Source organism: Ictidomys tridecemlineatus, chromosome 5 (genome assembly GCF_052094955.1).
Source record: "Ictidomys tridecemlineatus isolate mIctTri1 chromosome 5, mIctTri1.hap1, whole genome shotgun sequence".
In the NCBI taxonomy this organism is placed as follows: Eukaryota; Metazoa; Chordata; class Mammalia; order Rodentia; family Sciuridae; genus Ictidomys; species Ictidomys tridecemlineatus.
Window position 1 is genome coordinate 171049840 of NC_135481.1, and position 72089 is coordinate 171121928.

General features: G+C 42.7%; 2 protein-coding genes across 5 annotated transcripts; both read right to left on the minus strand.

Annotated features, from left to right (window-relative positions):
• Nucleotides 1-11881: 11881 nt before the first annotated feature.
• Prnd (prion like protein doppel) lies at nucleotides 11882-18296 on the minus strand. Of its 2 annotated transcripts, XM_078051467.1 has the most exons (3): nucleotides 18175-18296; nucleotides 14996-15571; nucleotides 11882-14639 (listed from the first exon to the last, which is right to left on the minus strand). In XM_078051467.1, exon 2 carries the CDS (start codon nucleotides 15558-15560, stop codon nucleotides 15024-15026), a length of 537 nt encoding a protein of 178 aa, XP_077907593.1. In that variant the 5' UTR covers nucleotides 15561-15571; nucleotides 18175-18296; the 3' UTR covers nucleotides 11882-14639; nucleotides 14996-15023. The 2 variants fall into 2 exon arrangements, with proteins under 2 accessions (XP_077907593.1, XP_077907592.1); XM_078051466.1 differs by having other exon boundaries at nucleotides 11882-15571.
• A 20819-nt stretch (nucleotides 18297-39115) lies between these two features.
• Prnp (prion protein (Kanno blood group)) lies at nucleotides 39116-52918 on the minus strand. 3 transcript variants are annotated; one of them, XM_040274357.2, is made up of 3 exons: nucleotides 52694-52913; nucleotides 49749-49828; nucleotides 39116-41469 (listed from the first exon to the last, which is right to left on the minus strand). In XM_040274357.2, exon 3 carries the CDS (start codon nucleotides 41457-41459, stop codon nucleotides 40716-40718), a length of 744 nt encoding a protein of 247 aa, XP_040130291.1. In that variant the 5' UTR covers nucleotides 41460-41469; nucleotides 49749-49828; nucleotides 52694-52913; the 3' UTR covers nucleotides 39116-40715. The 3 variants fall into 3 exon arrangements, with proteins under 3 accessions (XP_040130291.1, XP_005320560.1, XP_077907594.1); XM_005320503.5 differs by having other exon boundaries at nucleotides 52690-52913; XM_078051468.1 differs by lacking the exon at nucleotides 49749-49828 and having other exon boundaries at nucleotides 52690-52918.
• Nucleotides 52919-72089: the final 19171 nt, after the last annotated feature.

Sequence of the window (72089 nt, forward strand, 5' to 3'; positions counted from 1 at the left end):
CCATTTATTGATTCTTGATTTTACTTCTTGCACTTTAGGAATCTTGGTAAGGAAGTCAGATCCTAGGCCGACATGGTAAAGATTTGGGCCTATTTTTGCTTCTAATAGGCTCAGGGTCTCTGTTCTAGTGCCTAATCTTTGATCCACTTTGAGTTGATTTTTGTGCAAGATGAGAGAGAGAGGTTTATTTCATTTTGCCACATAGGGATTTCCAATTTTGCCAGCACCATTTGTTGAATAGGCTATCTTTCCTCCAGTGACTGTTTTTGGCACCTTTGTCTAGTATGAGATAACTGTATTTATGTGGGTTTGTCTCTGTGTCCTCTATTCTGTATCATTGGTCTACAAGTCTATTTTGGTGCCAATACCATGTCATTTTTGTTACTATTGCTCTGTAGTGTAGTTTAATGTCTGGTATTGTGATGCCACCTGCTTCCTTTTTCTTGCTAAGGATTGCTTTAGCTATTCTGGGCCTCTTATTTTTCCAAATAAATTTCATGGTTGCTTTTTCTATTTCTGTGAAGAACGTCATTGGGATTTTAATAGAAATTGTCTTAAAATTGTATAACACTGTTGGTAGTATAAAAATTTTTAAACAATTGATAACTCAATATCTACATACAATATTACACAAATTATGAGTAGATCAGCAATTAATACAAACTCAGGAACATTTACATGGAACTGCTGCTCTAAATTTTGGTTCATTTTATGCCTGATACTTTAGTAACTGGGACAAACACAAAGGAACTCAGCTTCTTTAATTCATGAGAATCAGCTCTCAAAAAAAGTATGTGCATCATCTTAGAGAATATTTAATATGTCAACCCAGGGAAATCCATAGACAGTGAGAAAAGGGCTACTTTAAAAGAAAAGTTGGTGACCAAAATGTTAGATTACCATATTGTTTAAAAATGTTAGCCACTGGACTTAGGAACCAGAAAGTGTACACATACTGAGAATTTTAAGAAGAGACCCCCATGTTCTGCTTTACAATCACTATTATACCCCAAAGAATGGAGTGGGCTGTGCTGCTGTAAGATATTCTCTGCTCATGTAGACTCACTGTTTCAGTTTTAAAGAAACAAGATGGTGATTCACATAAAAGAGTCTTAAAATAAGACTTGTCCCCTCTCAAAATAAAATACAATGGGATCTCGTCAACGTATAAAGGAAACTCTATCCAGATGTTGGCCAGATGAAGCCACACTCCCGTTTCCCTTCACTGCCTTGGAAAGCTGAGCACAGGTGTTCCCTGTGAGGGTGAGGTGATGGGGTAGGGCCAAGCTCTCTCCTAGCTGCAGAGCAATGTGGACAAGTGCCCTTCAGGCTCCCTGGGGTTTGTCTCTTCCCATACAGAATTTAGGGAGTCAGAAAACGCATGGGGGTCAGCATAGTGTACCCAGTTTACAGAATTATCCCATTAACTTCATGACACCCGTCCCCCCCCCCCCCCCCATCTGTTACGTATCACTCATGGAATCTTGGGATCTCGTTTTGGGCAGAGGGAGGGGGAATGCAGAAGCAGGTGGACTTCCCTGCTCCTCCCCACCCCTACACAAGGGCCATGACTTTCAGTTGAAGACTCCAGCGAGAAATGACATTCTAACTTTCTTGACAGGAACTAATAAAGTACTAAAATTCATTAAAAAGAGGCAACAAAAGTAGCTTTTGCCGGGCATGTTTATGCATGCCTGAGTGCCTGTAATCTGCTGAGGCAGGAGGATTGTGAGTTCAAAGCCAGCCTCAGCAACTTAGTGAGGCACTTAGCAACTCAGTGAAACTCTGTCTCTTAATGAAATATAAAAAAGGGTTGGGGAGGTAGCTCAGTGAGTAAGCGTCCCTGGGTTCAATCCCTGGTATGAAAGAAAGAAAGAAAGAAAGAAAGAAAGAAAGAAAGAAAGAAAGAAAGAAAGAAAGAAAGAAAGAAAGAAAGAAAGAAAGAAAGAAAGGAAGAAAGGAAGGGAAGGAAAGGAAGGAAAGGAAGGAAAGGAAGGAAAGGAAGGAAAGGAAGGAAAGGAAGGAAAGGAAGGAAAGGAAGGAAAGGAAGGAAAGGAAGGAAAGGAAGGAAAGGAAAGAAAGGAAAGAAAGGAAAGAAAGGGAGTGGCTTTTTGAAGCCAGACTGACTGCCCGGCCCCCGTTTACTACCAGTCATGACCATCTCACCAAGTCATAGTCTCTCTCCTTTTGTACAATGAGGATTATTTTGTTTCATTTTTTTGTGTGTGTTGGGGATTGAATATAAAGGTGCTTTACCACTGATCCATATCCCCAAACATTTTTATTTTTTATTTTGAGACAGGGTCTCACTAAGTTACTTAGGACCTTGCTAAGTTGTTGAGGCTGGCCTTGAACTTGTGATCCTCCTGAGTTGCTGAGCTTATAGACGTGTGCCATGGTGCCCTGTGAATGCTGATAATTTTAGTAGGGTCCACCTAATAGGTTGTCGAGGAGGTTAAGGATGCTCCTCGTTAACATAGAAAAAGCCATTGACTCCTTATTGGGACATACTAAGCACTCGATAATGTTAGCTGTTGTTTTTTGCAACTTTGAAAGTAACAATCAGCATCCATAGTTCTTAAGTATTTTAATTGCTATGTGTCTTCATTTTTCATATTAGATTTCTTATTAATATTGTCAAAGAGTCCCTAAGAGAGTCTGGTGCATAAGATCTGAGCAGCTCCAAGAGAGATGTTGCAACTTAACTAAAACCTAGAGCAAAAATTAGCCATTTTTCACGTGTCTGCTCCTTAAATTCCAGTGGATAAGGCTGTAGCCAGGTGCCCCAGGGCCTGAGTGTGCCCTTGTGAAGAAGGGCTGCCCAGGTGTCTGTAATGGGACCTGTGTCCTTATCAGTATCATCATTCAACAGGTGACACTAATCTCAGAGGAACCACCTGGCGTCTGCTAAGGCCTTCTCCCTTCTGCAGCCTCCTCAAACTTTGGTTGCTATTTTTAAACTCACTAGAAGGAATCCATCAATACCTCAGCCCTGGTCACTCCATACTTCTGTCTGCATAGAATCTGCAGTTAGAGGAACTTGGGGCGGCTCAAGCGGGTCCTCCGCCCCTTGTTGCAGGAATCTCTTTTGTAGCACCGTGACAGAGGCAGGGAGGGTCCAAGATGGGGCCATGTGTTTGAGAGTGACTCCATGCCACCATCTGCCCTTCCCTTTGCACCAGAATTTCTGGTCTCCTTCTGAGTTTGATGCCAGCCTCAGCCCCTGAGGGCCAAAGTCTTCCTGACAGACAGGACCAGTCACTGTACTTGCAAAATGAAGATGTGGGCCCTGGTTAAACAACTGTGAAGAATTCTAAGGTGACAGAGTGTTAAACCAAGCAGAGGGCCTTTCTGACAGCTGCAGAGGCCACGGGTCTCAAAGTAGGGCCTGCTCACAGGAGTGTGCCCCGCTTATGGCATCATCCTGGGATTCCTGAAGCTCCTTCCTTACCTCTGTTTTTCTGTATCTGGCCTTTTATATCTGGTTTCTTTCATTTAGCTTAACATTGTCAAGATCCACCCATTTTCATTTCTTTTTATGGTTGAATAACATCCCACTCTTTTAAGACCACATTTTGTTCATCTTTCGTCTGTATTAATGCTGCCTTCTGAAATCTGATCTTCACACCACTCAGAGTGACTCTCATTTTGCAATAATTATACCATTTTCAAAGATTCATCTGTTTTCTCCTTTTAACTGCGTTTTTTAAGATGTGGAACTGATAGATGGTCAAGGGCACCGTGTTAACATTACTTGACTATAACAAGATACCTGATATTGTCAAACTGAAAAAGATAAAAAGTTTGCTTTGGCTTCCAGTTTTGGAAGTTTGAGTTCACGATCAGTTGGTCCTGTTGCTTTGGGGACTGTGACATTGCAGCCTATCATGGCAGGTGCGTGTGGCAGAGGGAGCTATAGCTCATGGCTGGAATGTGAAAAAGAGAGGAAGGGATCACATCCCATTATTCCTTTTGAGGGCATTCCCCCAGTGACCAGGAGACTTCCCACAAGGCCCCACTTCTTAAAGGTTTCTACTACCTTCCCATAGCACTAAGCTGAAAACCAACCCTTGAGCACAGCAAGGCTTTGGGAAACATTCCAGATCTAAACTCTAGCATGCACGTATCTCCAGCATGCAGGTTGATGATGGACTTTTACATGTCTAAACCTGAATAACCACCATTCAGAACATTTCATCTCTCATCAACCTCTCTGAAGCTTCCCCTCAGGCAATACCACGTGCCCCACCCTTCAGAGAAAATCACTGTTCTAATTTATATCATCTCAGATTAGTTGTACGCATCCTTGAACTTCATAGAAAATGGAACTGTACATTATTATTTTGCTTGTCTTTTTTTTTTTTTAACCTAACAATAACACTGTGAGATTTGCTCCTGTTGAGTGTGGCAATGATCATTTCTCTTTGGTGGCTCCATGGTGTGCCATTGTATGGCTGCACTGCCGTTGAGCTATTCTTCTATCTGTGGACATTTGAGTTGCTCCTAGTTTGCAGCCATTGTGAATAAAGCGGCTATGAACATTTTTGTCCATGTCTTTTGGTAGCCATGAATTCTCACTTCTGTGTGTGAGTGTTCAAGTCTCTCTGCTTCCTCATCAGCCTTTGGCCATTCTGGTATCTAGTGACATCTCACTGCAGCTTTAATTTGCATTTCACTGATGATGAATGAGATTGAGCACCTTCCCAGGTGCTTATTGGCTGTGTATCTACAGCTAGAGTTTTGTTTTTATCTCGAGATGGAGTTTCCCTATGTTGTCTGGGCTGGCCTTGATCTCCTGGGCTCCAGGAATCCTCCCACATCTGAGGAGCTGGGACTACAGGTGCACCCCACTGCATCTGGTCTCCTGTGTTTTTTTCCTTTTTTTTTTTTTTGTATTGGGGATTGAAACCAGGCCCTCACACATGCCAGGCAAGCACTTGACCACTGAGCTGCATCGCTAGCCCTTTTCAGAAAAAAAATTATTTTGAGACAGGGTCTCCATAAATTGCCCAGGCTGTCCTCAAATTTGTGATCCCCTGACCTTGGCCTTTCCAGTGGCTGGGATGATAGGCATGAGCCACCAGGACTCACCTCCTATCACTTTTATATCATATTTTCCTTTACACTATGGCAAAGGGATTTTGCCTTTCTTTTTCTTAAAAATTTACTCCTGTTAACTTATACTTTTTTATTTTTAAAATATTTTTTGTTGTTGTTGTTGATGGACCTTTATTTTATTCATTTATGTATATGAGGTGCTGAGAATCAAATCCAGTGCCTCACACATGTGAGACAAGTGCTCTACTACTGAGCCCCAACCCCAACCCTGTATAACTTATACTTACTCGCACATTATTATATGCGTACATTTTTCATTATTCCTCACATCCTTGCTAAGATTGGATATAACCTGTCCTTTAAACGAATGAGGGGGGAGGGACAAGCAATCTTCTTAACATTTTAATGTAATATGCATTTCTCTGATTATCAGTGAGATTAAGCATTTTTTTTATGGATATAATACCTTTATGTTATTTTTGTGTGGTGCTAGGGATTGAACCCAATGTCTCACGCATGCTAGGCAAGCGCTGTACCACTGAGCCACAACCCCGGCTCCAAGCATTTTTAATATTTATTTGTCACTTAATGTTTGTTCTATGTATAGGTTTTCATGTGTTTTGTAAGTTTATTTTTATTTTTTGTAATTTCCTCATTGATTATGAATGTTCTTTTTTCTTTTCCTTATGAAAATTCTCTGTTTTTTTTTTTTTTTAATGGTGTTGGGGATTGAACCCCAGCCTCATGCATGCTAGGCACATTTTTTACCACTGAACTAAATCGCCAGCTGATTATGGAAGTTCTTTCTATGTTTTGTAATTTGTTGTCTGTTAAATGCTGCAAACATTTTCTTATCTTCTGTTGCTTGCATTTTTGAAATACTTTTTTTGTTGTTTAAAACAATTTTAGATTTATAGAAAAGTGAAGAAGATAGCACAGAGAGTTCCCATACACCCTCACCCAGCATCCCTTTTTATCAACATCTTACATTACTACATGTTACACTTGTTACAATTAATGAATCAATATCAACATATTATCTCTCTGTCATGTCTCCTTAGGCTCCTCTTGGCACTGATAGTTTCTTAGACATTCCTTGTTTTTGGTGACCTTGACACTTTTAACAAGCACTGGTCAGATATTTTGGAGAATGTCCTTTGGGTTTGTCTGATGTTTTCCCTGATGATGAGGCTGGGAATTATAACCCATAACTTTTTTTTTTTTTTAAGGAGGAAAACCACAGAGGTAAAATATGATTTTTCTGACATCATATCAGAAGTACATACTATCAACGTGATTTATCACTGTTGATGTTGACCTGGAGCACCTGGCTGAGGTGGTATTTGTCAGATTTCTCCACGGTACAGTTACTCTTGCCCCTTATTTCATGCTGCGTTGCTTGGAAGAAAGTCGTCGTGCTTGCTCCACACCTCAAGAGTTGGGGCTTAGGTTCCTCCCACTTGAGGGCAGAGTATCTGCATGTATTACTTGGGTCTCCTGTGCCTGGAAGATTTGTTAATTTTTTTCAATCATTTATTTATATTGGCATCGACTCATGGATATTTATCTTCTACTTTGGGTTATAATGCAATACTGCTTCATTTCAATTGGCTGCTGTAGCTCTTCGACAGAGTTCCGTTAATATAAATTTGTTCAGTTTTTAAGCACTTCCTTATTTTCTGGTCCCATAACATGTTCCAGGCTCATCTTGTCTATTTCTGCCTCCATCACAGAATCAGGAATTTCTCCAAGAATCCCTGCTTCCTTTTATTGGAAAAGGGAATTAGACACCAAGATCTGGGGCGTCTGGGTTTGTGGCTCCTCCTTTTTAAGGAGGAAAACAGGTTTAATGGTTGAAAATGCAAACAGCTTTTCAAAGTAGCTAAGAGAGCTAAAGAATGGATTTTTAATGTGCCTCACTCTCATTTGATCTTTAGGTCTCAACACAATCGTCATTTCCACAGGACAGGTCTTCCCTTGACCTTTAGACTGGGTGGAAACCTCTTGTTATAATATCCAGATCCCTTTACATGAGAATTAATTTTAAAGGCTCTAGTTCATCAAGTCTGCTCAGCTATTGAGATGCTGGAGACAGGTCCTTGCCTGTGGTCTCCATCACTGTATTCCCCAGGCCTGACTCAGGTGACGTCATATCAGAGAGGCTTGGTCACGCTTTGTTCCTTAGAGGCTGCCAGTGGCCTGGCACTTAGCTGTGTTTATTTTGTTCCTCTTCCTGGGTTTGTCGTGTTCTGTTCTCTGAGGATCTCCCTATTTCACTTCTCTCCACTCCCCCCGCCCTCACAGTCTATGTAGGGCTTGTACCAGGCTGAGCAGGGCCTGTAGAACTCGTCACCTTTTCTATCTCTTTAAGCCCCTGAAACGTTGTTCCTTCTTATAGGAGTCTCTGTCCCCACTGTCCCATTCTCTCACTTTTTTTCTGTACCCTTCCCAATTCTCATCTGTAATGTCTCAGTTAATGGCTAGCAAGGTGGCCCCTTCAAGCTCCATAGTAGCCCTTCAGTGCCCTTCAAGTGTCTGATGTGTCCTCATCACTGTGGACCGTGGACACTCAGAAGCAAAACATCCTAAGATTTTTGTGAATCTCACTAAAGCACACATTTACCCCTTAAAAATTCAGTAGTGTTCAATTAGAAAACATAAGCCGTCACCCTTGATATTTTGAATATGTATTCCAGGGATAGGTGTCTACAAAGCTACTGAAATGAACAGCCTAAAATAAATGACTCTCCTGTGCAATAGCACTGAGTGACATTAGACAGGAACTGATTACTCAGCAATAAAAGAGAATAAAATCATGGCATTTGCAGGTAAATGGATGGAGTTGGAGAAGATAATGCTAAGTGAAGTTAGCCAATCCCCAAAAACCAAAGGCCGAATGTTTTCTTTGATATAAGGAGGCTGATTCATAGTGGGATAGGGGGAGGGAGCATGGGAGGAATAGACAAACTCTAGATAGGGCAGAGGGGTGGGAGGGGAAAGGAGGGGGCAAGGGGTAATTAATGATGGTTGAATGGGATGATGATTATTATCCAAAGTACATGTATGAAGACACAAATTGGTGTGAATATCCTATGTATACAACCAGAGATGTGAAAAGTTGTGCTCTATATATGTAATAACAATTGTAATGCATTCTGCTGTTTTATATAGCAGAATGCATTACAATTATTTATATATATGTGTGTGTGTGTGTGTGTGTGTGTGTGTGTGTGTGTTTGAATCCTGCTGTCCTGGAGGACACTGGTGAGCATTGGGAGGGCTCTTTGTTGAACTCGCTGCTCTCCTCCAGTCTCACCCTAGGCATTGCTCTCCTCCATACACACCCCTATCTCTGCTGCACTGAATGACTTTCAGCTCCCAGAATGCACCAGGGGCCCTTCCTTTCTTCCTTCCTTCCTTCCTTCCTGCCTGCCTGCCTGCCTTTCTCTCTCTTACAGTGATACTCTTTCCTTCTCATTTCTCTACCTGGGCACCCCATCTGTCTTTTCAGACTTGCCCTGTCTAGAAATCTTTCTTGCTTCTGCCCAGATCTAGCACAGCACTTGCCCATGCCACATGATCATTATTCATTTCCCCCTCGGGTGTGAGCATCTTGAAGGCAGGGGCAGTGATCCACTCCTTGTGGGGTCTGTGCTGTGCTAGACCCCGGGCATTAGCAAGAAAAGTTTCCAGACACAGGGCGAGACTGAAAGAAGGGATGGGGGTATCTTGGTGGAGAAAAGAGACAGAATCATTGTAAAAAAACCATCTGATACGCCATAAAACTGGTGCCACCCAGAAAATAAGGACAGTGCTTCTGTCACTCACCATTAGAACTCCAGCAGAGCAGATGGGCACATAGTAGGAACTCAATAAATGTTTGTGGATTGAAGGCATGGATGAACCCAGGAATGCCTTTGCTGAGGCAATCAAGGACATTAGCTGAAATGCTGAACATTAAAAAAACAAAAAACAAAACAAAACAACAAAAAACCCCAACCCTATAATTCTAAGTAAAAACCATCTGCCAAGGCAGAGGAGGGCTAATGGCCTTGAGATGTGATATGAAGCCCAGCAGACATCCCAGGGAGGTTGGAGCTTCCCTGGCGAGACTCCAACAGTTGAATTTCTGGAAACATCTGTTTGCACAGGTCAGCATCCTTCCAGCTGAGAGGGCACAGGATTTTACAACACACCAAGTTCAAAATTCCAGGAGGAACTTCTTTGATTCTGCTCTTCTGCCAATGACTCCAGAAAAGTCTGTTAATGTTGGGTGGGTGGGACCACTAGCCTTTAGCTATTCCAAGGGGGCCAAACACCTAGGAAAACCCACCCACCCTTAGCTCCTGCTCCTCTGTATTCCCCCTGGACCCCGGGAGAACAAGGTGATGGTGTGATTTGGCTTAAGCACAGGGAGGGATGAATGACATTTAAGACATGCCATAAACTCCTCCATTTTTTTTTTCCAGTGCTGGGGGTTGAACCCAGGGCCTCATGCCCACCCGACAAGCCCTCTACCACCAAGCTACAACCCCAGCCCCATTTTGTTCTTGATTGCTAAGTAGCTCTGAGTTAAAACAGCCAGTTAAAAAGATTCGAGACCTTAATTAGAGATTAAGGCTAGAAATTCTAGCTCAACACAACTGATGCAACTATCACGGCTCCAGACCCTACTGGGACCCTCTCCTCAGCTTTGTCCTTGAAACCCCTCTCCTTGGTGCTGAACTGAGCCCCTGAGGGCATAATGCCCTTCCCTGCTGGATGCTCCCTCGCTTCAGATGAGCCTGAGCATTGAATTCTCCCCTGGGCATTCATGGATGGCCTTTCCCCTGCCCTCACCAGCCTTCCCCCAGCCCCACCCGTCTCCCTCCATCCAGTGAGGCCAGCTGTGTTGGTTCCTCTGGCCCCGACTGACTGACCTGCTTGTTTCTAGCTTCCTCTAATTCCTCTCTGGCCTCCTGCCAATTTCCTTCCACAGTTCACGGTCAAGCCCGCTGGAGTTAAAACAATCTGCATTGTTTAAGGAGGGCAATGCTTTTCCACAGAAGGGTTAGCATTAAAATTAGATGTGGAAATCCCAAGGATGGGCCGGGGTGGGAGGGTGGATGGAGGTTCTGAAATTCAGACAAGGGTGCAGGAAAGGAAACCTGGGAGAGGCAATGACTTAAGAATCAGAGGATGAGCAGTTGCAGGGGGTGGGGGTTAGCTTTGTGCTGACCAGGAAAGTCCCTTTAGACAGAGGGTCAGCGTGTGGGGTTTATTTCAGCGGGAGACTTCTCACACAATGCAGCAAATCACCCTTCAATCCTCTACCTGTGTTCTGGGGCTCATTGTGAGAAGGAGATCTCAGGGCTTTAGTATCTAGTGGGCAGGATCTCAATCCTCCCTGGTGAGACCCCCTAGTATCCCTAGCCCAGGCAAAGACTCCCCTTCACCATTGGAAACAGCTGAGTCTTGTTATCTTGCATGGCCCTGAAATAGAGGTGTCTCAAAGACACGTTTATTCCCATTGTGCAGGGAGCAGCTGATTAGCTCTCATTTCCCACGGTCACACATTCCCAGAAGCATGGCACTTGGCTCCTTTGCCTTCCACCAGGGAATCTGGGTGCCCAGCTGAAATGGGTTTCCTGCCAGCAGTGAAGATGGGAGGATGAGCCCTGTGACTCATGGCCTTGAGGTAGGAGGGCAAACCTCTGGTGGGAGTCTGACCTGGCCCCAGGGCTGCTCTTCAATGCAGTGGTGTTGGAGCATCCAGGAGGGGACACTGCAACTCATCGTGATGCCACATCAGTGCAAATCTACACGATCACTCTCCTGGAGGGTGTGGCCTGCCACCATGCTGCCTGTCTGCAACCATGTGGGTCCCCCTGTCATTGTTTCAGTAGAGACCCAGGAGGACTCCAAAATGTACCATTCAGGAACACATGGGCACCTTAGGGCATCCCTGTCCAGTCGTGAAGAAGGAGTGAGGAGAAGCATTGTGGGGGGCAGAGAGTGAGATGTAACCACATCACAGGTAGGAAGTAGGGCCTGGGGTCCTGGCTCAATGGGCCACTTCCCTAAGTCAGTTCCTGGCTATTAGACAGCTCAAGGCCAGTGTGTGGGCAGCTCAAGACAAACGTATGGCCACTACCCAGGACACACCACGTAGGCCCAGAGGGTGGAGTTTCTCAATGTCGTCAGGCACAGCCTAGACCAAACGGGGCATGAGGGGGTATGGGGAGATCTGATCATCTACCCAACCTCCAAAGATAATGTGGGCTATTTTGAAAGTGGGCTTGATGCCCGTTTCTTTGAGCCTTTGATCTAGAAGTCATTCTCACTGATCTGCAGACACTTGCATGTGCAATTTTACTATAAATTTGTCAAAAGGCCAGGGGCCAACCTTCCCCTAGGCCCCTTGGTTTTTGGGAAATATGGAGATGTACAGACCCACCCTCCTTTAAGCAGAAAGCCAACATGCTGTCTGATGTGCAGGTTTCTCTTCATATGTTTTGCACCCAGAACCACTTTTAGAATGAGGAAGGTTAATGGTTTTAGGATATTTCCAATGACCACTAAGATCAGAGTAACTTAGGAAGCTTTAGGTGTGTCCTTTAAAAACAAGATTCATAAGCAGTATCTGTGGAAAAGGTGGCTTCTTATACTTAAAGGACGTAGAAACCCTTCCAAGTTAATGCCATATGCTGCTGGTGGTAATGAGAGTTCTCCAAATATATGGAAACATTGCGGTCATGTCTGGTAAAGTCCAAATTACACACAGGCTTTGTTCAAGAAATTCTGTAAATCAATCCTGCAGAAATAAAAGCACCAGACGGCCAGGTTGTATTTATTAGGACATTTATTGTTTGCAGTGGCAGAAAACCAGGAAACAATCTGAAGCTTCACCAACAAGGAAATGACTTAATCAGCTATAGTACACGGTTGTGTAGAAGATAATACAGCAATCTAAAAGGACAGGTTAAACCTGCTAACGGTTAGTTGTTGACCCAGAGAGTATCAGGATGCCATGTTAAGATAGGAAGGGAAATTGCAGACAAGTGAAAACTATATGTACAGTCATGGTATTTTTGAAAGGCATGAGACAAAAAACAAATCCTTGCTTATATATCTGAGCACAGAAAAGGGGTGGAGGCTACACCCCAGGGTATAAGGAGGGGTTGGGGATGGTGAAATGAGAAAACACAAATCATAGGAATATTGCAAAAAAAACGAAGCATTGAGTGAAGTTAAGTAAAAATTTAGAAGGTGGAAGTTCATCTGGATATCAGTATCACAAATGTGCACATTTCTATATGCAAATGGTTAGAGTAGGAGATTACAAGGGACATAAAAACACTGGCTTAGTTAGATGTTGGAGTTGTAGTCATTTTTTTTGTGGTTGTTTTGGATTTCTGTTGTAATTTGAATGCCACTTTTATGATAAGCTTATATTTAAAAAAAGTCAACACCTGGAAGAACCCAGAAAACAATAGCTGGTGACATTATTCATGTTGGAAAATAACTGAGGATAACTGAGAAGCCTACAATGTCTTATGCACACCGAGGCTCCTGATAACCCTCGGCCAAAATGAAAAGCCAGGCTCAGGAAGTCCAAAGACGTTCAAGTACATAGGGTTCCCATTAAAAACCTCCATGAGCAAATTTCACATTCAAATCACCGTGTACCAAGGCACTTCCTGCACCGCTTATATCTGATTTGTGGGATCATTAATGAAATGAGAAAAGACAACGATCACAGGGAACAGACTCCCTCACAGCCCAAGCGTTTTCCCATCAGAAATGGAGTCATTTGCTAAAGTGGCTGTGTGTGCCCTTGTAATTAAAGTTGGACGCGGGAGTTCAAAGGTCAACAACATCCCTCTACTTTTTCTTTCTTTATTGCCACTTTTAGTATTAAAAAAAAATTGGAATGCAAGAAATAACCCCAGTGTGTTCTGTGCTTTTTACTTGCTCTCTGGATCTAGAATTATTAGGGCCATGGGTGTAAGTGAGTGGGGCCAGCAGCCGCAGGAACCGTACCCCCGGGTTAGCTCCTCTGCATTATTTGAGTAGAGGGCTGTCCCGATTGAAATAGCGGGCAGGACGCTGCTTTGCTTCTCTGGTCTTCCCTGCCCTGCAAGTCTGTCTCCCATATTTCATGTAAAAACCTCCCAAATGTATCCTTGAGAAGAACGGATAACAGTGGGGACTCAGCACAAGAAGTACCGTTCTCAACACTCATGTGCTGAAAAACCCAAGATAAATTGTCTGGTGATGCACGCTCCTCCCCTGACAGATGTTCTTTAAAAGAGAACTGATAATATTCAGTAGCTGTTATCTCCAGTTACAGCTCAACAACTCCTGGAGTTCTCTGAGAGTCCCCAGAGGGCCTGTGGGAGCATCTTGGAACATTAAATTCATTACTTTTTATTTAAAAGATAATCATATTTTTTTAAACTGGAAAGGAGGTGCATCAACTCTTGCTTAGGGTGGATATGAGTTCTTCATTGGGGCTCCCTAAAGAAATAGTTTTTAAAAAAGCCTTTTTTTTGGCAAATAATGATATTTTATAGTGATTATTAATTTACAGAGATTATGGCCCTTCTAAAGTGTTAAAAAGAATAATAGAGATAGTAGAAAGCATTATATAAGGGTGTGCGTGTGTGTATGTGTGTGTGTAGACATATTTACATATATGAAAGGTTTTTTTTTTTTGTTGGGGGGGAGTTACTGGATATTGAACCCAGAGGTGCTCTACCACTGAGACACATCCCCAGCCCTTTTTACTTTGAGCCAGGGTCTCCCTAAATTGCCCAGGCTATCCTTGAACTTGTGATCTTATTGACTCAGCTTTCAGTATTGCTGGGATTATAGGTGTGTATCAGGGAACCTGACTATAGGTATTTTTTTTTAACTAAAATTTTTATTGGTGCATATTAATTATACAGAATGGTGGGTCTCATTGTGGCACATTTGTTACAGCATACTTTGGTCAATTTCACTCTCCAATAAAGGGAATGTATTTAAAGATGTTCATATGAGTTTACATAGGAACATGCACCTAAGACTAGGGGAAACATTAGAAGCAAATGTGTCATTTAAACATTTTCTTTTGTAAATGCAGAGGACTATTGTAGGGATGGGAACAGCAATCACTTACCCTTTTTGTGAAAAAGGATCTTAGTGCCATAGACACTATACAACTGTTATACATGCCCTACTATAAAACTGGTCTGTTCTGGGAATTGGGTAGGAAATATTTCCTGATTTGTAGGCCTTTGTTTACTTTTATTTCTATTTTAGTTTAATCCCTTTATTATATTTTAGTTTCCGTAGGAGGATTCAACTAAACTTCCATGTATCAAAGTTCACAGTGGCAGGCTCAGGTTTTCCCATTTATTTCTAAAAGTGGAGCTTTCACAGTTTCCATTCGAGAAACAAGGTTGGATCTAGGCTTTGCAAACCACAAAGCGATCGTGAGACAGCTGTGGGATTGGACAGCACAGAAAACCTGAGATTAGACAGGCTGTGGTTGATTCCTGACTCTGCCACTTTCCAGCCGTGTGACGCTTCACTTCTCTGAGCTTTGGTCTCCTCATCTGTAAAAGAGGAACAACATCTAACTCTTTAAAAGAGTTGTGGGAGGTATGGTGAAGTACTGAGCACAGTTCCTGATGAATTCTTGGATCGATTCACCAGTTGCCTAAGGTGGTGTACCAGACCCTCCACTGGGAGCTGAGAATATATAATGAGCCAAATACCCCCCAGCCGCCACAGAGCACGCGGGAAATGGACACACAGACACATGCTTATCCCATACAAATACAGGTGAGCACTTAGGAGTGATATTTGAAGCGCTGATGAATCACTTCTCTTTGGTACCTTCAAGACACATGTGGGTGTGGGGTCGGGGAGGACTGGGGTACCTGTCTCCATAGTCTGCTCACCGGCTCACCTCTATGGCCACCAGACTCCTTCCAGGATTATTTCACCATGAGCCAAATGAAGACCAGCAGGCAGAGCATCACTGGCTGGTCCACGGAGAGCTGGAATCCGGCTCCCCCTTCCAGCCAGAAGTCGCAGTGCTTGACTGAGCAGAGCTCTTTGATCAGCCGCCACAGGACCCGCTGGTGAAGCTTATTGTCCTGTTTCTCCCGGGAAAACTCGGCCTGGTTGGCTGCCTGGGTAGCATTGATGCACTTGGCGATGAACACCTCCTTGGTCACGTTGGCTTCGGAGCAGCCGTCGTAGTAGATCCCGTCCGGGAACTGCCAGTAGTTGGCCTCGTAGTACTTGTTGCCCTCAGCTCCGAAGTCGATGTGGAGCTTTCGGCCTTGCTTGATGAAGGCTCCTGGGGGGTTCTGGGCCACCTGGGCTTCTGTGATCTGGACGGTGCTGGGCACAGACTTCCGGTTCCACTTGATTCTGTGCTTGATGCCCCTGGCCTTGATGGCGGAGAGATGGTTGAAGAGCAGGACACAGACAACAGCCAACCCCCATGTGCCCAGGTGCTTCTTCATTGTGTCAGAATCTGCAGGAGAAATGGCCAGAGCAGTTAACTCTCCCCATTGGGCTTCCCAGCCTTCCCTCCACTCTTCCAAGTGCAGCAGACTTTTTTTTTTGGCATAACACCCAGGGGATCCTATCACTAAGTTATACCCTCTCAGCCCGCTCTTTCTTCTTTCTTTCTTTCTTTTCTTTCTTCTTTTTTTTTATTTTTTAATTTAAGACAGGGTCTATGTTGCCTAGGCTGGCTTCAAACTTGTGACCCTCCTCCTTCCGCCTCCCGAGTAGCTGGGATGACAGGCATATGCCACCAGGCATGGAGTAGCAGATTTTAAGCAAATGAATGGTATCCTTGGACCATTTACATTTTCCCAGAAGCACAATGATATTCCCATGCTTGGGCTGTACCGAGTCCACTCAGATATCAAGTTTCTTTGCTTTTGCTGGGAATTCTATTGGCTCAGGGATAGAGTTGATCTTGACTTTCTCAGGCAGATAAGAAGCTGCAACTGGCAATTATAAAGCCTTTGAATATGCATGGGAAAATAAATGAGCTATGGTGCAAAGCATATAAGGTTTCTTTGGTTATCTCCAAGACTTTTAAATCAAGAGGTCCCTGGCAGTTAAAAAAGAGTTGGAATCAGGGCTGGGTTTGTGGCTCAGTGGTAGAGCGCTCACCTAGCATGTGAGGCCCTGGGTTCCACCCTCAGCACTACAGATAAATAAATAAAATGAAGGTATTGTGGCCTACAACTAATAAATAAATAAATAGATAGATAGTTGGAATCAAATACTTCTGGTCATAGACTATAATTTTAATCTTCCTTCCTTATTCTCTATTGCTCTAAACTGCACTGTCTCGGGCACATTCTGCCTCCATTCTAAGAACATCTCCGGTTGCTGATATTAAAAGGCTTTATGTAATGAGAGGAGGAGGGGGAGGAGGAGGAGGAGGAGGAGAAGGGTAGAAACATAGTTAAGGCATCTCAGCCGCTCCCTAAGTCAAGAGATGAAAATGTACTAGACGTATCTTTGTCAATCTCACCCCAGGGGACAATGTGCCCCTGATCATCCTTCTAGCTTTATTGCACTACTGTGTTAAGCCTTTCTGTGATATTGCCTAAGGTAATCCTTACATGGGATGGCTACATTATTATTCTTATTTTATAAAAGTACGAGTAGCTAGTTATAGTGGTGCATGTCTATAATCTCAGCTACTAGGGAAGCTAAAGCAGGAGGGTCACAAATTCAAATCAAACCTGGGCAACTTAGTGAGACGCTGTCTCTAAATTAAAAAAGAAAAAAAAATTTTTAAAGGGCTGAGGATGTAGCTCAGTAGGAGAGCACATGTCTAGTATCCATGAGTGTTTGGGTTCAATTCCCACTACCAAGAGAAAAAAATTGTCCTGGGATTCAGAGAAGTAAAGGAATTGGCCCAAAGCTGCACAGTAAGAGGTGGCAGATTTGAACTTAGCTCCATCTGGTGCTAACTCCCCATGCCACTAGCCGTGCTCCACTGCCCTTCAAGAGGGAGGTGTTGGGCAGGATGTAAGCTGAAGAACTTGGCTCTTGAGGAATTTTGAGGGAAATGAGTTGAAGGTGAGGTTAGGAGGGCCTGGGGGAACAGCACAAGGATCCTAGGTCAAGGTGGCCACAGGGCATCCACGGGACTGCTGAGCGGAATATTCCCCCTACTCCAGATCTAATCCTGGTAGCTTGTCACATGTGGCTCCTGAAATTACAAGTTATTGTAAAAAGCCACCTCCCAAGTCCAGCTGGCCGGCATTCTGGCACCTGGACCTTTGCCGTGTGACCCAGGGACAGGGGAGGGTTCCTATAGGAGTTCCTATAGGAGGCGTGCCGGAGCTGTCTTCTAACTACTGTGAGTCCACAGAGAATCAGAGCTGGAGGGGACAGAGGAAGTTTGCACAGCGCCTATCATACCCTCTATCACTCCCGCAGCACCCTAAAGGGATTCATTCTCCTCTGTTTAAACTTCAACTCTGGTGTGACACTGGTTCTGTTAAAAAAAAAAAAAAAAAAGAAAAGAAAAAAAAAAAAGAAAAAGGAAAAGGAAAAATGCAGCCCGTGAGCTCACCCAGTCATTCTTCTCTGCAAACTGCCTTCACTACCCATCCTTGCTTGTGGGCATAGTCTCATCTCTGCCCCTGGTAGGCATGAGCACCCATTCCTTTCTGCCACTAACCGCAGTGAACTCAGGCTGGCTTTCTCCAAAGAGATCCCCAGTGTGAAGAAGCATTAATTAGGCTCCTAAATAGGGGGGCCACACTCACATCATCATCAGCTTCTACCTTTTGGTAGGAAAAATCTTAAATAAGAAAAATAATATAATAAGAGTTCTCCAAACAACAACAACAACAAAACTTTGTTTTTATAGGCAAGGGTTTAAAGGCAGAAAAAAAAATCTCAATCAGCCAACCCTAAAATAGCATTTTATTATAACATTGAAGCACAGAAATACAAGGCCAGTGATGAATGAACAGGTGTCCCCTGACTGGGGACCCATCTTGGGATTAGGGAGTAAAGAGGTCACTACAAGATTTTAGTCTGGGTTAGAGATCGGATTAGAATGAGCAACCCTGATCCCAGAAATGCCTCCCCACGTACCTTGGATGTCTGCTCTGAGTGTGCTTCTGGAGACACAGGCTGGAGCTATGCAGTCCTCCAGCTCACCAGCCAGCAGCCAGGCCCGCCCAGCTATATAGAAGCTGTGGGGAGGGGGGTGGCCTCTCTGCTGCCCTCCAAATATGGCAGCCCTTCCCTCCCTGGTAGGACCAATCAGGGGCTGCTGGGCCACTCCTTCATCCTGAGAAGGATGGACCTTCTCATTACCCTGGACTGATAGGAAACACGGGAAGATCTTGGTGCTCAGCAAGACCTGAGAGATCCCTTTAGAGCTGGAATTTGCTTTTTCAACTAGGTGGATCCCAGGAAGGCTGAGGCAGGAGGGTCGCAAGTTCAAGCCCTGTCTGGGCCACTTAGTGAAACTGTCTCAGAATAAAAAATAAAAAGGACTGGGGATGTAACTTAGTAGTAGAGCATCCCGAAAGCTTTCTATAAATATCTATAGCATAGGGGGCATGTCTACTGACCTTCCTCTAAAGACCAGACCAGACTCTGACAGCAGAGAGGTCTCTTCTAAGCAGTGCCTGTGGTCAGTTCAGAAAGAAGGTTCCACAAGTGTGGAAAGGGAGCTTCATTTTCCAAGGGTAGGTGGGAAAACAAGACTAATGAATGGGCGGAGGGACAAAGGAGGACTTCCAGCACTTTGGGTTGCTAGGAATCCTTGAATTGAGCCCAAAGGCCAACAAATTACCCATCTGTGGGAACCCAGGAGGTAGAGCTAGAGCCAGATGGAAACCAACCCTGTACCCAGATGGTGAGGACCAAGAGTGAGTTCCCTGGAGTGTTTCGTGCCGGGTACAGTGGGGAGGGGAGCTGGAACCTTTCTTGGGCTTTATGTGGCATGAGGATCAGTTATTTTAATGACTATCTCAGGGTGTTATACAGAAAGAACTTGCTCAGATGTCCCTGTTCTGGTCATTTCTGCAAGGTAAAATTAAAAAGTGAATTTTGGTAACATTTGCCTGCAAATATAATGCAATCTTGATCCTGAACGGACCCCATTGACTCATTCCCTTCAAAGCTCTGCTGCAAACCAAAGTAAAATGTTGTTTCTGGGATGGTCAGCAGATGGCGCCAGAGGAGTTTACAAGGACTGCAGCTTAGAGGTGGGAAACCTCTGAGCTAATGCTGCCCTGCAGAGCTTCTGAGCTCCAGATGGATTTGGGGCCTCCATCTGGACCTTTCTTTCTTGTCTGCTTTTAGTTTTAAAAATTATTTCAATCTCTCCCCTTAAAGAGATGTTTTTATTTTGTTTTAGAGTCATGTGCCTTTTGTGTTTGTGAGCACATAAAACACAAACTCATTGGTAGTGTAATCCATCTCATCCTTCCTTATTTGCAAAATGCAGAGGAGAAGGAAAAAGAAATCTAATAGTTCATCCCCCCAGAAACCAGTGCCAGTAAAATTATTATTATTATTACTTTTGGTACTTGAGATTGAACTCAGTGGTGCTTCACCATTGAGACACACCCCCAGTCCTTTTTATTTTTATTTATTTATTTTCAGACAGAGTTTTGCTAAATTGCTCAGACAGGCCTCCAATTTGTAATCCTCCTGCCTCAGCTCCTGAATTGCTGGAATTACAGGTGTGTGCAACCATACCTGGCAATTTTGTTCAATATGTACATGCTTAGCATCATGATTAGGACTTGCTTGATGTGTTCAGAGCTGGAAAGGACCCAGAATCATCTAGTCTAGCTCCTTTGCACTTCAAGGTCACAGGTCCGGACAGACCCAAGTCACTCAGCCAGGCACCAATTAGGCAGTGCAGCCCCAGCAGGCCCATGGCTTCATTCTGAACTTGTTGTCCTGTGCACCCTGCTGGTCCCACTAGACACCATTATCTCCAGCCTTCTCGCCCTCGCTTTCTATTGCTTTTCTGAGCAGGGCTTTGCCCAGAGAATGGTGGGAGTTTGGTTTGGAGCTGATGAGGCTGCAGATTCCTCTTGTTCGTAAACAAAGGCTGTTCTCAGAGGCAAAAGAGGAGTGTGGAAGATTGAGGGAATGCTCAAGAAGAAGGGAGGAACTCTGGGAGTGCCAAGGAGGCAAGAAAACCGATACAGATGCAGAGAATGCCAAGCTGCTCCAGTACCACCTGGCTACCCTGTCTGTGAAAATGAACAGCCAGGAATTCACATGGGGACATTGGCTTCTTCATATGAATGGAGAGGCCAGAGCCAGGGTGATTGTATTTTCTGGCTTTGAAAGCACTTACACACGAATGAAGTGTTAGGACGCCACCTCCCCTGTCGAATCAATGTACCCAAGCGGGTTTCCTAGTGGGAAAATCCCTTATTGAACTTGTTCTGTTGCCATAGGAGCTCATGGTCTAATGATAGAGAAATAACAGAAAGGTCTAATAGAATATTAGACGTATAGTGGTCTAAACGGCTGCTATGGTCTGAATGTTTGTGTCCCCCTATAATTCATATGCTGAAATCCTAGCCCTCAAGGTGGCTGTATTAGGTGGGCATTTGGGCCAGGCCTGGCTGTGCACACCAGTAATCCCAGTGACTCAGGAGATGGAGACAGAAGGATTGCAAGTCCGAGGCCAGCTTCAGCAACTAAGCAAGACCCTGCCTTAAAATAAAGAATAAAAAAGGGCTGGGGATGTAGCTCAGTGGTAAAGGGCCCTGGGTTCGATCCCCAGTACCCCTACTCCCTAAAAAGGAGAAGGTGATCATGATTGTGTGATTGGAATTAGCGTCTTCACAAAAGGAGTCTGAGAGAGCTCCCTTGTCCTTTCTGTCATGCGAGACAAGCAAAAGACAGTCATCTGTGAACCCGGAGAAGGCCCTCACCAGATATGGAGTCTGCTACCATCTTGATCTTTGAACTTCCCAGCCTCCAGAACTAAGAGAAATAAGCTTGTATTGTTTATAAGCCACCCAGCTTGTGGTGTTTTGTTATAGCTCTTCAATCAAACTAAGAAGATAGATATACTCATTTTTTTTTCCTTTGAGATGTTAGGACAATATCCACACAGAAATGTGCATGCATTCTAAATGCACAGCATTATACATTTTTACAAACTGAATACATCTGTGCATCCTGCACTCAGATTAAGAAACTGAACCTGCTCATGCCTGTAATCCCAGCGACTTGGGAGGCTGAGGCAGGAGGATTGCAAGTTCGAGGCCAGCCTCAGTCTCTTACTGAGACCCTATGTTAAAATAAAAAGGGATGGAGATGTGGCTCAGTGATAAAATGTGGTAACTGAGCACTATAGCATTCTCCAAGCCTGCTCCTGGCTCCTTCATGTCACTAGCCCTTTCCCTATACTGACTATAGTTCTGATTCCAACAAACAGATTGATTTTTTTCTTTATATAAATAGATTAATATAGAACATAATCTTTGTGTCTGTTTTTTGCTCAGATTTATATCTTCAAGATCCACTCACTTTCTATGCGGTTCATTCCGTTATGAGAATGTTCCTGAGTTTATCATTCGTTCCTACTGATGGGCATTTGGGGTTTTTCCAGTTTGGGCTCTTGTGAATAGTGTTGCTGGAAATATTTTTTCCCATTCCTCTGGGTGGCCGTATTTCTCTTCAACATGTACTTTTGATAATGGACTTGCTGGGTCATAGAATATGTCTACATTCAGCTTTTATGTTTTTGGAGTTTTAATTATTGCTATGTGCAGACTTAAGCGTCACCTCCCTCTATAGGTTGTCCACTCTTCATAAACATGGCCACACACTTCCACATGGGTTCCCATTGCACTGGGCACATAACCTATTGCAGTAGTCATCTGAGGAATCCCATTGCTGCTCATGTGCTTTGCTGAGCTCGCAGAAATGGAAGGAATGTGTTTCATCAGTACCTAGCATCTAAATGCATCTAGATTCCCTTTGTCTCCTCTTTAGCAGTGACAGGGATGAGGACAATATTGTCCAATCTGCACATAGCTCAGAGCTACCAAGACAGGCTGCATGCCAGGGGTCAGGCCCAACACTCCAAACCACAGCAGGTTGGGATATAGAGAAGCAGCAAGAGGAAATCTAATGGGATAAATGTGACAGTTTCACAGTTGAGAGAGAGAGAGAGAGAGAGAGAGAGAGAGAGAGAGAGAGAGAGAGAGAGAGAGAGAATCCCGCAGGCAACACAGTGAAGGCCTGTCATGGAGATAGTTGATATTTCATGACATAAAGTTGTCTAGCTAGAGGCAAGATATGAACCCACAGGATGACCACAGCCTGGAGAAACAAAGGCTGTGGGCACCCAAGAGCCATTTCCTCTGCGGCCCTCTGCCCTGCCATGGTTAGCTGTGAGGCAGGGAGGGGTGGAGTGTGGGGAATGGGAGGTGAGTAAGGGAGGGAGGTGAGGCCTTGTGGTGGCTTCAGAGGGAGGGTGGAAGGCAGACATCACCGTGTGCTTGTGAAGGAGGACATTGGCTTAGAGAAGAGAAGGCTCTGGTTTTACGGAGCGGTCTGTCGGGTGTCCAGAATGGAGTGGCCCAGGAGAGGGCGGGCTCCCACCTCAAGAATGCCAGCTGCCACCATTTAATAATTCCTCGTTTAGCCTCCCCATTGCCTTTTCTCATTCTATTTGACGTTTGCAAGAACATGATTAACCTGATACATGGATCTGCAGCTTGTCTTCTCTCTCTAAACAAGCAGGAAAATGTCCAAAAACAAAAGGCGGCCCCCAGGATGAGGTCACCTGGAACAGTGAGAGGGGACAGCTCTTATCTCAGAGCAGTGACATCCTCATTGCCCAGGGTGATTTTTATCCCCAGGGGAGTCCTTCAGGGTCCTGTGAAGGGAGCAGACAGGAGCCAGAGACCCCAGTGCTAATTCCTGTCCTGCCATGCTCTGTCTGGCGTGACATCAATGATCTCTATTAGGGGACAGCTTTGGCCCTCACGGTCTCATGGAAGGCACCCTCTGCCTTAGACGATAAATGATGTACTTCCTGGGCATCTCTAGGGGAGGCCTAAGTTCACACTGAGAATTGATTTTCACGTCTGTGCATGGGGTATCATGCCTGCTTCCCCTGCCACTGTCTCCGCTGGTGTGGATGAAAGCTGATCAAATGCTGCTTGGCACTTGGAATTGCAGATTTCCACGTCCTTCTCCTGAAAGTTTATTGTAAATAAACTAAGTAAGGTAAGATCTAAAAACTGCTTTGAATACAGGGACGTGTGTGTTTGCAGGTTAATTAAGCCACAAAGACTGATAAAGCGATGGCTGTGACAGCAACTGGCAAAGAACAAAGAGGTTTGTGCTAGGTTGGGTCTGGGATAGTGTGGGCTGGGGGTGGGGAGGTGGGGGAATCAAAGCACCATCCAGATGGGTTGCATTTAGTGGGGGAAACTACAGCCCCAGCTGCAGAAGAAGTCCCTTTTTGCTAGTGGTTGTTGCAGTGGCTGAATCTGACAAGACATGGGAACTGGGGATCCAAATTTTATATACTCCTATTGGGGCCAGGGATGTAGCTCAGTGATAGAGTGTTTGCCTAGCATGCCTGAGGCCCTGGGTTTGATCCCCAGCATGGGGAAAAAAAAAGGCACTTGGAATTGCAGATTTCCAGGTCAGAACATGAACACTGCATGAGTACAAAATTCAGTATATTTTCATAAACTCAAGACTTTTATTTAACCAGGAGATTATTCACAACCCGTATAAGCTCAGTGATAACCATTGTCTTGACTTCCACCATCCAGGCCATCTCACTTGTCTTTTGTATTTTATACAAATGAAATCATGTGATATGTATCCATTTGTGGCTGGCTCGCTTCTTTTGTTAACATTTTGTTCATGAGATTCACCAGTATTGTTGTCTAGGATGCAATTTTAAAATTCTCATTTGGGCGTAGTATATGGCTGTGCAAATAGACCAGGATTTACTTATTTATTCACCTCTTGAATAGAAGATGTTGGAATTGTCCCCCGTTTGGGGCTATTGTGAACACCGTTGCTATGAAAATTCTTGTGCATGTTTCTTGGTGAATATAAGCTCTGATTTCTCTTGGGCAAATACTCAGGAATGGAAATGCTGGATCACAGGAGAGAAATTTGTTCATCTTTAGTGAAAACTGCCAAACACTTTTCCAAAGTTGTTCAACCAATATCCATTCCACTGTAAGAGAACTGTTTGCATCACAATGATCAGCTGCAAGCCAGGTCTTCTGTATAGATTTAAAAAAATTCTCCCCAAGACCTTATAAGAAAGGCAATCGTTGGAGAAGTGATGTTATGTTGTTTACACAATGACAACAGTGAAAAATTATTATAGATCTAAGTGCAAAATTTATAGGTTAGGGGACAGTGAACCTCATTTTGTCCCAGTGGTTTCAGGGGTTCCTAACCTGGAAACCAGTTGTCCATGATAGAATTTGGAAAATACATGAATGTGGATCAGAAAACACAATCACATCAGCAGCAGTTCTGGGCATTTAGCTCAGGGATAGAAGCACTTGCCTAACATGCTTGAGGCCTGAGACACTGGGTTCGATGCCCAACACCACAAAAAAAGAATGCAAGCTGCAAACCACAGTCACAAGCCATTTGTGACTATAATGCCACTTAGAATCACAGATTTTTCATGCCACATTACAGGTCGAGTGTCAAATTTTTTCAGTTTTCTAGGGGCTAAGGGAGTTCTCAGGACAAGGGTTTTCAGTGCTAAAATGGGAAAGTATGGGACAAACCAGGATGAGTTAAATCCCCAGTACCCCCCTTCAACTACATCATAACCCATAGTGTAGAAGATCTTGAAATAGCCTTTGCATTTATCACCATAAAATTATGATAATTATTAGGGCCACCAGTAGAAAGATCTAAGAAGTGAGTTTTTTGATCTTTTAAATTTAAGGAGTATTACAACATTTTGATAACTACTTTAATTTAAATGGTTTCTTTGGTAACCTGGGTATATTTTATTTTATGTGTTTAAAAACATTATCTTCAGCAAGATCTGTAGTCTCCACCTGATGGACAAAGTGTTGGTAGGGCTACACGGTTCAGTTGGGTCTTGATGTGTACACAGGAGTTCACCAGCTTGAGATAGAGGGGGGAGAAGACATTCCAGACTTTCCAGGTGGAGGGTCCAGCATGAAAAATGGAATGGGAACACTTTAAGGGTGTCTCTAGAGGACCGGTATGGTTTGAATACTTGTCCCTTCCATAACTCTTGTTAAATTTAGTCTCCATTTTAACAGCATTAAGAAGTAGGGCCCTTAAGAAGTGATTCATCCATGAGGGCTTTACCCTTATTATGGGGATTGGTACCCTTATACAAGGGTAAGTTTGGCTTCCTCTTGTGTCCTCTTGCTCTCGTGCTTCTGTCCTGTGATGAGACAGCGAGAAGGCTCTCACTTATGCCAGGCGTGGTGGTGCTCGCCTGTAATCCCAGCAGCTCGAGAGGCTGAGACAGGAGGATGGTGAGTTCAAAGCCAGCCTCAGCAAAAAGTGAGGTGCTAAGCAACTCAGTGAGACCCTGATTCTAAATAAAATATAAAATAGGGCTGGGGATGTGGCTCAGTGGTCAAGGGTTCCTGAGTTAAATCCCCAGTACCCCCACTCCAAAAAAAAGATGGCCCTCACTAGATGCAGTGACCTTGATCTTGGACTTCACAGCTTCCAGAACTGTGAGCCAATAACTTTCTGTTCATTATAAATTATACAGTCTCTGGCATTCTGTGATAGCAGCACAAAACAGATGGGTAGGTCCTCTAAGGAAAGGATTCATGTCAGTGTGAATGAGGAGGGTGGCTCTTGGAGAGAAGCAGGATGATCCAGCTGGACCTTCACAGCCACACGCACTGGCACCGCAATGTCCTTGGTTTGAAGGATTGACTAAGTCTCTTCCTTCACTTTACCTGCCACCCGGAAATATTTTATATTTTCCAACCAAACATGTATCAACGCTCCCTACACAATCTTCTCTGCTTTCCTGACCCCAGGTGGAAATGACATGCAGGTGTGAGAGGACATGGAGGGGAGGAAGACCAGGTAGAAAGAGAGGCCAACACAGGCAAGGCCAAAGCATCACCGACCTGACTCAGCATGTCCCCTTCTGAAAAGTTCTAGTGAGGTCTCAGAAGAGGGCAAGCAGGTGCAGGTGAGTGGGACAGGAATGCACTGTGGGCAGACAAAAAGCTGAGGCCAGGTGAGGGCCTCTGTGTCACCATAGCTGGCATTCACCCCACCCAGTCTCACCACAAGAGAAGGGCGCATCCTGACTCATCTGCATAACTTCCCTGTGAGGTAGAGGAGGAACAGCTGGGCAAAAGGAGAAGTTGGGGAAAAAGGTGAGGTTTTCTGGTAGGTGAAGGTGGTGAAATAGTCTATGGGAGGAGTAATCTATCATGTAGTGGAAAAGGCAGTCACAAGACTGGCCACAAAAACTGGTACATGAAGTCATTTCCCAGGCCCGGAGCATGTAGGAATGCATCATTCATTCTGAATCCAGAGCTGTTTCCTGAGGAAATTTTAGCATCTATCTGTCTATCTATCTATCTATCTATCTATCTATCTATCTATCTATCTATCTATCTATCTATTTTAAAATATTTATTTTTCAGGTGTAGTTGTACACAATGTCTTTATTTTATTTATTTTTATGTGGTGCTGAAGATCAAACCCAGTGCTTCACACATGCAAGGCAAGTGCTCTACCACTGAGCTACAGCCCCAGCCCTATCTATTTTTGATACCATAGATTTAACCCAGGGGCCCTTCACCATGGAGCCACATCTCCTGCCCTTTTTTTTAAAAACTTTTATTTAAATACCTTTATTTATTTGTTTGTTTTTATGTGGTGCTGAGGTTCGAACCCAGGACCTCACATATGCTAGGCCAACGCTCTACCACTGAGCCACAACCCTAGCACCCCCTGCCCTTTTTATATTTTACATATATATATATATATATATATATATATATATATATATATAATATTATATTTAGTGAGACAGGGTCTCACTAAGTTGCTTAGGGCTTCACTAAATTTATGAGAATGGTCTTGGACTTGCAATCCTCCTGCCTCAACCTCTTACCTTGCTGGGATTATAGGCATGCACCACTATGCCTAGGCCCAATCCTCCCTCTCCCTCTCCCTCTCTCTCTTCCTCTCCCTCTCCCTCTCCCTTTCTTTCTTTCTTTTTTTCTTGGAATGAACTCAGGGGTACTCAACCACTGAGCCACATCCCCAGCCTTTTTTTGTATTTTATCCAGAGATAGGGTCTTACTGAGTTTCTTAGGGCCTGGCTAAATTGCTGAGGCTGGCTTTGAACTCCTGATCCTCCTGCCTCAGCCTGCTGAACTGCTGGGATTACAGGCATGCGCCACCACACCCAGCAAAATTTTAGTGTTTAACACTGAATAAAGAGGACTGCATTTTCACCAGAATCGGTCCTTTTCCACTCTTGATGCCAGCAGGTCTTTGAAGCGTGACAGATCACAACAGGGCAAGTAGAATTTAAACTCAGGTACTCTATGATTAAACACTTCTCTTACCTTCTTCAAGGTCCAAAATATCATATTCCATGGTCCGGCTTTCATTGGCATAGCCTTTGACCCAGTGGCCAGAAAAATCTTCTGGTCCAAGTGTTTATGAATATGATAGAGCCCCGTCTGTAAGTGCTTCTGAACACACTGATTTCTGAAAAACCTGTGAGAAAAACAAATGGGCAGCAATGTTCTCATAACAGATTAACCTCAAGTAAATGCCTAACACTCCTCTACCCTCTCATTACCTTTATTCCTAGGTAGGTAATTCTATGCTTTAGAAAAAAACAGCAGCTTCTCTTGAGATAGCATGATTCATATAACATGAGCTTCACCGTTCAAAATGTATTTTCAGCAATATTTAGTGTAATTCACAAACTTGCTCGTGAGTTTCCACTAACTAATTCCAGCACATCAATATCACAACAGAAAGAAGCCCCCTTACCCATCCCCAGTCACTCCCCATTCCTCACCTCCCTCCAACCCCTGCTAACCACTCATCTACTTTCTGTCTCTCCAGATTCGCCTATTCTGGATATTTCATCTAAATGGATCACAAAATATATGGTCTTTTATGATTGGCTTCTTTCACTTGGCCTCTGGTTTTCCAGGTCCGTCCACGTTGTAGCATGCAACAGCACTTTATTCTTTTTTTATAGCTGAATAATATTGTATGGTCTGTGTGGGTTTATAACAAAGGATACTCTTCACCCTGGAGGACAGTAATGTTCTTCTACTTTATATTACTATGACAATCTGGCAGGTGCCTAATGAAACATTTATCTTGTCCATATACTCTTTTAAAAATTTTTTTATTTTTATTTTTTTGTTCATATACTCTTTAGGGTGGTTGTGTCAAAAGCAAGCCCCCCCCCCCGACCCCATTTCCCTTTCTTATTGCTTGTTTTGCTTAGGACTTTTAAAACCAAGTAAAAATCTTGAATTCAATGTTCAACTACCAAAGAAAGAATAACAGCCAGGCACATACTTAGGGCTTGAATGAAATTTTAAGCACTAGCTGGTGCAAAACAGTAAACATTGTTTTTGTACATATGACCTTGTTATTTATAACTCTTCTCAATCACGGTCTTCCAAACAAATCGATAACTCACACCAACACAATTTTGGTTGAAATATACATAAAGAATGACAGTGTGTTCTTTGGGAATTTAAGAAAGGACCCAGGCTATCCAAATTTGGAATTTAGGCCTTTGGGAAGTGAGAATCTTGTACTAAGCAATTATGCTACATTTCTGCTGCATTGTTATTTTGGACAATTATACCTAAACTATCCTTGGTTTATTCAGCAAAATGTATAGGGTAAAATCAGAAAAGCATACCAACCAGTTAATGGTTCAGTAGTATGATTTTTATTCTCTTGCTATGAAAGCTTTATCTGGGGGGGGGGAATTAAACCAAGGAAAACAAGTCAAGATGTGTGAACCTCATGTGCTTTAAAAAGAAAACAAAATAAAAGCAGGTACTCACTAATTTGCTCCAATGTAGCAGGATTAGTGGACTTATATCTTTAAAAAGTTAACAATGGTTTTTAAGCTGGGAGGGGGAAAATATCCACTACCCTTTATCAGAATTTAAATAGAGGGCAGCAGACATCATTTACACCCAAAAATGATGGCAGAAGTTTGAATGTGACCAAGGTACATGTAGAACGGAGATGTTCTAAACACAGCTCGGACTCAGCAAATCTAACACACTGAAATCAAGATCACATTGTGAAAGCAAATGCACAAAAAACAAATAGGAATTTTGAGATTTTTCATTTGAAGGTAATCTTAGTGCTATCAAATTCACAAATGCGCTAATTTGAATACCCAATCCTATTTGTGTAAAACACACATTTCAAACATACAAATATCTATTCTCTCTACATGTCAGCGCTCATTCATATTATGGTTTGGAAATGGGGAGAATAGATTCCCCTTAAACTGCAAGTCAGCAGATGTTTCTTTACAATTAACTTTAGCAAAATTCATACAAAATAGTAATTAACAATGATCTTCTTTGCTGTTAACTCAGAAGGAAACTCCTTCAAACTGCATTTTGTTAGAGTTTCTGTTCTAAAATGTAGAAAAACTGAACTACACAAATATTGAAAAGTTAAAAATTCCTTAATTTTTTTTATTCCTGATACCACTACCACAATTTACAGGGCAATCAATACACCTGATGTAATGAAAAGAGAAAGAAAAAGCTACAACAGATAAAAGACCTCAGGAATGTACATCTAACAGACACTACATTGCATTAATCAATAGCTGCACTTTTTGCAAACTGTGGCTATGACAGTCCTGAACAAGAAGGGTTTCCTGTTTAAGCTGCAGTAACTTTTCTGACTACGGATCACCATTCCTTCTGTGGTAGATTTTTACAGTTCCTCTAATGCATTTGAAACAACTGTCTCAAAGTAACCTGAAGCTTTCCTGACAACTCCTCACTCTCTCTCCTGCTAAGAACTGTAGTCCTTTTCTGCTGTTTTTAAAACTTTCTGCTACCATATCCACCACTTCCACCACCAGATCCATAACCACCATTATAGGGACTGCCAGAGCTTCTTCCACCAAAACTGCCCCCCTTCATGGGTCCATAATTTGATTGCTGTTGTCCGCTGTAATTTCCAAAATCATTATAGTTCCCACCAAAATTTTCTCCTTCATTGTAACCATCATATCGTCCTCCACCACCATATCCACCACCTTGGCTTCCATATCCCGGTTCACCACCACCATTGCCTCCTCTACTACTATAACCAGGACCACCGCCATAGTTCCACCATCACCTCCAAGTCTATTATATCCACCATCACTTCCTCCACCATAACTACCTCTGCTGCCTCCACCTCCACCACCGTAGCCCCTCTTCCACCAAAGTTTCCGCCACGGCCAATGTTACCTCCACCATCTCCAAAGTTTCCTCCATGACCCATGAAGTTGCCAGATCCACCTCCATGACCTCTTTGTGACCCAGCAGACCGTATCTCTTGTTTAGAAAGGACCTCTTTCACTTCACAATTATGCCCATTAATACTGTGGGTATTTCTGATCAACAATTTTGTCAACTGTATCATGATCATTGAAAGTTACAAAAGCAAATCCTCTCTTTTCCCCACTCTGCCATGTCTTCCATACTTTTCAAAGTAATCTCTCAAATTATATTCTTCTGTATCTTCTTTAATACCACCAACAAAAATTTTCTGCCCTGTTAGATGGGCACCAGGCTATATGGAATCCGCTCTAGAAACAGCTCTCTTTGATTCCACTATACACCCGTCAACCTTGTGTGACCAAGCACACATTGCTGCATCCACCTCTTCAACAAAGAGTAAGTCACAAAGCCAAAGCCCCTGGAACATCCTGTTTGGGGGTCTCTCATTACCACACAATCTGTGTGTGCCCCATTTCTCAAAATGTTCTCTTAAACTATCATCCATAGTTTCAAAGCTCAGACCACCAATTAACATCTTCCTCAATTGCTTTGAATCCTTTGGATCATGCCCACCCCCCCACTCCCCGGAGTAGGGCTGGGGGGCCACTGGGCAGCGGTTTTGCCTCCATTTTGAGACAGGACTTGCCTCTTCCAACTCGAGTTCAATATCAAGATGGTAGATTTTGACAGGCATTTCCCACAACTTGCCTAGACAGAGCCTAACAGCTTGTCCTGGTTCATTTGTCCTGGTTCACATCCTGGCAGTTACTGGGAACTGTGGCAGCTCAGGCTGGTTGAAATCACATGTGTAGCAGAGCTATAGTGGGCCTCTTCCTTAGGTGGTCAGTGAAAAATCTTAATCTTAAAGTTCTCTTGCTGAGAATGGACTCATTCAGACTTTCTCTGGGGAATCTGGGCTAGTCTGATCATGTAGTCATTTGTTCTTTTCTTTATTCATCAAAGGTCCAGAAAAAACATCAGCCCTGCCATGTGGTGGGCTAATTGGAGGCTGGTCTGGTCTGGTCTATACTAAACTCACTGTCTGCATGGTGCCACAAGAACAGCAACCCCACTGCAGGTCAATCACTTCCTGGAAGGTGGTGTCCAGAAAGAGGCCTTCAGATTGATTGGTGAGAACAGGCCTTCTCAAAGAGCTGGAAGAAAAGGAGAGAAAGGAGAGAAATAGTCTTTGGCTAGAAAAAGAGATTATCCAGGAGAAAGGGGAAAAATAGTCTTTAGCTAGAAAAATAGATTATGGTTCTCTTGGTCTGTTGAGTTTGGACAATGGCCAAGCCAGCTGGCACACAGCAGGGAGGGCCTTGGGAAGGTGAGTTTTGGCCATGAAGAAACCTGAGTGGACACACTCGCCATGTGAGGAGCTATGATGAACAAGGTGGTGGATGTGCCCAGCAGTGTGAAGGCAGAGGAGCTGGCCACCCTTCTGTGGCATCCACTGAATTATAGTGGACACTCACTGCTTCATTTAATTAGCTCATAATTGGCATAGTTCTATCCAGGTGTGTTTGCAATGTATTTGTGTGTAGGAGGAGCATTATCTGCCTTAGTGTGTTGGATCTTTATGGATGTGAGCCAAATTAAATAAATTTCGAAGATCATGAAACACTTCACTTGATGCCAGATATGGGAGCATCGAGACCGGATTCCTCAGGATCCATTTCTAGAACTGAAGCATTTCTACTTGCTCTGCAATGGGCACTAGGAGGTAGGCATTCTTGGCACTGCTAGGGTCAGTGCCAGTCAGCAACCCATCTGTGCACGGACATAGAGTGACTCAGACAATGGTATCTTTGTTATAAAAGGTGACAGAGTATATGGATGTGGGGTCTCCATGAGGCCCTCAAGGTCCTGGAAATGCCTTAGAACTGGACTGGAAATGACACAGATATACTATTAGGACATTTCTAAACAGATGGTGCCTGGGGCTGAATTATGTCCCCACAAATTCACATGTTGAAGTCCTAACTCCCCAGTACTTCTTAATGTGACTGTCCTTGGAGACAGGGCCTTTTAAGGGGTGATCAAAGTAAAATGAGGTCATATAGATGAGCTCTAGTCCAGTAAGACTGAAGTTCTTTTAGGAAGGGGAGATCAACACAGATGCACACAGAGGAAGACCGTGTGAAGACAGGGAGCAAATGGCCTCCATGTCCAACTCTTAAGCTCCCAGAGCACTGACAAAGAATTTCCATGGTGTATTTTAGGGGAGACTAATAACTGTGTGCCCTTGGGCAAATGACAGAATGAAGACTTTGGATGTCAGCTTCCTAAATTGGAGATCGTTATGGAGATCTGATAAGACCAAATATGCTAAGTGCCTGGCATCCTGGCCAGGAGGGTGCATACCATGAGAGGAATTAAAAATAATAGTTACTGATCTTTTCCTCATTATAAAAGCAGTATTTGTTCACCAGATGTGTTAGTCAAGGTTCTCCAGAGAAACAGAAACAGAAGAGTATGTGTGTGTGTGTGTGTATGTGTGTGTGTGTGTGTGTGTGTGTGTGTGTGTGTGTAGAAGGGGATTTTTTTTTTTAAATGAGGAATTGGCTCATGGAAGTTCATGGAAGCTGAGAAGTCCCAAAATCTTCTGTCTTTAAGCTGGAGAATCAGGGGAACTGGGGGTATAATTCCAATTTGAGTCCAAAGGCCTGAGAACCAATAATGATGATGGTATAAATCTTGGTCCAGGGGCAGGAGGACACTGAGGTTCCAGCCAACACAGGCAGACAGGACAAAAAAAAAATGGGGGTGAATTCTTCCTTACTCCACCTTGTTCTATTCAGGCCCCTCATGGACTGAATGTTGTCCACCCACATTGGTGAGGACAATCTTCCCACTCAGTCTAGTGAGTCAAATGCTAATTTTGTCCAGAAACATCCTCACAGGCACACCCAGAGTAATCTGGGCACCACTTGACCCAGGCAAGTTGACACATAAAATTAGCCATCAAACTGTGATTTTTTTGAAATATATAAAAATAATGCAGAAGGAAATAAAAATCACTTGTTGTTTACCACCCAGCTGTAACCACTGTTAACACAAATGCCTATATATTTCTTGTATTTGTTCTTCTGGATATTTGTATTTTTTTAATTTCTTTATTTTATAAAATATACCTTTAAATTGGGTGCAGAAGCAACTCAGGAGACCGAGGCAGGAGGTTGCAGTTCAAGGCCAGCCCTGGTAATGTAGCAAGATCCTGTTTCAAAATAAAAAATGAAAAGGGCTGGGGTGGGTAGCTCAGTGGTAGGGTATTCTTGGATTCAATCCCCAGTACTGAAAAATAAATAAATAATAAACAAAATAAAACAAAATGTACATATACTGCTCTTATAGATTCACACTCTGATTTTCTTTTAAAATTCTATTACATATGCTTCCTCATGTGATGAACATTTTTTTAAAAGCATTATTTTTAGTCTCTGTGAAGCATTCTATTGCATGAAAGCACTGTATACATTTTTAAAATTAAAATTGTGATTTTCTAGTCAGACATGATGCACCCTTCCAGGGCACACCCCCCAGTGACCCACCTTCCTCTGGCCACACCCCACCTGCCGACATGGTGGCACCTGTAATGCCAGCAACTCAGGAGGCTGAGGGAGGATGATTGCAAGTTTGAGGCCAGTCTGGGCAACTTAGTGAGACCCTGTCTCAAAAACAAACAAACAATAACGAAGCAAACCAGGGCTAGGAATGTAGCTTAATTATAGAGTTACCCTGAGTTCAATCCCCAGTACCACACATGCACACACAAAGAACGGTGATTTACATACTTTCTAAAATTGAATTGATGTGTCATCTGTACTCCTGCGGGTCAGATCTTAGAAGCAAGTGTCAGTGGTTGTGTAGTCAGCTTTGCATCACTGTGACTGAAGCACTGGACAAGAACAACTTAGAGGCTAAGTTTATTTTGGCTCCCAGTTTCAGAGGCTTAGTCCCAAGTTGGTCCAGTTCATTGCTCTGGATCCAAGGTGAGGCAGAATATCATGGCAGAACGGTGTGCAGAGGACTGCTGCTTACCACTTGGTAAGGAAGCAGAAGGCAGGGAAGGGGCTGCAGGGGGGATGTACCCTTCCAGGTTACTCCCCCAGTGACCTACCTCCATCTGCCTATAGTGACCACCGAGTTGGTTCATTCAAAGTAGGATGGGCTGGTTAGGTGATAGCTCTAACAACTGAACAATTTCACCTCCAAACATTTCTGCATTAACACAGGAACTTTTGGGGGTTGCCTCATAACCAAACCATATTTTCAGGACTTGGAGATATTTGTGAAATATCACTGAATTCCAACATCCTGGATGCCTGGAATGTGTTTAGGAACAGGGCAGTGGGCTCTGAGCAGAAGCCTGGGGCGGGAACCTTTAAAGCGGTGAAGGTTGGGCCCCCTGTCCTGGGTCTGAGGACCATATGGAGAAGCCAGTGTCTCAGGCAAAGGGCGTGGTCTGACCCAAGACTGTGTGGGGCAGCGATAGCAGCACTATCAGGCCTCTGAGGCCCAACTTCTGGCCCCATCTGGCTATCAGAACTCGGGTAATGGCAGACAGGAAGCAGCAACCCTAAGATTCAGCCATATACTCATGGGACAAGAAGCAGAGACCTTTTTTCATAGGTCTTTGGTTTTGAAAGGAAGTGCCTCTGAGAAATTCTTAGCATAATTCTGCGTCTATGTCTGGACAGAAAATGGCTGTATCTACCTCATGTATGCCACCCTGAGCCCTGCAAGGTGGGATTCATCTTAAAGAAGCCACCTAGGTGCAAATGCCACTTTCCTAGTCCTCTTATCTTGGAAATTGTGGGCCAACAAGCAAGTCTGTTGAAGGTTCAAAGAAATTGAGAGTCTCGGGGAGGATGAAGATATTGCAGCAAGGGGCTGAGTCTTCCTCAGAGAGAATCCCTCAGGCAGTCAGCTGACTGTCTTAGCTCTGAGCTAAGCTACAAGGTCTGACAGCCTGTGTGTGTGTGTGGGTGCTGATTCTACTGCTGAGCAGTCACGGGGAATTGTGCCGGGGAAGAAGTCCTTAGAAACAAGAGAAAGTGAAGGCTCCCCTGCCAGGCCCTGAGCCCTCAGGGCTCCCCCAAATAACTGTCTAGGACTAGTCAGCCTCTCCAGGATGACCTGGGCCTCTGGGTCCTTTTTAGGGTGTAGTCCTCTGCTGCAGTCTGGCTGGGCACAGATCACGAGCCACTGAAGCAGGAACAAACTTTATTTCTGAGCTCCACCAGCACACTCCACACACACTCCCCAGGAACTCTCCCGAATGCCACCCATGCTGCTCCTCCAGGAACACCACACACCAACTGGAAATCCCGCCTCCGGCATTTCCCCAACCAATGGGAACTCTCCAGGAATCCCTGCGAGAACTCCAAAGTAGCAGGCCGAGGCGGACAGCAGGGGTCTAATATACACACTTAACATAACCATTATCATCTCAATGGCTTGCTGGTGTCACCTCTCAACCACTCCGTTCTGGCAAAAATGCCATGTGTCATTTGGATGGCTGTGTCTCTCAGCAGTCCTCAAAACCCCCCATCATCCCGTCACCTGGGAATTCACAGAACTTCAGAGTCACCTCAGATCTGACATTTCAGAACCTGCATTTAACAACATCCTCAGGTGATCATGGGCCCAACTAGGCATGAGAAGGGCTCATTGGTGGGCTGGATATTGTCCCAATCACTCAGGAGGGGTGGGCCTTAGGATTCAGATGAACTTGTGCTTTTCAGATAGCAGGAGTTAACTAACCACGTCTTCATAACCCTATTGTCATTCACCCAATAAGCTCCCAGTTCTCTCCTTCTTCCAGGGGAATTTCCAGCTTCTTGTTTCTGGGTCAGGTGTTTGGTTTCTATCGAGCTCTTTGAATATTTCAGGGCTTGGGGTAGTCTTCTATTTCTATTACAACTTCCAGTTGTGCAGTGGATTTTCATGTGTAAGATTCATATCAGTAGCATCAGCATCACCTGGGGATTTGTTAGAAATGCAGATCATTAGGCCCCAGCCCAGTACTTGGGAATCAGAAGCTCTGGAGGTGGGGCCCAACCCTCTGTGCTTAGTAAGCTCAACAAGGGCTTCTGATGCAGGTTCCAGGGTGGGAACCCCAGGGCCTTGTTGCATGGTAGTCCATGGGTCCCGCACAACATGATTAAGGAGCTTGCTAGAATTGCAGAATACTGGGTCCCAGACCAGACCTGTGAGTAGGGAACCTACCTGCAGTTTCACTTGCATGTTTGGGTTCAAGGAGCCCTGTTCCAGGGCAAGAAGGGAGGGTAATGTAGGGTCCTTGCTAGCATCTGGACAGTCACCTTAATAGCTGCCATTTTAAGAAAAGTTTCACTTTCCTGCGCAAAGGCGTTTCTGAGAAAGGCTCACCACTCCTTCATACCAACCCCACACTTCACCGCCTGCATTAGGACCTCCCCCCAAAAAGTCAAAGAACCCAAGCTTGTATTGCCTCCCTTTGTCTATGGAGAGATGTGCCTTTATTTGTCACCTCTGACAAATAAATTCTCGGTGTATCTCTGCGTGGTAGTCTCCGTCTTTCATTTCTCACTCGCCCATCTCCGATTCCTTGCTTCCCTTTCAGGTAAGTTCTACCCAAGCATCTGGAGCAGGTGTGGCTTTCAAGAACAGGGGCAGGAGTCACAGGAGGCGGGCAAAGAATGACCATAATGCAGGATGAGCTGAGTCCTAGCAGAAAAGTTCTAGGAGTCAGACAGGAAGGGAGCTTGTTGAGTGGAAATGAATCATTGTATGCTCAGATCAACGGGCAAGGTCAGGCCCTGGATCTGGAGACGCTTGGGTTCTGGATTAAGGCTCTCACTGAATTTCCCTCCAAAGGCAGAGGACACCTCTTTGGTCTCATCCCTAGACAGGGATGTGGGAAAACAAAGGCAGGATTTGGCGGAACCCTCGCTGGGGGTAGACTCAGTTTAGTTTATTTAAAAATTTTTGTTTACTTTGTAAAATAAACTTTCCATTTGAAACACTCTCAGGAGTCAGAGATGACAGGAAGAAATAAATAAGGGCCTGAGAAATAAATTCCTATGCTCTGGATAACTTCACTCTTCTCCGTGGGCTAGTTTTGAGAAATTTATTTAAAAAAATTTTTTTGAAGGAAAATAGCAAAAATGATAGAAAATAGTTCTGACAATTTCTGTTAAGGATTAGCTTTGCAGTGGCCCATTTGTGAGTAGTGCTTTTGAGGTTTCCTGTTTTCTTTGATTTAGTAGTTTTGGGAATGACAGGGTCTTCAGGTGTTGACTTTCTTCTTTCCATCTTTAATACAAAGTTGATCCTCTGATCACTGAAGGATATTGGCATTGTCTTATATATTTTTAAAACCACCTATTTTTCTGTTGTCAACATCCCTACAAACAGGCATGCTGTGTTCCCGGCCCAGGCACTAGATGCACCAGTGTGGTAAAGCTTTATCTGCCAGAGTTGCCCTTCTTAAAAGTCCTCTGGCTCTGACCTAGTGACACACAAACACACCCATACAATTCCCCTTCTGTTTGTGTCCTGCACCCTGAACCCTAGTAAAGGCACTTGCTTGTGGCTTCTGTCTCTCACTCCCACCTGCTTGATGGAGCTGCTCCTCCTATTTGGCTGCTACAAGGCATGCTGTGCTTACCTTTCCTGGGACCTGAGCATCATAAATCCTTTAATTTCATATGCCTGAGTTTGATTTCCCCAGCCATGCTGGAGTCATAGTTCAAAGACCCACTAGGGGAACTTCCTTCCCCAGCACAATACAGGCACTTGCTAAGGCACCAATACTGCAGTTTTCATCACTCATTCTTAGGATTACTTCCTGCTGTTGGTGAATTAGAGTTGCCAAAGGAAACCTCTACAGAAGATAACCAAAAGCATCACAATCCTGGTGCCTCCAACTTAGGAAGGAAGAACCTGTTCAGAATGAGGTGGGAGGTTGTGAAAGAAGAGAAGTGGCCTTTTGGTCCAAAGATATGGAATCTGAGAAATGATTGTCACTGAGGCTCAGAGGACTTGAGAATGTTTTAGAAATTGAATTAGGGGCATAAAGTGGTTAATTCAGAGCTTGTTAAGCTTCATTTTATCTAGAAAGTCTATTTCTAGGGGCTGGGAGTGCATGTAACTCAGTAGTAGAGTGCTTGCCTAACATGCTTATTAATATTTAATAATATTTAATTGAACCCTGGGTTCAATTCCCAGCACTGCAAAAATCCATTTTGAAATCTATGACAGAAAAATGTTCCCGGAGAATGTGAATTGTGTTCCTCCTCAAGAGTACTTTTACAGTTTACCCAAGGCTGAGAGCACTCAGATACTTGCAGGGGAAAAAATGAGAAGGCAGCAGAAATAAACTAGTCCCTAATTGCAAGTAAGGATGATGGCAGGATCACAGTAGGTACATGTAATCAGCCATCACCCGAGGCTGAAAGTGCCACTGGCTCAGATCAACCCCCAGGTGATCCTACCAACACAGGGTTAGCACCAATGAATACAACTTCAAACTCTGTGGGTGGTGCTCATCTTAGCTCTGTTTAATTTCAGTCAGATAATAAACATTTATAAATTCTTATACAACAAAACAAATACATGCAAAGTTACAAATATAGAAAATATAAAGTACATGCATATTTCAAAGACCAGTTAGTGGTGTCCACTTTGGATTCATATACAAAACTATTCAGTGCACGTTGTAAGCCTAAGGGCCACAAAAAAGGCTTTCCCACGTATTAAGTACTTAGTACCTCAGGAAACCATTGATGTGTTATACATTTCTGATGTTAATTGCTCTAAACAAAACTTCTAAGTTTGTCATATGCAATATATATTTTATATATATATTTAACATTAAACACCCATATAGTGCAAGCCAATTACATTGTAGAATAGTAATATTTATCTGCTAGGCGACCATATTGAACAATTTAGGGAACAACTTTACCTTATCTAAATAACATTTACAGAATTTCCTTTTCCACTTAGAATGGATATTTCTGACATCTGCGACCTAAGACATTTTTTAGATTGTCTCCCTGTTCTTTGATTCAAAAGCCAATTACAGAAACTGAAGACTCAACCTAATCCTGGGTTTTAACAATTATGGGACAGAAATGAAGAAATGGAGCTCTTCTTTGTATGCTGACTGCGTTCTTTCACTTCACAATCCTCCAAGAGGATCATGGGTCTGCCCTTGCAGACTTCCTTGGAGTCCCATCTCCTGGCATCACCCAAACATGGTTAACATCACTCTAGTTTCCAGGAAACCAAGATTTACCTTCAGTATTTAGGAGGCAATCTTGCTGCCTTAGTTATCTACAATTTATTTACTAAAGAAAGGAATGCCACATTTGGATGCTCTACACATCCCAGAGGGGAGCTTGTCTCCAAAGGCACCATTCCCAAAGGCTGGATTTTTCAGTCCCAGAAGTCTTTTGCTTGTGTTAATTATGTCCAACCCCGGCAAATATGTCCTCTGGCAGGAGGTATAGGGTCACAATAATATTTACCGATTCAGCAACTGCTGTGTAGTCCCTACTGCAAAAAGCAAAATGTCACCGCAGCTCTCTGCAAAAACATAGCACATGCTCCAGGGCTGAGCCTGTTGAAGATTTCTGGTGTTTTTTTTTTCTTTTTCTTTTGAATGAGTATCATGTGGCCCCTTCCAAAATTGGCAGAAATAATATCAAGTTTTCTTAAAAGAGAAAAGTTTTCCAAACTGCTATGAAATCATTGCTAAGCTGGGACATTCACGCCTTGAGCTCTGGCTACTAAAAGAGCCAGAGGTATTCAGGCAAAGGTATTTGAGGACCATTTTAAGATCTATTCTAGCCTTTATCTGTTGCAATAGACCAAAAATGAGCCTAGATTAACCAGTGATTATTTGCAGGCTCAGCATTAGCCTTGGTCCACGAAGGACTCAATCAATGGGCCCTTGAATAAACAGCATCCAAGTCTACTCTACATTTTTGGGTGCCCATCAGTGCCAAGGGTATAGCCTATGGGGGACAGAGAGAGAAGCAAAAATGAGACACCACCACTAAAAGGGCTGCAGGTGGATACCCCCTCCCAACCCTGGAGCAAGATAAAGACGACTTGGAAATAGGAAGTCCTTCCTCATCCCACAATCAGGAAAATGAGGAAGGAGATGAGGAGGATCACAGGTGGGGAGGAGAAGAGGAGCATGCTGGATCCTCTTGGGTAGTAAGCCTGTTGGGCCTCCTGCTTGTACTGGGTGGTGCACATCTGCTCCACCACACGCTCCATTATCTTAATATCGGTCTCGGTGAAGTTATCCCCTTTGGTGGTGGTGGTGGTTGTATGCTGCTTGATTGTGATATTGACACAGTCATGCACAAAGCTGTTCTGGTTGGGATACTGATCCACGGGCTTGTAGTACACTTGGCTGGGGTAACGGTTCATGTTTTCACGGTAGTAACGGTCCTCATAGTCATTGCCAAAGTGCATCATGGGCCTGCTCATGGCACTCCCCAGCATGTAGCCACCAAGGCCCCCTACCACTGCCCCGGCTGCAGCAGCACCTGCCACATGCTTCATGCTGGTTTTTGGCTTAACGGGCTTGCCCCATTGATTATGGGTGCCACCCTGACCCCAACCACCACCGTGGGGTTGTCCCCAGCCACCGCCACCATGGGGTTGCCCCCAGCCTCCACCACCATGAGGCTGCCCCCAGCCACCACCCTGAGGTGGGTAGCGGTTGCCTCCAGGGCTGCCTTGCCCAGGGTAACGGCTTCCTCCAGTGTTCCACCCTCCTCCAGGCTTTGGCCGTTTTTTGCAGAGGCCGACGTCACTCAATGTGGCCACGAAGAGAACCAGCAGCCAGCAGCCAGGGTTCACCATGATGACTGATCTGCAAAATGAAGAAGAGGGCATGGCGTGAGTGACCTACATTTACCCTGAAACCACCTAATGTTTGCTCATTATGAATGAAGGCACAGCAACGACAAACTCCTCACACCCTGGGCTTCTGGGAAGCACGCTGGATAAAAGCAATTGTAAGCAAAGGGCAACACAACTTATTCTCATTCTCTAAAGACAAATTTGACTTTAAGTTAATTCAAGCTGTTTCCTGAAACTTGAAAGAGGCAGAATGCCAGCAGTGTTCCTTAGTTTAAAAATGATTGCCAATTGGTAACCTGCATGTGTTCTGGGAGGAACTACTTACTCCTGGTGGGCTTACCATGGCTCTGAGCTTCTTTAGAGCAGTCAATCTAGGAAGTAGGCACATCCTCATAGGGACACTGGAAGCTGTGCCATCGGTCTGCTATAAGGGGCACCAGCTCCTGTGGGGCATGGGCCTTCTATATCCAGGGGAATCATTTACCCACCGATATGGATCTTATTCCCTTGAATCTGAACAGTCACTGGCAGGGGCTGGGGGTTTAGATAAGCCCCCAGCTGCTGTGTGGACATCAAAAGACCCTGGTGCATCCCCTTTGGAGTAACCTAAGGCCTGTGTAAGTTTATGAGTCTGGTTAGGAAGCTCCTCAGGTGGGTGTGGCAGGAATTAAGTAACTGGAAAACATAGGCCCAGTGTCTTATTTCCTCTGCAGGGATGTAGGCAGGGAGCAAGTGGCTCTTGTTTGTGTTTGTGTTCTTGGAGATTGGGGCAGTGCCTGGCACAGAGCAGGACACAATAGATACTTGTTAAGTGAAAGAATTAATATCCCCTGAACATACAAATGCCAAGAATAACTCCCTCAAAGGAATTCTAAGTACAATTTTACTAGAAATAGTAAATATCCAGGATTTTGCAAGCCCATTTGTAAATTCATCGCTCTCTCTATAGACAGACATCGCTCTCTCTATAGACAGACAGACAGGTGGGGCTGTTGACACTTGGGCAGTGTAAACAGAAGTGCAATCACTGAGTTTTATGTCAGTATTTAATGTTTTATGAATGATTTCTTTTCTTCCAATTTTTGGTAGGAAATAAATACTTTATATTATAAAAGCACAGTATATAAATCAACAGTGAACCAAACATCCTGGATCACAATTTATGACCCATTTTAGAATGTTTCTTCATCAAATTATAAATCTCATTTACTGAGAGCTAAGTTCCAAGAACAAAGGTAAAAGGCAGAGTAGAATGATTATTAAACAGGATCTACTGTAGCCCAGATCAAATCATATTTTCAAGATATCACTGTGTGCCCCAAGATCTAAAATGGTATATACCATCTTGTTCCCATGAGATTATCTTCAAATTAAAAAAAAAAAAAAAGATAAAGTTTGTTTTAATATCCCTGCAGAATTTACAACTAAACTGGATACTAGTCATGAGAATTATTAAGAAAAATAAACAAAACTCATTTGTTTATGCTTATGTTTCCTACTAACATTAAAATTGGAAGTGCTGGTGGTCATAAGTAAATCAAAATATATTTGAAAATTACAAGCCAAATTAAAGTATTCAGATCTTACTAATTTGGATTTGGGGAGCCCCATTCCTGTTCCCACCCCACTCTCTGCAGGCCTCCTTCCCAAATCCACTCATCATCTCATGGGGTCCAGCTCTTGGCCTCCATGTTGCTCACACACCCCAGGGAACCATCTCCTCAGTTAACAGTCCACAGTCTGAAACGTTTTTAGGTCAACACCTTCCTTCTTTCACCCCAGTGAGCCAAACCCAGACTATACCTTGGGGTTATTCTTGAATTTTCTCTTTACAGCATACATCGACTCTATCAGCAAATCTAATTAGCTCCACCTTGACAAGAATCCTAAGCCCTTGGCTTCTCACAAGTTCCAACATGACAGTCTTGGCTGAAGCCTCCATCACTTCTCACCTGAGTCCTTCCCAGCCTCCCATCTAACCTCCTTGCTTCTCCCTTGGCCCCTACTGCAGTTACATGGTGCCATTCCCTTGCCCTCAAGTGACACTCCTTTGGACTCAGGATAAAATGCAAAGTCCTGACCATGCCGGTTGGGTCACAGGGCCTGGCTCCACTGACCTCCTCTCCCCAGCCTCCTGCTGCTCCTCAAACCAACCAGCAAACCACTTTCTCTGTGCCTCTGCACTTGCTCCTGCTACTCAGGTGCTCAAGTCTGCCCAAATATCCTAGTGTTGCTCTCCACACCAACTGCCTGAAATAGCACCCCATCCTATCTCCTTTCTCTGTTTCGATTCCTTCCAGAGCTGTCAAGGCTACCAGACACACTATTTACTGTCGCTATTGTTCATCTTCTCCATTGGAGCAGAGGCTCCTCCGGGGCAGTGGCTTGGTTTGTTCACAGAATGTCCCTGGACTTGGCGCCTGATTCATAATAGATGCTGAACAAATGAAAGACCATAAAAACTGCCCTATATTGGAGTATAAGGACTAAGCAAACTATAAAGTATTGACAATGGCTATCTAAAGAGGATCATATTTATAAATTCACGAACTATTCTTTTCTCCAATGGCCAGCTGACAGCATCAATTCAATAAATCAAACATTTGTTTTATGTGCTGGCCACAGTGGCAGACTCCGGCTGGCTAGAGATATAGTATGACTGGAAATGGGAGGCGGCAGGAAGAGGAGGCTGCAGGGGAACCACACTGAGCTGGGCCTTGCATCCTATTTAAGGCTGTAAGAGTTAAATGTAGCTCAGTGGGGATGCAGCTCAGTGGTAGAGTGCTTTACTAGCATGCTGAGGCCCTGGGTTAAATCCCCAGTAGCACACACGTACACAGAAAGAGTTAGGGCTCTGTAAGCTCATGAAGACACAGGACCAGGCAATGATACCCACAGTGACAAAGGCACAGAGGAGAAAAACCAGGCACAGAGGTTTTCAGAATGGAGAAAGGTGGTGAGAGAGGGCCCTGGCAGGTCTGAGGCAGGCTCAGCAACTTAGCAAGACCCACAACAACTTAGAGAGACCCTGTCTTTAAACAAAGAGAGCTCAGCAGTTGAGTGTCCCTGGGTTCAATCCCCAGTACTACAACCAACCAACCAATCATATTGCCTCTTCCATTGCTCAAAGTGTCACAGTTCAGATGCTATATCTAAGGCCAGCTCTATATTGAAAATGAGAAGGGGAAACCAAAAGGAGGTTTTGAAAGGACAACAAATTACTGTATACTGTTTGTTTTATGAAGTAAAAATCTGTGTGAGATGGATGGCCTTCCCATTAAAATATAAATTACAAAAAATCAACTTCGGAACTAACCCATTTGACATATATTTATGTAAAAACTAGTATATGCTATTTGTTTTAAGAAATAGAAGATGGGTGAAGTGGTACATGCCTGTAATCCCAGTAACTTAAGAAGCTGAAGTGGAAGGATCCCAAGTTTGAGGCCTCCCTGAGCAACTGAATGAGGCTGTCTCAAAAATAAAATAAAAAGGGCTGGGCAATGTGGCTTAACAGACAAGCACTGGCCTAGCATGTACAAGGCCCTGGATCCAATGCCTAGTACTGCAAAAAGGAAAAAGAAAAGGTGGGGGCGGGGGATAAAACTAGAATTGACCAATAGGCAAAGAAAAATGGAGAAAAAGTGGTCAAAAATCATATATTATACTGGGCACTGGGGTACACATCTCTAATCCCAGTGACTCAGGATGCTGAGGCAGAGAATAGTAAATGTGAGGCCAACCTCAGCAACTTAGTGAGATCTTGTCTCAAAATATAAAAGAAAAAGGGCAGGGAACGTAGCTCAGTGATAAGAGCACCTGGGTTCAGTCTCCAGTTTGGCAAAACAAAACAACAACAAACCCCAGAACATCAGCAGAACCATCCATCTATCTAGTAAAATAATGTTTATAGTACAGAAGCTTACTGACTCCTGCCATGGTTTGGATGTGGTTTGTCCCCCAAGGGTTCATGTGTTGGAGGCTTGATCCTCATTGTGGCAATGTTGGGAGGTAACAGAACCTTTAAGAGATGGGGACTAGTGAGAGGTCCTTAGGCCACTGGAGATGCTGCCCCCAGAAGGGATTAGGGGAACTCCTATGGGTATGGATTAGTTCTCTGGAGAGTGAGTTGCTTCTCACACACGTTCCTTCCACTGGGGGGGGGGGCATCCACTATGAGGCTTTCACCAGAGCTAAGCTGATGATGCTGGGAGTACACCCTTCCACCTCTAGATTTGTAAGCTAAACAAACCTATTTTCTTTATAAGTCATCTAGCCTAGGGTATTTCATTATAGTAACAAAATGGAGCCATACAATGAGTTTCATACATATTTTGAATGTCTTCTAAGGTTGTAGAATTATCGAGGGGCCAAGGACACAATGATGAGTGAGATATTGAGCTTAGTGGGTTCCAAGACCAAAAAAGATATTGAGCATCTAGTCTTATGAAATAAGAGGAAAAGTGGACTGCTGAAATTGGAAAAGTGGGTAAAGATCTTAGAAGGAGAATAACACCATAGAATTGTGTTTTCCAAAAAGCTCATCCTACTGTAGTATAAAGAAGAAGGTTTAGCAGGACAAAAAAGGAAATGGAGAGACCAGTTAGAAAATTACTGAAGGAAGATGGTGGCATGCCTGGGATGTAGTTGATGAGCTATTAATAAATGAGATACATTTTGCAGAAAGAACCCATAAGACCTGCTGATAGAGCAGACAGAGGAATGAGAGTTGCCCAGGCTTGTGGCTTTCATAACCTGTGATATGGTGGTGATACCATCTCTGAAATAGGAGAAACCAGAGGAACACCAGAGCTGAGCAAACCTAACCATGAGTATTAGTTTAGACACATAAACTTTGCCTTATCTGTAAGATATTCAAGTGGGAGGATCAAGTGAGAAAGAGAGTCAGGCAATTGTTTAAAGAATCTGGAAAGGAGGAGAGAGAAACATTTGGACATATTTACCTGAGACACAGGGTTTATAACCAATAGGATAAAGGGACAAGATTAAAATTATTGCTGGGCTAGGTGGCCCAAACTGTAATCCCAACAACCTTCAGGAGGCTAAGAAAGGAGGGTCACATGTCTGAGGCCAGCCTGGACAATTTAGTGAGACCCTGTCTCAAAATAAAATTTGAAAAGACCTGTAGCTCAATGGTAGAGCACTTGTGTACCATGTTGAGGTCCTGGGCTCAATCTCCACTACTGTGCGCATGCGTGCATGAGAGAGCAAGACAGAGAGCGAGAGAGCGAGAGAGCGAGAGAGAGAGAGAGAGAGAGAGAGAGAAAAAGATTCAATCCCTAGTATGAAGGCTGGCATTCAGCTACACAGCCTCCCCTCCAGTAATAGGGATATTTTCACATCCATGGAAAAGACTATCAAACTAATTTTAATAGTTTAGTAAAAGAAGAATACACTGTGAACAGTAAGGATTATTTTAGGAATAAAAGAATGTCTCAAAATCAGGAAATCTTAATAGATCTTAACAGCTCAAGAAAGAAAAACAAAAGAAACCCAAATTTTCTGCAGATGTCAAAAAAGGTTTTCAATTAAATCAATATCTATTCCTGACTTTAAAGAAAAGTTTAAGCTATTTTTTAAAAAGTTTGTATAGAAACCCCATGTGGTGGTACATGTCGGTCATCCCAGCAACTCCGGAGGCTGAGGCAGGAGGATCATAAGTTTGAGGTCAGCCTCAGCAAATAAGTGAGGACCTCAGCAACATCATGAGACCCTGTTTCAAAATAAATAAAAATGTGGCTCAATGATAAAGCACCCCTGGGTTCAGTTCCCACTACTGTAAAAAGAAAAAAAGAAAGTATGTATGGGGGGTGGAGATGTAGCTCAGGGGTAGAGTATGTCCCTAGCACATGCAGGCTTTGGGTTCCATCTCAAGTGCACGCGCACACATAATTGTATAGAACCAGAAGGCTAGCACCTTTCCATCAAGAGAGGCTATCACAAACACAAAGCTCATATCCTGTTCTAATTGGTTTTTTTCCTTTAAAAAAAGGGCGGGGGAGGCATTTGCATTAATGTGGCAAACAAGACAATAATGCAACCTATCGCTGTTAATATTTTAGATTGTTCTGGAAATTCATATAGGTATGATTTTCTATCTGAAAATCCATGAAAATCATCTAAATGGTCTTACAATAAACGAGTGAGTTCGTTAGATAGCAGTTTTTGAAATCAGCATAGAAAACACCAGCGAGTCCCTAAATCTCCTGTACTTATTTGGAAGATTTAGTGGGGAAAACATTCCATTCATAACGGCAATAAATATTTCAAAATACCTATGATTTAACTTCAAAATAAATAGTAGGATTTATATGAGGAAAGCTGTGCAGCCCTGGGTTCCCCAGCACTGAATAAAACAAAAAGAATCAATAAAATTTGGAATGAGCAGAAAATGCAGAATGCATTTGGTTTGCCAGGTGTCGGAATGCAAAGATACAGTGAGATCAGATGGCACTGGTTATAAGAGCAGATTGGCAGGGTTATGGAACCAGAGAGAAGATATGAAGAGATTCATAAATTATTCCACTGATTCTATTCTTATTTTAATTTTAAAAATTAATTTATTTGTTTTGGTATTGGGGATTTAACCCTGGGACATTCTACCACTGAGCTACACCCCCAGCCTTTTAAAATTTTTTACTTTGAGAAAGGAATCTCATTAAGTTGTTGAGGGTCTTGCTAAATTGCTGAGGCTAGCCTCAAACTTGTGATCCTCCTACCTCAGCCTTCCTATTCATTGGGATTAGCTGTATACACCACTGCACCCAGCTTATTCTCATTTATTGATGGGGACTGGGCCAGAGTTGGAAAGAACTTGTCTCAAGGTTTAATAATCCAAGACAATGGGGCTGAGATAAAAATTTAGTGGTCTTAATGGCCTTCAATACCATTAAGGAAGTGTGTCACTGGTCAAACTTCTGATAAATCAGAATAACACGTAACAACCTCAAGTTTAATTGGCTCAGGAAGTGGGGAGAATAAACAGCATTCCCATTCCTCATTGTCCTTAAGGAAACTTCCTGTTCTTTCTTGAGTTAAATAGAAATAACAGGTCACATTTTTTTAAGGTTCTAAAGTCACTGATCCTTAAATTTGATGCAAGCCATACAAAATTTTGGAAAAAAAATTAGGTTTTTTTTTTGTTTTTTTTTTTTTTACTGGAACCTTGAGATCCAGCTCTGTATTAAGTAGGACAAAGGGCCCCCACCTGGTCCATCATCAGAATTACTTGAAGAACAGCCAGACTCAGTGGTGCATGCCTATAATCTCAATAGCTTGGGAGGTTGAGGCAAGAGGATCCTGAGTTCAAGGCCAGCCTCAGCAAATTAGTGAGGCCCTAAGCAACTTAGTGCCAATTTGATGCAGAGATTTTTTTTTTTTTAGACCCCATCTCAAAAAGAGGTGGGGGGGCCTGGGGATGTGGCTCAATGGTTAAGCACCTCAGGTTCAATAAGAGTTACCCCTCCCCCCCAAAAAAAAATACTAAAATCACTTAAGGAACAAGATTGCCACAACCCCAAGAGTTCCAGCAATAGAACTTCAGAAGCTTCCTAGGAAACTGGCATTCCTAGCCAGGCTTGCAGTTAGGTCCTTAGGAATGCAACACTTAACCTTATAATACTTTTCTTCCTAAAAGGGGCATGTCTCCCTTGAAGTGGTCATACAGTACTATGGCTGCAGGAAGAAGAATATAGTAGAACAATAGGATTAACAAACTGAGACAGAAACTCTCCCAATTGTAAGAATTGCTGCATACACTCTTCACTTAGGGTTATTTTATAATGCTGCAGCCATCCCCAGGTTAGATACAGACATGTGCTGAATGTTTAATATGCAGTTCACAGCTGATATAGTTGCCTTGGAATTAGAAATAAGATCTGAAAAAGGAGAATGGACTATGTAAGTTAAAACTGTAGTTGAGAAAAACCTTCGCCTTGGCTTTCTCCGTTGGTTGAGAGTCCTATTAGTGCCAATTTGATGCAGAGATGTTCATTTTATTGTTGTGCTTTTTATTATGTTATCTTAAAAATACTTGTTCCCTTACACAATTCAGCATAATTCTAAAGAAAGCTATGGTGGTTCTTGCTCAACGAAATCAAGCTGACTTTACGTGAAACAATAATGCAATGAGGTGTAAGATAAACATTACCAAATGGCCTCTAGAGCAAGGGCTTGTGATTATAGACTGGGATTTGCTGTGACAGTTGGTGACTTTCAACCATTACAAGACAAAAGAGATTTTACAGGGTACAATCTGTTGTGACTCACCTAAACTGGACTGGTGCCTCTGTGAACACAGAATGCTTCGGCTTGGCTGAAATTGTTCAGTTTGAGGTATATTCAGGAGTCTTTAAAAACAACAACGAAAAACTAGAATTGATAAATGAGTCCAAGAAGTGATTCCTAAAAAGAAAAACCTAATACACAGATTACTAAACCAGTAACACATCTACGTGAGGAAAAAATGAAGTAGCATTTGAGAAAGGAAACAAGGTCAGCTAAAATGTTTTATTCTAAGAAGCAAACATGAAATGATCTCTCCCTCTTTTTCCAACACACAGAAAACTGTGGGTCCATTTTAGAATCTGAAACCGAGTCAGGTGCGGTAGCTCTCACTTGCAATCCCAGTTATTTGTGAGGCTGAGGCAAGAGGATTGCAAAGTCAAGGCCACCTGGGCAACTCATTGAGAGCCTATTTCAAAATAAAATTATTTTAAAAAAGGAGGGAGGTACTGGGAATGTAGCTCAGAGGTAGGCTACTCCTAGATTCAATATCCAAGACCACACAAACAAACCAAAAACCTGTCCCGGGTTCAATAACATTAGTTAGTGAAAGCAATATATCAACAACAACAAAAAATTAGAATCATGTATAATTTCTTTTGGCGCTTTCATTTTCTATGCTTTCCCTTTTATATTTTTACCTATGTATTCATGCATGAGCTCCTGGCCCCATCTATCACTGGCTCCAAATCAAGATTTTTGATGGTTACATAATGTTCCTTTCAGTTAATGTGTCATTTTTCTTAGCTGTCCTGATGTTACACATTTTGGTTGCTTCTCAGGTGGTTTTAATTTTAGATCCTTCTGCTTGGAATAGGTGCCTGCATGTTTTTTTTTTTTTTCCCTTGTTTGTTTCTTCCATTGCAGGTAAATTCCCAGGAATTTCTGGGTCACAGCTTCCAACTAATGCATCTTCACATTGTTTTATAAAAGGTCTGTATTGATTCACACTGTCTCCAGTGGGTGTGACTAGGAAACAGAACAAAGTATGGGTACCAAAGGTCAGTTTTCAGCAGATGGTTAATCTCTGTAACTGTGCCTGGAAGAACATCATTTTCTCCTTTTTATGAATGGGCAAAGGAGGGTCAGGAAATCAGGTAACCTGCCCAAAGTCACAAAGTGGGTTGCAAAGCCATATTTCTAACCAGAAAGCCCTGCCACTTGCCCGGATGTCTGAATAGTCAAAAGTTTCAGGCAGCCTTCCAGCAACAGGGCTTGCCGTCACTGTTGTCTTTAACAGATGTAAAATGGTAACCTAAATTTGCTTCAATTTGCATTTTATTATGTAAATGACTCATCATTTCACTATGTATCTATTATAACCCTGATATTTTCTTTTCACAAGTATAGAAAGCTTGTGTCAGGTACAAATAACATACAAATTCCATTCTAGCTACCCTGCTTCCTTTCCGATTCTGGTTTTTGAGAGCTTCTCAGTATTTGTGTAGATAAAATCATTCCTTTTCCTTGATGACATTTTTTTTTTTTTCAAATCTGGGAGAACAGTTAATTTTTCTAAACGTCTGAAATTTATTCAATTTTCTGTTCCTATTTTTCAGATGACTAAAATTTATACAAATATTTAATTCTATCTGGAGTTTTGTAAATCTGTCTGGAGTTATGTATAAGGAAAAGAGGAACACCTCAAATGTTCAGCACATGGGGAACTGTTTATTAAGCCATGATACTATAACTACAAGAAAATTAAGCAGCCATGAAATTGCATTTCACTGTGCATGACACTGAAAAATAGAAAGCAGTTGGCTTTCCGATGATGAGGATGGGATGTGATGGCCATGGAATTACGCGGTAAAAATTATGTTTGCTGGTCTACTACAGAGATGAAGGAAAAAAAAATCAAAGGGACAGTACAAATGAATCCCCCGCCCCCCACACTGTTTCATAACGAAAGGAAACGTGAAGGAGTCTGCTTCTCAGGTGGCAGAGGCTGGTTATCCGCGGGCCACGGGCTCCTCCCTTGTAGCCCCACGGATGGCCCAGTTCTGTCCCTTCTGAAGAGCAGGAGAGAATGTAAAAAAACGATGCTGAAGGTCCGCTGTGGGGGTAGGACGGAGAGCCCAGCCCCCAAAGCCCAAAGCCGGGCTGCAAACCCCCAACCCCAGGAACCCGGGCGACGCCGGCTTTGCAAATGAAGGGCGGAGCCTATACGAGGCCCCGCCCCCGCGCGCGTGGCTGGGTCCCCAGGAGGATGCCAAAGGGGCGGGGCTGCGGCCTCCCCTGGTACAGTCTCGGTGGCCAGAAATGGGGGGCGCCGCGGACTCCCGGGGGGCGCTCAACGGCTGGGGAGCAAGGCCGGAAGCAGGCGCTCGCGTACCCAGTCTCCTCACTACCCTCTGGGCATCGGGGAGCAGTCCGTCCTGGCCAAGGGGCATCCTGGCGTCTGCCCTCCGGCTCCGAAGGAGACTAACTGGCAAGGAGTCAAGAGCTCCGCGTCCCCCCTGGGGCCTGGCCTCTCCGAACGTTTGCGGCCCTCCCCGTTTTCCCTGTAACCGAATTATCTCTATCCCTCCCTACTTCCCCAGCGGCCCGAGGGTCGCGCGTCTCGCCCATCCCGCAGCCGGGTGGGGTGGGGGAAGCGATCCGGCAGACACCTCTGTACCACCAACGTCCCTCCACAGGGGCTCCGCCAGCCCCCTCTCCCATTCCGAAAAAAAGGGGGGCTTTCCTAAACCGAAAAGCCAAGCCAAGCAGATTCATCCGAAGAGACAAACACAGGGCAGGCCTCAGACGCGCCACGCGCGCCCCGGGCGCCCCAGCCCCTTCCCACCGCCAGGGTCCGCCGGGGACCTGCCCCAGCTGTGCGCCCTCGCGCCTCGACCCCAAGGCCCGGGGCCTCACTCTCGGCCTTCGCGGCTCCCCCGCCGGAGTTTCTAGGATCCCGCCCCCGGCCGCGCTGGGTGTTTACCTGCCTCGGAAGCCCGGAGAGAAGCTCGCAGCGTCGCGACTGTCAGCAACTGGCGCAGGGAGCTGGCAACGCGCAGGGCGCAGGCGGGGCGGGGGCGCCAGCGGGTGGAGGTCCGTGCGGGGACCAATTACCTCGCCGCCCAGCCCACGCTCCCTGGCTCTGGGCGGGCGTCCCGCTTTACCTTAAAGGGTGCCGGACTCCAGAGCAGGGCGGGGAATGAGTCACCATATAAAACGTGTTGAGATTCGCTTAAACACTTGCATCAGGTGGTACGCCTCCCGGTGTCATCGCTTCCTGACGTTGCTCATTGACTATAAAAAAATATCTTTAATGATTCGGCAGCTCTCCGTTATATAATGGAAACTCGAGAATATGAAAGGTTTACATACAGAATGAGAAAGCAATCTCTGGAATTTTGGGTAACCAGAAATTTCTAAAAAGGATAATTGGCTAACCTGGATTAAGCCCCAAATTTATATGTTTTATTTAAATCCTTAAAATTTGAGACCTGGAAAGGACATTGGCCATTACTTTCCTCCACCCCCCACTTCACTTTCTGCTCCTCACATACAAAGGGGATGATATAGATTATGACATTGACAGAGAGGAAAAACATGTAATACATTTAACAAGTCTGCACATGACCTGAGGCAGTTTATATGATGCAAAAGGTATGTTCTTGCTCAAGATTCCTGCTGAAAAATTAGATGCCGTTGCTGAGCTGCAGGTTTGTAATCCCAGCTACTCAGGAGGCTGAGGTAGGTTTGCAAGTTCCAATGGTAGCCTGGGCAGCTTAGCCAGACCCTGTCTTACAATATAATATTAAAAGTGCTGGGGATGTAGCTCTGTGGTAGAGGAACCCTGAGTTCAATACCCAATACAGGAAAATTTAAATTTAAATTTAAATTAAAAATAAAAAGAGGAAAGGAGATATGGGTTGTCTTATTTGAAGGAGGGCCAGGCGTAAAGTGAAAGGACAGGGTTAGTTGGGCAGGCCATATAAACTGTTGCTTACATTGAGGCACTTTTGAACAGGAAAGGGGCATAAACTAGGACTATTCTGGGAAAAACAGGACATCTAGGCTCTCATTATGGGCAAGAGGCTTACAAAAAGTTTAAGAGGTTTAAGAACAACAGGGGGAAAAAAAGAGGTTTAAGAACATTAAGGCACCCACTTAAAATAGGATTTGGATTAATATTTGTTATCTCAGGAGCCATCACTCAAGTGGGAAGAAATGAGTGGTGAGGGAAGGAAGGCGCCAGGAGAACTGTAGCTTTGATGTGAAAGGGTGTGTGTGTCTGCTTGATATTTAGGTGAAGGTAGGTGGGCACCATACAGGTCTGCTGGGAAGGGGAAATGAGAGGGCTGGAAATATGGCCTTGGGATAGAGATAATTCAGTAACAGGGAAAACGGGATTGTGGCCAGTTAGAAGTAAGCCTTAGGAGAAGGAGTAGTGGCTCCTGCCTATAATCCCAGCTATTGGGGAGCTAAGACAGGAGGATGCAAGTTCGAGGCCACTTTGGGCAAAATACAAAAATAAAGTTCTGGGCATATAGTTCAGTGGTAAAGTGCCTGTGTAGCATATGCAAGGTCCGGGCTTCAATCACCAGTAAAAAAAATAATAATAATAACAGAAAAAAGAAATGAGCATTTGGCAGCAGTGCAGATGGTTGTTTGACATCCAAATTGTCTTCTTGGGTGATTGACAATACTTTTAGGGCCTTACCTTCTTCTGGATGAACAGATCAGACTGGGCAAGTGGATGGCTTCCCCCTGGCAGAAGGGGCTCTAGAAAGCTTGGTTATTAGGAGGACCCCAAAATCTAGCCTTTTCTCAAAAGAATCATGAATCTACTGGCTGACTGTTCTTTTCTCTCCAGGAAATGGCTCAAAATGCAAAACATTTCTCTCTCTCTCTCTCTCTCTCTCTCTCTCTCTCTCTCTCTCTCTCTCTGATGAATTAGGGAACCAAAGGGATCGACTGCATTGTATACTATTCTTAGCAGCTACCCCAGAACTTAGTGGTTTAAAAGAACCACCATTTTATTGTGCCCATGGATTGTGCAGACAAGGAGAAGCACAGTAGGGACTTGCTTCTGCCTCATGATAGCTGGGGTCTCAGTTGTGAAGACTCCAAGTTTGGAAACGCCTGGATAGCTAAGGGTTGGAATCATCAGAAAGCTCATTCACTGTGGGAGTGGCACTGGGGTGCTTGTGTGTGCTCTGTGTGCTCCGTGTGTTCTGGTGTCCTTATAGCATGGCATTCTTGGCTTAGATGTAGTTCTTACATGGTGGCTCAGGACTCTAAGCATGAGTGTTTCAGTAAATAAGATGGAAGCAACATTGCCACTTCCCACCCAGACTTGAAAGTCACAGAGCATCACTTCAACTGTATGCTATTGACCAGAATTGTCACAAATCAACCCAAATTCAAGGGGAGGACACATGGACCCCCACCTCCTGATGGGAGGAGTATCAAAGAATCTGTGGCTACTTAAAAAAAATCTGCCTTGTGCCAGATTCAGTAATGTACACCTGCAATCTCAGTGATTGGGGAGGCTGAAATACAAGATTGAGGACAGCCTCAGTGACTTTAGTGAGACCCTATCTCCAAATAAAAAATGAATAGGACTGGGGATGGAGCTCAGTAGTAAAGCACCCCTGGGTTCAATCCCTAGTATAAGAAAAAAAAAATCTGCCAAATTCCAGGTGCAGAGGTGCACACTTGTAATCTTAGCCCTCTGGAGGCTGAGGAGGAAGGATTGCAAATTCGATTCCAACCTTGACAATTTTAAGAGACTGCCTCAAAATAAAAAAAATAGTAAAATCTAGGAGATTTGGTTCGTGGTAGAACATCCCTGGATTCAATTCCCAGTATTGGAAAAAAAAAATCTGCCACAGTGGGGTCAGGCTTATACATCCTTAGTTTTCACTGACCTCCTGAACAGCACCAGAGATGGACAGTCCATAAGATGAAGCTATATCAATGTCCTTATGTAAATGTCATTCCGTATTTACTATAAACAATAAAGCTCATTTTATGGACTGAGTGGGAGGTGGCGATGAGGATTTGTCCTCGGTCATCTGGGACCTCATTTGGTCTTTGTTCTTGATGGTTCACCATCTCCTGGGTCCTGGTTTAAAGTTATCAACATCACACAGATCCTCCTCAGCAAAAAAGGAAACACTAAAGAAGTCAACACCTAAATTTATCTTACTTGCCTAAGAAGAATTATTTTATCCAACAGATAATTTCTTGAGTCCCTACTGTGAGTCAGTTACAAAATCTGACCTCAGATATCAAAGGCAATTCTATGATAGCAACAGTATACAAGAGGTAGGGTGACACAAAGGGCCATAGTAAATAGAAAAGAATGGGCAGCCCCATTCTTTTGGATATAAAAGGCAGGGATTTATATTCAAGATTATAAGCAACAGCCTTGATGATGAGAGTCATCCTCACTGCCCAGACCTCATGTAAGGGTCTCCAGTCTATGTCCTTTATTCCTCTTGGAACTGTGGAACCAATAATAAGATATAGTGTTGATTGAGCAGCTAGGAGATTTTTATTCTTGGGCAAAATTAGGCATGGGAAATAGACTCACAAATCAATTTCTTGACTCTTGGGGGGGTCAAGAGGTTTTATATATAGGGTAAAAGAAATGAGGGGGAGGGCTAGGGATATAGTTCAGTGAAACAGCACTTGCCTAGCATGTATAAAGCGCTGAATTATTTTCCTAGCACTGCATAAGGAAAAAAAGAAGGGGTGGAAGTTGGGGTGGGGGAGCGGTGTGGGGAATAACAGGTTAATAAAGGGGAATAATATTCATTTTCTGGTAATTCAGATGCCACCTCTTTTCGCTTCTTTTATGGTTCTTTCCAGTTGTGGTCATGGCAGTTGTCAGCAGTCTGGGCACTGTGTGTGGGGGTGGGGTGGAGGGTGGTGGTAGTGTGTGGGGATGCCATTTAGCATGCAGATGAGATTATAATGAAGTTAGAGGTTGTCTGGAGGTCCTTCTGACAGCCATCCTAGGTCCAGCTCCGCAGAGATAAGGGTAGGGTAGAAATGCAGCTAGATCACCTAGGCAGTACAAGATTAGAGCTGGATAGCACGACCACTGAGAGGCCCTTTGGGCTGCAGGAATGCTTCTGTTGCTAGCTGGGAAGTCATTCCTAGTGGGAAATAGAATACTTTAAAATCAGCATATGGCTGGTGAACCTATTATAAGGATAAAAGGATTTGAACAGTCTTCTGCTTTCCCAGGACTGTTCTGGGGTATGGTGCAGCGCAGGGAATGTGATATTTTCTGTATTTCAGATCTTTTTCTGGCATCTGTTGGGAAAACATATAACGGCAGCAGCACCCCAGAGAAAAACCCTAACATGGCGCCTAACGACCCTCTTTATCCTTTTTTTTTCTTTCACTGGCTCAAAACGTTCCGGCCCCCACCGGCGCCAATGTTCAAATCCTGCGGGTGGGAAACCTTAGCCCCAATAAGAATTAACTTCTTGAGCTCCGGAACTGACATATGGAAGAGCTTGCCAATAAACGGGCGACCCGTTATCTACCTCAGCCCTGCTACCTCTCCTTAGGTCTATATAAACCCACAGCCTTTTGTAATAAAGTGGAACCTCTTCAGTGATCTGTGTCCTGTGGTGTCTCCCATTTGTAGTGCCGTGCGGCGTCTTCCAGTCTTACAGCATCCTTTGTCAAAACATCCTTGCTTTGCTTTTAAAAAATATTTCTTCCATGTTGATGTTGTTCTTCTTGGAAGGCGGTCATGTCTTCTCAGGTGCAGAAGGTAGGCCCCTGACTCTAGCTTACTCTTTTGGGGGTTTTATGGATCCTCATGGCTTTTCATAGGGTTTCTTTCTGCATGGCTATTGCACTGGGGAGTAGCCACATGTGGGAAGGGAGGGCCCAGGAGGGAGCCTCAGCTTTTGCTTGAGTTATGTCTAGCTCTGGGTGGCAGAGGAGTCAGGGGCCTGGAGCCTTGGTGGGTCTTGCTGCCACAAGCCCCCAGGAAGATAGCTCATCTGAGGGGTGAAAAAATTTATCAGCAAAACTTGGCCTAGTAGCAAAGAAATTTGTTCCTTGTCTTTGCCTGTCTTGTTCCAGTCCCTGTGGACAAAGTTCTGAGTCCTATGCCCAGGATGCTGTGGTTTTAACATGGAAAGGCTTTTACCACAGGAAACTTAGAAGCCACTGGGATTGTAGCAGAACAGGGAAGGAGGAGAAAAAGTGTTTTAACTTCTGCTTGGCACATCACGTCTGTGGGGAGGGAAGACCCTGGGTATCCTGAGGCTGGGGACCCAGGTGTTGTCCAAATCTATTGCTAGTACTCTAACATTCTATTCCCAGATCTTTACTTGTCTTGGGTAGGAGTTTGGGGCATCAAGATGGCAGAGACAGGGTACAAGGAAAACTGCCAGCTGGAGCACAAGACAGATGAGTCATTATGTCCCTGTTTACAATAGGTCCCGTTACCATGACAACTGCACCCCCTGAGGGCTTATCACCATGGCAACGCCTGCCACAGGTTCTGTATTCTAATTAGGCAAAAATAAAGTAACCAATGGGAACAAATGGGGCAAGGTTTTCATTCAATCAGGTCCATGCAGACAGGGGACTAAGGCGCAGCTCAGCATATAAGACAAGACTTGCCCAGACATAGGATGCAAACCACTCTCTGGCTTCATCCACTCGGCTCCACTTTAGGGAATGTTACTTTAACTTTCACCATCAATAAATGTTCCTTCTGTGTGTCTTGCTCAATTCTTTGTTCAAGATGCCAATCATCTATTCTTCTGCAACTGGAAACTTCACCTGTATCAGTCTTACTGGGGGCAATAAAAATAAAGAAGCATTTAGTTTGGAAACACGTCTCCCCTTGCACTTTCTTCCCTGATTTCTCTCAAGAAAAGTCTGATTTACTGATGCTGTGTGTGTTAGTTAGCTTTTTATCACTGTGACAAAATATCTGACAAAAACAACTTAAAGAAGGGACGATTTGTTGAGCATGGTGGCACATGCCTGTAGTCCCAGATGTTCATGAGATTGAGGCAGGATCAAATTTGAGGCCAGCCTCAATGACTTAGGAAGACTCTGTCTCAAAATAAAAATAAAAATGGGGATGTAGTTGTAGTGATGGGCAAAAGGTGCCACGTATGCAGTCAATGGAGAGAAATAGTCACATGCTTCTGCCTTTGTCAATGCTTTATTCACTCAAATCACTCCATACCATTTCACTCTATAGGTTCTTAATCAAGAAAATGACATTCCTTAATGCTAGGCACTGCAGTAGACATAATCAATTCACAGCAAACAATTCTAGATTAATTGTTTCACAGCAAACAATTCTAGATTAATTCTAAGTACTGTAAACACACTTAATCATGCCAGGCTCATGACAGACATTTTCTCTGCAGGCTAAGTTCAAGTGTCAGATCAAAAGTCTCAAGCCTTAGGCTTTTAGTCCAGCAGGTGCACACTCACTCAGACTGTGGTGATCAGGTCAGGAACCAAGGCAGGCTTCTCTTGGGGTGAGGCTGATGGCCGGTGGAGGAGAGGGTCCTAAGGAGAAGTCACAGCTCTCACCAGGGTCAAGATATGGTTATAGAGTTTTAGAACAGTGGGAAAACGCAGAGGATCAGTAAACGATGAAAAATGTTGGGATATCAGTCCAGGTCCTCATCAGGCCCTCAGTGTAAGGGCATCATTGTTGGCTGGCTGAAGGTTCATTTGCTCTATTATTTATACCAAATTTTGGGGCTTTTGACTCCCCCTTTCAATCCTTATCAGCTGCCACTGGGTCTCTCAGTTACATCATTTACCCTGGGGTCAAAACATCTGGTCTTGTGGTCCCCAACCTAATCTTTTCGCCTTTTCCTCTTATCTGGAGACTTTCCCTCAGAGCTTCACTCTGAGTTTGTCAGGGTGGGGAGAAGTGACTTGTCTGTGCCTGAGGGCCACACTGGAGGGCTCTGTGGGTGTGCCTGGTGAGGCTGCAGGTTTCAAACTGGAGTTTTTAAAATGGAGTTGCTTAGGCTCAGGCCTTAGGCCATCCTCACAGGAGCTCAATGGTAAAATTTCCCTGGGTTCAATCCCCAGTAGCAAAAAATTAAAATAAAAAAGAAGAAAGATTTATTTCAGCTCATAATTTCGGAGGTTTCAGCCCATGGTTGGCTAGCTGCATTGGTTTGGATCTGAGGTGAGGCAGAACAACATCATGGTGGAAGAGCACGGAGGAGGAAGTTCATGGCCGCCAAGAAATGGAAAGAGAGAAGAATAAAAAGAAGGAGAAGGAGAATAAGAGGCAGAAGCAGAGGAGGAGGAGGAAAAGGAGAAGAAGCCCCCAGGAGTAAGATACAATCCCCAAAAGCACATCCCCAAGTATCCAGTACTTCCAATCAGGTTCCACCACCTACTGTGTTCACCATCTCCCAATAGTCCATTCAGCTAGGAATCCCTCAATGGATGAATCCATTGATGAAGTCAGAACCTTCATGATCCAATCACTTCCCCGAATCCCCATGTCTTAACATTGCTGAATTGGGGACCAAACCTTCAACACATGAGCCTTTGGGGGATATTCTAGATCTAAACCATAACATGCTGTAGTCACAAAATATGTAATTACAACTACATTGTAAATGAAACTTGCTTTTGGTGGGTTCCTGAAAGTTTGCATGCAATTTAAGATTGTTTTTGTAATGAATGAGTGAAAATATGTCAAAAGTATATTAACTTTGCAAATTGTCATTTGGTAACATGGACCATTCCTTAATCAGTAAGTTTTGTAAGTCCATGTGCTCAGATGTTGGGTTTGTAAGGTACATCCTCAAGGTCGCTTCATGGGGCTCCAAACTGCACTGTCTCCTCCTCCACCACCATCTTTTTTTTTTTTTAATTTTTTTTTTTTTTTTTTTTTTAGAGAGAGAGAGAGAATTTTTTAATATTTATTTTTTAGCTTTCGGCGGACACAACATCTTTGTATGTGGTGCTGAGGATCGAACCCGGGCCGCACGCATGCCAGGCAAGCACGCTACCACTTGAGCCACATCCCCAGCCCTCCACCACCATCTTTACCCTGTGCTTGACCATGCTTCCTCAGGACAATGGTAGTTGCTTTCTGGGCCTTCTTTCTCAACTAGATCTTTATATTTTTTCTTTGAGTGCAGCCTTCCAGGGTCAGCTTCCAGGTCTGTCCCTCTGACCACACCTTTAGTTTCACCAAAAACCTTAATGGACCTATTGGGGATGTGTCATGTATTTCAATTCTAACTCTGCACCAACTTACATTATCTTGTTTTAAGGGGTTTTGTTTACTCGCCCTATGGTAATTTCTTGAGAGGCACATAACGATTTTAATTGTTTTAATTTCCTGATGGACTGTTATTACTTTGAATGTGACTTTATGCCAAGACTAATTGAGAGCAGGGATGGATTTATGCAAGTTATAATTGTTTGTCTGGGACGCACCCAAAATTTTTAAATGAGTGACATCCTAATAAAAAGTTAACTACAGATAGAGGAGGCAAAATTGAATGGCAAAATTAATAATAGGAGAAAGTAAAAATGGTTGCAAGTCTTGTCAAAACTAATATGCCACTTCCCCCACCCTTCTTCTCGTATTCAAAAAAGAAAGAAAGAGGGCTGGGTAGAGCACTTGCCTTGCACGCATGAGGCCCTGGGTTCAATCCTCAGCACCATATAAAAATAAATAAATAAGAATAAAGATATTGTGACCATCCACAATTAAAAAATATATTTAAAAAAAGAAAGGAAGAAAGAGAGACAAAACAACATTGGAAATAATACCATTTGGAGCAATTTGAAAATGACTCTGAAAACTGTGGCTTACTCTTTTTATATTTTGCTTCTGATTTTCCTGCAAGGAGAGATACTTTGGGATGGAAAAGGGTGGAGTGAGCACTGGGGTAGGAGAGACCTGGGGGCTCAAAAGGGTTATTCGAGAGTCAGAAACCTGCATTTATAGTAAATGCACTCAGGTATCCCAATCTATTTAAATTATATCTTGGGGAAGTAGCAACTTTTGCATGAGAGTGAACTGTCAGACTTCAAATGAAAAACCTCTGCCATCTTAGAAATGGTCTAAGATGACAAGATAGCATAATAATGTAAACATAATATAAGATGGTGCTATGACTTGAGTGTGTTCCCTCCAAAATATTTCCCATGTGATGGTATTAATATCATTCCATTTTGTTCCAATGTCTCAGATGCAGAACACCAATAAATACTTAAATAGAGTATGTAATAATAGACTATATTTAAGAAATTTAATTATATAATAAGACTAGAACTATATTGTATTATAATACTTATAGATATTGTTAATTAGTACAAATGTAATAATATATAGAAGCTCTAGATTATAATTTCCAATCTATTTTAATGCACTTGTGTCCATTACATTGAAATATTCACAGAATTAAAAACTTAGTGCTTAATGGGTTTTAAAAAAAAAGAGCCCTTAAGAGGTAATTAGACTATGAGGGCTCCTATTCCCCTCATAAATGGGATCCAAGCCTTTATAAAAGAAACTTCACAGTTGGGTACAGGGGTACATGCCTGTAATCCCAGTGTCTTGGGAGGCTGAGCCAGGAGTCCAGGCCAGCATAGCAATTTAGTGAGAACGTCTCTCAAAATAAAAAAAATAAGGAAAGGTTTGTAGCTTACCTCAAGTCTGAGAGGTGTTTTGTTGGTAGAGGCAGAGCAGCTGAGATTCCACAAATCAACATATGGGTTTATTCTTCGATCTCCAGATGATTCAAACTCTGGGTTAGAATATTAGAGAACACTGATGGCAAGGAAGAGAAACCCACTCAGCTGGGCTCAAGTGATAGATGACAATCACCATACAGGGGACAGCCAGGCTTTATGCATCAGCATGGAAACTTTTGTTCCCTTTTGCTCCCTCCCTGCCCCCTGTACTGTGGATGGAACCCAGGTCAGCCTCCCTCTGAGCTACATCCCCAAATGGCAGAGGCTGGCCTCAAATTTGAGATTCTTCTGCCTTTGCCTCCTGAGTAGCTGGGATTATAGGAGTGCACCACCACACCCAACTGGCCTCCTTTTTAATGATCTTTAAGTTGTTTCTTGCTAAAGTAACACATGTTCAATAGGTCCATTAGAAAATACAAAGAAAATAAAATTATTCATGATTCAACCCCTTTCATAGTACTTTTATGTGTAGATATAATTTTTACTTACCCTGATACAATCATAATTTTGGAACTAGTCTCTTTCCGTATAACACTATATTCTGCAACGTTGTTTTAATGGATGCATAGTATTCCATTATGCATCTGGGAAGAAGTCCTGCAGCTAAACATTCTGCCAGGAGTAGAAGGCAGACTCTCAAGCTTTTGAAGCATGTAGTCAAAGTGGTCGTATCGATTTATACTCCCATAAAAAATTTCTCTGAATCTCCCAGGAAGGTATTATCACTTATTTCTTTTCTTTCATTTTTTATTATCGTCACTTTTTTCCTAATAATTGCCAATTTGGTAAGTGAAAATGGTATTTGTTTTAATAAATGATCAAAGCTTTTTGATTGCTAGAAAATTATGAAATCCTGGCTTTCACAAAGAACCTCAAGAGACAATGTGAAAAGGAAGCACTTCCTAAAAGTCTTTTAAATCTCTAGTGATTCGGTTGTTGCTCTCTTTTCTTCCTTAGACAAAACCCATCTACTTTTATTGATTTTATGCCCTATGTCTTCCAGAATCTTGGTGAGTGCAATTATATCGAAATATTTTTTTTTGTCATAAATGAGCCACAGAAATATGTGGAATTATGATTAAAAAGTTGTTTTTTTTTTCTGGACAGAATTCTATGAGAAATTATCTTCTTATTTTTTAAATTCTTCTCATTTATGTAAAATATTTTGCCAAGGCAATGTTTCTCTTTCAATGTATTCTTTATAGGAAACTGAATGTCAGTTTTAGCAATTCTGTTGGACAATTTTCTTAATTCCTTCTCCTTTCTTCTTTCCCATCCAAAGAATGAACATTAATTGGGGGGGGGGGACAGGGAATCTTCTATTTTATTGATATTTTTCATAGTTTTTTTAAAAAAATTTTGCTATTGGAGATTGAACCCAAGTATACTTTATCACTCTATCACTGAGTTACATCCTTAGCTCTTTTTATTTTATTTTTAAGACAGAGTCTCATTCAATTGTTGGCTGGTCTTGAACTTGGATCCTTCTGCCTCAGCTTCCTGAGTAACTAGGATTACAGGTGGGTGCCATTGTGCCTGGCTTTTTTCTTAGATTTTGGTGCTTGAAAAATTGTATAGAAGTATCCTTACACACACATTGCTTTTGTGTTTATTGGTTGGAATTGTTACATTACTTCCCCATAAAGAAGTATGTGAGGGCTAGGTTGTAGCTCCAACATGCTGGAAATTCTGGATTCAATTCCCAGCAAAACACACACACACACACACACACACACACACACACACAGTATTTGATTAATATTTGTGGAATTTGTGAATGTGAATTATACATAAAAATAATAATATAAGATTATTCATATAGAGTCAAGTGTAATGGTGCACACCATAATCACTACAACTTGAGAGAGTCTGAGGCAGGAGGATCACAAGTTCAAGGACAGCCTCAGTGACTTAGCAAGGTCCTGTCTCAAATAAAAATCCATAAAGAGCCAGGGATGTTGCCCAGTGGTAAAGTGCCTCTGAATTTAATCCCTAGTACCTTAGGACCAAAACAGAAAAACAAAACAAAACAAAACATTATTCAGGTAGGAAAAACAACATCATTACTTGTAGCCATCTGATGTTGACCATCAGAAGAGGGATTCACTCTGAGTTATTTTTCTAATGATGTTGTTTGACTTATTTTAATTTGTTCACAGCCTCTCCTAGCTTTTCTTATCCCAGGGATACACATCAGCAAGGAGGTTGGGGTTAGTCCTTTGTTTAGGAATTGGGCTAATTTGACCACATAATCCTCATGGCTGTTTCTAAGCTTCAAAAGAATTTTAAGAACATCATCAAAATAAATCCTAAAATTCATCATAGAACAGACATAGACATGCAGAAAAACTAAGCATTTTGAAATTGATCTCATTAAGAAAACTCTTAGATCAAAATATCAGTTTGAACTCCGCTGTTTACAGCTTCCTGTTCCATGTAATAGCTGTAAGCCATTTGTGCTGTTTAAATTTAACTTAAAATTAAATGCAACTAAAATTCATTTATTAAGAAAATCCCTGTCCCATTTTGAGTACTTTATATTAGTTAGCTTTCTGTTATTGGAACAAAATGCCTGATATAATCAACTTATAAAGATGAAAGGTTTATATTGGCTTATAGTTTCAGAGATTTCAGTCTATGGTTAGTTGGCCCATTGTTTTTGGGCTTGCGTCAGGGCAACACACGACAGGAGCACATGACACAGGAAGTTTCTTACTTCATGACAGCCAGGAAATAAAGAGAGGATGAAGAGACTTGAGGTCAGGCCCCCAATAACTTCATTTCCTCCCACTAGGCCCCAGCTTTTTTTAGAGTATGCATTAATGAATATTCTTTCTTTCTTTTTATTTTGTTTCTCCTTCTTTCTTTCCTCATCTTTTTTTTCATATTTTTTTCTTGGTGCATTATAATTGTCCATACTGATGGGATTTGTCATCCCATATTTGTACATGCACACAATATACAACATAAAAATATAATTTGGCCACTATCACTCCCAGAATTTCCCCCATCCCTCCCTACTTCCTAAACCTCTTTCCTCTACTGATCTCCCTTTGATTTTCATGAGATCCACCTTCATTTTTCTTTTCCTTTTTTCTCTTTAGTTTCCACATATGAAAGAAAACATACAACCCTTCATCTTGTGAGTTTGACTTATTTTGCTAAACATGATAGTTTCCAGTTCAATTCATTTTCTTACAAATGACACAATTTCATTTTTCTTTATGGGTGAATAAAATGAATATCCATTGTGTATATATACCACATTTACTTTATCCATTCATCGGTTGATGGACACTTAGGCTAGTGCCATAGTTTGGCTATTGTGAATTGTGCTGCTATAAACATGAGTGTGCATGTATCACTGCAGTATGAGGACCTTAAATTCTTTAGTCTAAATATGGAGGAGTGGCATAACTGGCTCATATGGTGATTCCATGTCTAGCCTTTGGAGGAAACTCCACACTGATTTCCACAGTGGTTCTACTAATTTACAATCCCACTAACAGTGCAAAAGTGTTCCTTTTTCTCCACTTCCTCTCCAGCATTTATTATTATTTGTGTTCTTGATGGTCTGAGATGAGATGGTTCTGACTGGTCTGACATTAAATTTCATCTGCATTCCCCTAATTGCTAATGATGTTGAACATTTTTTTTCATATATTGTTGGCCATTTGTATTTATTCTTTTTAAAATTGTCTGTTTAATTCCTTTGTCCATTTATTAATTGAGTTATTTGATTTTTGGGGGGTAAGTTTTTTGAGTTATTTAATATTTAACACTTTAGATATCAATCCTCTGCCAGAAGAGTAGCTAGGAAACATTTTCTCCCATTTTGTAGGTTCTCTCTTCCCATTCCTAATTGTTTTCTTTGCTGTGCAGAAGCTTTTTAATTTGATGGCATCCCATTTATTACTCTTGGCATTATTTCCTGAGCTCTGGGGCTCCTATTGAGAAAGTTATTGCCTGGGCCTAAAAGCTGGAGTGTTGACCCTATATTTTCTTCTAGGAGGTGCATAGTTTCTGGTATAATTTCTGGGTCTTTGATCCATTTTGAGTTGATTTTTGTGCAAGGTGAGAGACAAGGGTCTGGTTTCATTCTTCTATATGTGGATAACCCATTTCCCAGCACCATTTGTTAAAAAGGCTGTCTCTTTGGCATCTTTGTCAAGGATCAGATGACTGTAGATATGTGGGTTTGTTTCTGTGTCTTCTAGTCTGTACCATTGTGTGTGTGTGTGTGTGTGTGTGTGTGTGTGTGTGTGTGTATGTGTTTTAAAGGGGAAAAAATTTTGTGCCAATGCCATATGGTTTTTGTTACTATCGCTCTGTAGTATAAATTGAAGTTAGGTATTGTGATGCCTTCAGCATTGATTTTTAAGCTTAGAATTGCTTTGGCTATTCCAGGACTTTTATTCTTCCAAATGAATTTTAGAACTGTTTTTTTCCCCATAGTTCTGTGAAGAATGTCATTGACATTTTGAGGGGGATTGCACTGAATCTATAAATTGCTTTTGCTAGTAGTATGGCCATTCTAACCATTCTGCTTATCCATGAACATGGGAGGTCTTTCCATCTCCTGAGGTGTTTTTCAATTTCTTTCTTCAGTGTTCTATAGTTTTCATTGTAGAGGTTTTTCACCTCCTTGGTTAGATTTATTTCTAGGTATTTTATTTGAGGCCATTGTGAATGGATTTGTTTTCCTGATTTCTTTTTCAGCAAATTTATTGTTGATATATAGAAAATCTATTGAATTTTATGCTGATTTTGTAACCTGCTGCTTTGCCAAATTTGTCTATTAGCTCTAGTATTCTTTTGGTGAAGTTTTTTGGTATAGGATCATATCACCTGCAAACAGTGAAAATTTGAATTCTTCCTTTCCATTTTTATCTCTTTCATTTTCTTCTCTTGCCTGGCTAAAATTTCTAACACTGTATCACGTAGGAGTGGTGAGAGTGGATATCCTTGTCTTGTTTCTGATTTTAAAGGAAATGCTTTCAGCTTTTCCTCACTTACAGTGAGGTTGGCTTTGGGTTTTTCATATATGACCTTTGTGATATTGAGGTAGGTTCCTTTTATCTCTAGTTTCTTCAGTTTTTTTTTTCATCGTGGATGAATAATAATCACTTAGTAATTTAACTAAGTGATTTTTGTCCTTATATCTATTAATGTTATGAATTTCATATATTGATTTGCATGTATTAAACTATGCTTGCATCTCTGGAATAAAACCAACTTGGTCATAGTGTACAATCTTCTTAATGTCGTTGATTTGCTAATATTTTATTCAGTATTTTTGCATTTAAGTTCATCAGGGATACAGGTCTGTAGTTTGATTTCCTTGATGTGTACTTGTCTGGTTTTGGTAGGAACTGGTTCTTTAAGGTTCTATCACCTTCCAATAGCACTATGGACTGGGGACCAACTTTTTAATACATCAGCTCTTGGGGAATATTTATTCAAATCATAGTAGGCCCAATATTCACTTGTGTCTGGTGCTAGTTGAGTAGCTTTTATTCTTGTTTTAAAGGATTGTAGAGTATATATTTTAAACTATTTATATATTATGTTTGATATCTTAATAAACACCTGGCTAGGAAGAGATTGCTCTTCCCTGAACTAGTCTTCTCTTACAGATAGCAAACGACTAGCCAGAAGCATGTCTTTGGTATCCTAACTACTCAATCACCTAAACCATACTTCCTCTCTTTGGCCCTCCTATGCATCCCCAGAGGCAAATTTTTCTGCCTTAATCATTCCAGGGCTAGGGACTAGGCAACTAGAAACCATCCATATAGTTTAGAGCCCAAGAAAATTATTCAAACTAGCCAGTACAAAACTGCTCACCATGTTCTGCCTTACCTTTCCCACGGACACCCCAACACAGGCTCTGGCCTCATGTCATTCCCCCACTCCTGACCTTCCCTATGTCTTTCCATTTGGCTCTTTCTGGCATGTTGTGTCTCCGTCTCTAGGATGTATGAATACAATAAACTTTTTTTTTTCCTGAGCCACTCCTGTTTCCTCTGGTGGCCATATCTGATTGACCATCCTATTAATGAAACAAACAAACAAACAACAATAACAACAACAAAAAACAAGGAAAATGCAAATAGAAATTCATCATCCCCATAATACTTGTTAGATCTTGGATTATTGTTTAGGAATAATGTTTAACAACACTTCAGTGAGAGAACAAGTTACTTCCCCACCCCATTGATGTTGGGCTTGTCCATAGACATTAATTAATCTGGTCAGTGGGATATTTGTGGATGCAATGTGTCTACAGGGTTGAAATATGCTTGACTTCTTGTTCTTTCATCTCTATCATGAAACGAGCTTCTGCAGGAAACTCTTGGTCCAAATATGATGGAATACATCTAGATCCAACTTGTAGTTCAGAACCAAGCCTGTTAAATGAGTTCATGTTAGCCCCATCCTAACCAACCTGCAGATGCAGGAGTGAGAAACAAATATTTAATGTTGAATGGTACTCAGCTTTGGGTCGATGTGTTACCTGATACCACATTATTATCCTTCCATCTTTTTTTGTATAAATTGTTCTCTCTGCTTTGAATATTCTCCCAATCTTTGTCCATGTGGAGGAAACTCTTTGCATATTTTCAGCTCATCATTCAAATATTAGATCTGCTGTGAAATCTTCCTGGGTTTGTTTTCTTCTACTATAAAGATATGGGACTAGGAGATTTTTAAAAATATTCTTATCCTTTTACTCACAATAGAATATTTCACCTCTGGTATGGCGATTTCTTCTTACCAATAAATGGTTCTCTAATGGATACCAATGAGATGGCTGACAATTTAACTCAATACTGCACTCCCTACGTGGAGTTAGTGTCAGATACTACAGATTAAGGCTCAGTCCCACAAGACTGCCCCCACTTTAGATGCTGATCACAAATAGTAAGTTGTCACCTATTCTTCTAACCAACCTCCCATAAATCAAGATCTCCATGACTTTTTTCTTGAGTTCAACTAACTTGTTAGGATGGCTCACAGAATTTAGGAAAACAACTACATTTACTAGTTTATTATATTAATAGGATATTACATATATATGTAAAATATTCTCTATAGAGGATGCAGATGAACAGCCAGGTGGAAGAGAGTATAGGTCAAGGTATTTGGGAAGAAATGTGGGCTTCCATGCCTGCTCCAGGAAGGTCCCTCTCTACAAGCACTTTTACATGTTCAGAGCCTGAAACTCTCCAAACCCAGCATCTCAGGGATTTTTATAGAGGCTTCATCGGTTAGGCATGATAAATTATTAGCTCAATCTCCTCTCTCTAATTTCAGTCCCTCTCTCTTCCTGGAGGATATGAGTGGGGTGGGGATGAAAGTTTTAAGCTTCTAATTTTGGCTTGATCTTTCTAGAGACCAGCCCCCATTCAGAGTCACCTCATTAGAACCAAAGATGCTCCTATCATCTGGGAACTTCCAAGGGATTAGGAGCTCTATGTCAGGAACCAACCATTAGCTCTATGTCAAAGGCCAACCATTAGAATAAAAGATGCACCCAGCACCCTCAGAGCTCAGAATTGGAAAGGGTTTTAGGAACTTTTGCCAGGAACCAGGGGGTAGAGATCAAATGTGTATTTATTATATTCCAATATTGTAGCAGTAAAATGTTCTATTTTCTGTTTTCAGTGCAACATGCTTGGATGTCTTCTTTCTGTCATTCAACTGTCATTCACATGCCTCTTCCTGCCATGTGCCATGCAGGATACTGAAGATATGACTAAATTTAGTCTTTAAACAAAATGTAAGTGTCTCAAAATAAGAAATACAAGTAACCAAAAAAATATATGAAAAAATGTTCAGCATACCTAGCAATCAGGGAAATGCAAATCAAAACTACATTGATATTTCTTCTCATTCCAGTTAGAATAGAGAAAGAATACAAATAACCATAATTGCTGGAAGGATGTAGGGGAGAAGCTACATTCAAAAATTGTTGGTGGGACTGCAAATTAGTACAACCACTTTGGAAATCAGTTTGGAGATTCCTCAAAAGATTGAGAATGGAACTAACCATATGGCCCTGCTATCCCACTCCTTGTTATTTATGCAAAAGAGCTAAACCCAGCATACTATAGTGTTATAGGTACACCATGGTTTACAGCAGTTCGATTCACAATAGCTAAGTAATGGAACTATTTCTGGTGCTTATCAACAGAGGAATGAATGAAAAAGTGGAGTTTTACTCATCCATAAAGAATAATGAAATTATGGAATTTGGTGGTAAATAAATCCATCTGGAGAACATCATGCTAAGTGAAATAAGCCAGATGCAGAAAGTCAAGGGTCAAAGGTTTTTTCTCATAGGTGGAGGCTAGAGCAAAATAGTCTCCACCTATGGGGGAAAAAAGGCAGTGGGGGTGATCCTAAGAAAATAGAAGGGAGCTCAGAGGAATAGAGGAAGGAGATAGAGGATAAGGGAGGACAGGAAAAAGAAGGAACTTGGAATGAAATGGACCAAATAATGTTGTGTACGTATATGAATATACTATAATGAATTTCACCTTTATGTATACCTATAAAGCACCAATTAAAAAATAATAAACAAATAAAAGAAAGACCAATAGAGTAGGAGAAGGGAAGAGAGGGAGGAGGGCAGTAAGGAAAGAGGAAGGAAGCAATGGGGACTAAAATGGAGCAGACTATATTCCATGCATGTATGATTATGTCAAAATGAACCCCACTATTGTTCACTACAATGAATGACTATAATGCACTAATAAGAACATTTTAAAAGTCTAGTCTTTACCTTCAAGTGATGAACAAACTTTTTCATACTAGTCCATCACTTGAATCATACTGCATTATAATTTTTTTCTGTTATATTCTGAACTCCATATAGATAAGCATCCTGTCTTATTCCTCTAATGATAGATTTTGAAAAGTCTTTATCATTAAACTTCCTAATTTTTAACAAAATTACACATCCTCTAGAGAAGTTTTAACTTTCCCTCTGCAGGTTGGGTGTTTGAGTCTGCTGAGATAAGCTCTCCATAGACAGATGATCAAGAGAAAGGCTCTTACAAACTTATTTGATCATAGCTTTAAGTGACATGGTGAATTCAAATTGAAGATCCAAAGACCCAGGACGAACCATCCACCTTTATGATTGGATTTAATGAAGCAAGGAAAACCAGGTAGAAATGTCACTGGACAAAAGGGGTCTGATCTCATGGGAATGGACTGAGTGGGGAAACCCCAGGAGGACTGTCCATCCAGATTCTTCTTGGCCCCTCTCTGTAGCAATCTTCCTCCAGGAATGAGGCAGGACCATTCAGAATGAGGGGTCATATGAACTACTATCAATCAAGGTAGGTCAATTTTTATGGCCAATGCTTACATAGTGGGTGTGGGAGGCTGAAAGTTGAAGGTTTTATGGGTTGTTTTGTGGGGAGAAATGCTGTGAGCCATAGCCAAGTAGGAATGACGCATGGCATTTTTGGTTGAAAGGTGGCTCCAGCAAGCCATTGAGATGATAATGATTATGTTAAGATCTGCATTCAATTGGAGATTAGATCCCTGCTGTCCAACTGGGGGGGGGGCTGCTACTTTGGAGCTCTCCCACTCCCGGAGAGTTCCTATTGGTTGGGGAAGTGCGGTAGGAGGGAATTC

Excerpts from the sequence above, each read along its gene's own strand:
- Prnd (XM_078051467.1), bottom strand. The coding sequence starts at position 15,560 with ATGAAGAAGCACCTGGGCACATGGGGGTTGGCTGTTGTCTGTGTCCTG.
- Prnp (XM_078051468.1), bottom strand. The coding sequence starts at position 41,459 with ATGGTGAACCCTGGCTGCTGGCTGCTGGTTCTCTTCGTGGCCACATTG.